This window comes from Dipodomys merriami, unplaced genomic scaffold, assembly GCF_024711535.1.
Source record: "Dipodomys merriami isolate MVZ:Mamm:240054 unplaced genomic scaffold, mDipMer1.0.p SCAF_4, whole genome shotgun sequence".
In the NCBI taxonomy this organism is placed as follows: Eukaryota; Metazoa; Chordata; class Mammalia; order Rodentia; family Heteromyidae; genus Dipodomys; species Dipodomys merriami.
Window position 1 is genome coordinate 26,434,532 of NW_027205603.1, and position 72,089 is coordinate 26,506,620.

Consider the following 72,089-nt stretch of genomic DNA (forward strand, 5'->3'; position numbering starts at 1 on the left):
ACAGGAGGTAACAGTGCAACAAGGTAAAATATCACTATTGAAAAAGTCAGTACTCCTGAAGGGTCTGATATACCTCCTGAGAGCTATAGGCCTTCAGACTGTTAGAATGGTAATGAGTCCCATTGAATTCACAGTATCTTACCTTAATGCCTAAGAAATGGCCCACTCTAAGATCCAAAATGCATCTTCCCACATAATCCCACATAGAAGCATTTGCTAAACACAATTTAGTTGACTAAAGTATAGTATCTACAGAAGAAGATTTCCATGTAGTAAACCTTTCAAACAATTTACAGTTTAACAAATTAAATACCAGGAATAAACAAAGATTTTTAGAGGAAGTAGATGAATGAAAAAAGTAGCAAGAGACAGGTAGAGTAAGAATAATCAACATACATATGTGATAAAGAAAGTGGGAAATGTAAAATAAGTCTGGGGGAAAGAACAAACAGAATAGGGGAGAATGATGACTCTGATCAGGAAACACTGGACACATTGATGACATGTTAAATTGTAACCCCTTTTACAACCTTTTAAAGTACAGAGGGAAAAAAGAAAATTAGCTTAACTTTTGTACAGACAGAGAAGCTGCAAATACTTTCACAAGTTTTTATTATTTTCAATTTTGAATCATGATTATTTGTTTCAAAAAGACAAAACAAAACCATTAAATATTTATAAAGGCATTCTCAAAATACAAATAGCGCATAGCAATCTTTTGCCACAGATATGCACAATGGTTTTAAGTACTTAAGAAAGATGGCGGAGTAGAAGCTGGGGGCTACACAAGTTCTCCCATAAAAATCAGTTTTAATGTTCCAGTGAAAAGTCCAAGGATAGAGAATCACACCAAGTGTGGCATCATAGTACGGAGAGTTTGGCCAGAGAGTTAAAAATCAGGCAGTTTGGTTAAGAAGACAGATTTGAGCATTTGCCGGTGTCTGCAGCAGCAGCCATATTAAGAGAGAGAGCCCAGGACAAAGGTGCCAAAGGAGCCAAAGGCAGTGTGTGAGTGGATTCTACTTACTACCAGCAAGAGCTGACAAGGAGCAGAAATCTTCATCCTGCTGACCACAGACAGTCACAGATTGAAGACAGCCCAGAAACCAAGGGAAAGGCATGAGTACCACACAAGACATCATCACTCCTTTTCACAAAGCAGGGGTGGAAAGGTAGCCCATCCCCCACCACCAGAGAAGAATTCCATCTTTGATACTGACAAAGACCAGGCCAGAGCAGCTAGACCATAATTAAGGCCTTGGCAGAAGACATTAGGAGCCATTCAACGGGTCAAAGGAATCTGACCTGCAGGGTTCAGCTCCACCCAGGGGAAAGTTGCCCTCCCCAGGCAGAGGGAGCTCCTCCCACAGAGGAATGACTTTCTTCACTCTGTAAACAGAGTCTGAGGCTGCCCCACCCCACTGCAGCCCACACAGCAGACCAAAATGCTGGAGGGTAAAAGAAAAACAATTGGAAACTCAGTAAACATAAATCTTGAGAATGGCTTCAGGCTGGACTCTGTGTCTCAGGAGCTAGCCTCTCAAGGAAAAGCTACTGATTGCTGACAGGCCTCCACCCTACCCACAACCTAGCCCCATCACAGCAACTCCAAGCTAGAGGAATGAGCCATCTCCCTCTTTTGTGATACTCAAAGCAGATCACCTTTCCACTGAACTAGCCTGGGAGGAGGGTCATAAAGGCCCTGGTAAGGCAGAGCTTCTTTCTGCCTGCTCAAACAAACTGATTTAAGAAACCAGTCAAGCCACAGGAAAACCAAACCCACAAACAAAAGAGAGATTCCACAAACACAAGATCCCCCCTCTCAAAAAAAAATCCAAGAACTCTTTTTCCACCTAATTATTTTTAATTTAAAAAAATTGTTTTCTATCTTTTCATTCATTTTTATTTTAGGGTTTTTTTGTTCTCTTTTTTCTCTTTTCCCTTTTGATCCTTTTTGAGTTTTGGGGTTTTTTTTTGTTTTACTTAATTGCTGTTCTGTTCATCCCCAGATATATACCCATCTTCGATTATTAGACCTTATCCTTCATTGTGTGCATAATTAATTCAGATATAGATTACTTAATTCACAAACTCGAAGCCTTAATTCCTTTAATTGTACTATTATTTCTTTATACTTAAATAATTTTAAGTGTTTCATTGTTATATTTTTATTTTTCATTTTTCTTTATCTCTCTTCTCCTTTTCTTCTAGGCTTTTCCTCTCTCTGAATTTAGGTCTTGGTTATATTCCCTCTCCCCCTTTCCCACACCATATTCCTCTACTCTTATTTCCTCCTCACAACTCTCCTTAAACCTATTGATTTCTGGTTTGCTCACTCCTTCTTTGATTTTCGTAGTCCATTGATCCCTAGTTGCTAGTTGTTGACCTAGAGTGTATCTATACTCATTTTGAGTGTGTCAATCTCTGCATTTACAGGGCTCTGGTTGATGCTTGCCTTAAAATAATGTTCTAGCTTGGAATTGGTTTTGCTTTCCTACTCAAATGGGCAGAAGGAGCCAGAGAAACATAAGAAAAATTGCAAGTCCTAATCCTGGCACTAGTGGCTCATGCTTGTAATCCTAGCTACTCAGGAGGCTGAGAACTGAGGACAGCAGTTTAAAGAAAACCCAGTCTGCCTTTGGGAAAGACAGGAAAATCTGTGAAACTCTTATTTCCAATAAACCACCAGAAAATCAGAAATGGCACTGGGCTCAAGAGGTAGAAAACAAGTCTTGAGCTGAAGAGCTAAGGGATAGTGCCCAGGCCTAGAGTTCAAGATCCATGACCATCACAAAACAAAACAAAAGAAAAATGGCAAGTCCAGATATCTTAACTCCTGTTCATTGTAATCAGGCAAAAGAGTAGTTATTGAATAATCCAGAAGAGAGTTCCCAAAATGCTCTACAACCACTACTGGTAAACATGCTGAATGAAAATATTGAAAGACTCCAAAGGGCTCTGTGTGAACATGATGAGGCTAACCAAATAGTAATACAGGAATATCATGAGCCTGAGGTGGCTAATCAAAGTTAATAGAGTAATTTCGAGAACAAGATTAGAATAAACAAAGATTAGTAGAACCGTTCATAGAATCTATAAACAGAAAAGTGGAGGAGTCCATGGAGGCCACAAAGAGAATGAAGCAAAAGAGAAGGAAAGAGAGTTCAAGGAAACTATAACAAATCAACTAAAGGACTTGAGAATGAACACTGAAAAGCAAATTAAGGAAGTAAGGGAGTCCATACAAGATCTAAAACAAAGCTCCAACAAAGAATTTGAAGCCATCATCTAACCAATTAGAAGGAAAGGAAACAAAAAACAAAGTAGAAAGTCTTGACAGTAGGTTAGACCATGCAGAAGATCGAATCTCTGGGGTTGAAGACAGCCTACACATTATAGAGAAAGAACAGACAAGTATTCAAGACAAATCCAAGAAATATGATAGATCAATTTAACATTTAGAATAAACCATCAGAAGGTCTAATTTATGGCTACTGTGTATAGAGGAGGGCCTAGAGAAAGAAGATAAAGCTCAAAATACTTTAGTTAACAGGATCCTAGCAAAGAACTTCCCAAATATGAGCCCATTCAGATACAAGAAGCCTTTATAACCCCAAATAGACAAGTCCAGAACAGGACATCCCACTGTCACTTTGTAATCTGCAAATGATCATTTCAGACCAAGGAAAGGATCCTTAAAGGTGTCGGGTCAAAAGATACATCACCTATAAAGGGAAAACAATCAGAATAACTTCAGATTTCTCAGGACAGACAATGAATGTAAGAAGACCTGGAATGATGTATGCTATGCCCTAAAGACAAACATCTGTCAACCAAAAATACTGTACCTAACTAAACTCTCCTTCATAACGGAAGTCAAATAAAAATACAAGACATTATGTCGAAAAACGAACTTTACAATTTCGGGGTGGGGGGGAATGGTAAGGGGAAACAAAGGAGGAGGCAACAATGCTTGATAAGAAATGTAGTCATTACCTTGCTCATGTAATTGTAACCCCTTTATACGGTATTTTCACAATAAAATAAAACTAAAAAAAAAGAAAAGAAAACTAAAATGAAACCTTACACAGCAAAGAAAAAGTGAAACAATTTATCTCCACCAAACAGCTCTACAAAAGAAACTTAAAGATGTCCTACACATAGAAAACCAACAAGAGCAAAATAAAGGCCAAGAAAGAGCCCCAAACAGATAATCCAAGAAGCATAGAAAGTACCCAATTGGCACAGCCCCTAAGCAGGTGGATAACAAGAAAGGAACTACCAAACACCTCTCAGTCCTAACTCTCAATATGAATGGACTTAAATCTCCAATTAAGCAACATAGAATGTCTAGTTGGATCAAAAAGCAAGATCCTTCTATTTGCTGCCATCAAGAGATGCACCTTGCCCACATAAACAAATATTCTGAAAATGAAAGGCTGGAATACAATCTACCAAACAAATGGCCCCCATAAACAGGCCTGATTGCAATCATAATATCACATAAAATAGACCACAAATTAAAATTAGGGAGAAGAGAAAAGGAAGGCCATTACAAATTAATTAAGGGATCTCTCCTTCAGGAGGATATTAGAATTCTAAATATCTATTCACCAAATTACAGAGCACCCAAATTCATCCAAGAACCACTACTTTCCCTTAAATCTCACATAGATCCAAAGACATTAATTGTTCAGACTTTAACATACCACTATCCCCAGTAGATAGATCAACCCTGCAAAAACTCAACAGAGAAAACTCATATCTAAACAACTGCATAGATCAACTAAACTTACCACACATTTACCAAATATTTCACCCAGGATCATCAGATTACACGTTCTTCTCAGCAGCACATGGAACATTCTCCAAAATAGACCACATTTTAGGTCAAAAGGAAATTTGTCCAAATTCAGAAACATTGAAATTATGCGCTGCATTGTCTCAGACCACAATCAATAAAATTAGAATTCAACACCAAAAGCCACCAAAGAAAATCCTGTAATATGTGGAGGCTGAACAACACAGTTGAAACACCAGAGGGTCATCAAAGAGATTAGAAAAGAAAGTCAAATGTTCATGATATCTAACAAACATAAACACACAAATTACCAGCTCCTCTGGGACACAGCAAAGGCAGTACTGAGAGGCAAGTTTATAGCTCTGAGTTCCTATATCAACAAATTGGAAAGATCTGAAACCAACAATTTAATGAGGCACCTGAACCTCCTTGAAGAAGGAGCAACAAGGTAAACCCCAATCCAATAGATGGAAACAAATAATTAAAATTAAATCAAAACAAAATTAATAAGAGTCCAAAAAATATAAAGAATCAACAAAAAAAGAATTGTTTCTTTGAAAAAATTAACAAAATTGACAGACCTTTAGTAAATCTTATCAGAAAAAGAAGAGAATACACCCAAATAAACAAACTCAGAGATAAGAGTGGAAACATCACCATAGAAACAACCAAGATTCAGAACACTATAAAGGAATATTTCTCAAACCTTTATGCTAATAAGTTTGAGAAGCTGGAAGAAATGGACAATTTCCTAGCAAATATTGATATGCCCAAACTAAACCAAGATGACTTAAACCAACTTAACAGACCCATATCAAGCATCAAAATAGAAAGAGCAATAAGAGACCTCCCATCCAAGAGAAGCCCAGGACCAGATGGATTTACAGCGGAATTTTACAAGGCCTTCAAAGCAGAACTCACACCAATACTCCTCCAACTCTTCAATGAAATTGAAAATGAAAGTTCATTAACAAACTCTTTCTAAGAAGCCATCATAACCCTTATCTCAAGACAATATCTAGTATAGGTATGAGTCAAGCGGAAAAGGTCAGATAATATGATGTTAGGAAAACAAACCCTTAAATATGTATTTTAATGTTTTCGTTTCTTTCATGCATGTGTTTCTAACGCATTTACAAGATTATTTCTTTGTTGCTTTGTATGTCCCTCCCCCACAGTGTAACCCCCGCTTTCACTATATTTGATGTCAGTATAACATGTGGAGGAGATGGGGACAAACAAGTCGTTTAAGGATTCAGGTGGACCTGTTGCAACAATGAGAAGTACAAAATGTCATGTCAAAACCAGCTTTACAATGTCGGTGTGTGTGGGGGGAGGGGGGTATGATTGGGTGGGGGGGAGGGGGGAGGCTGGGAAGGGAGGTGAAGGGTAAACAAAAGAGGAGGCTGCAATGCTTGGTAAGAAATGTATGCATTATCCTGCTCATGTAATTGTAACCCCTCTGTACAGTATGTTCTCAAATAAAATAATATAAAATTAAAAAAAAAAAGACTAAGTAGAAACTCATCACTGAAAGAGAACTATGCACCCATTTCTTTGACAAACATTGATGCAAAACTTCTCAACAAAATTTTGGCCAATTGACTTCAAAAACTCAACAAAAATTCACACATCACAATAAAGGAGGAGGCAACCATGCTTGATAAGAAATGTACTCATTACCTTGCCCATGTAATTGTAACCCCTCTGTATGGTATTTTCACAATTTAAAAAAAAAATCACACACCACGATCAAACAGGATTCATTTCAGGGATGCAAACCTGGTTCAATATACACAAATCAATCAGTATAATTCATCACACCAACGAAAGCAAGAGTAAGAACCACATGATTATCTCAATAGATACAGAAAAAGCATTTGACATGTTCCAGCACCTCTGGAAAAACTAGGAATCCATGGAACATTCCTCAATATAATAAAGGCTGTGTGTGATAAACCTACAGCTAGCTTTGTACTTCATGGCTAAAAGGTAAAGTCATTTCCTCTAAGTTCAAGAATGAGACAAGGATTTCCACTCTCTTCACTTCTCTTCAATTTAGTATTTGAATGCCTTGCTAGAGCAATGAAACAAGATGCAAAAACAAAGAGGATCCAAATAGGGAAAGATGAAGTAAAATTCTCCCTCTTTGCAGATGACATGATCTTCTATTTAAAGAATGCCATGGAACCCACCCCCAGTTATTTGAACTGATTCTAAACTTTGGCAAAAAAGCAGGGTATAAAATTAACCCTCAGAAATCAATGGTTTTTCTGTATGCCAATAACGAGAAGAGCACGGCTGAAATAAGGAAAGTGACTCCTTTTGTAATGACCCCACAAAAAATAAAATATCTAGGCGTTAACTTAAATAAAGTAGTGAAGGATCTCTATGACAAAAACTGTAAAAACCTGAAAAAGGAAATTAAAGCAGAATTAACCAAGTGGAAAAACCTCCCATTCTCCTGGATTGGGGGAATTAACACCCTGAAAATGGATCCAAATCTTATTCTTCAATGAAATAGAAGAAGCAACCCAAAAATCCATATAGAACAATAAAGACCTCAAATAGCAAAAACAATCCTTTGCAGAAAGAACAGTGCTGGAGGAATATCAATACCAAATTTCAAACTCTACTACAAAGAAATAATAATCAAAAGAGCTTGGTACTGGCACCAGAACAGACCTGAGGAACAATGGGATAGGACTGAAGACCCAGAAATGAACCCACAGACCTATAGCCATCTAATCTTCAATAAGAGTGTTAAAAAAATAGAATGGGAGAAAGACAGCCTCTTCAGTAAGTGGTGCTGGCAAAACTGCTTAAACAATTGTATTCAACTACAGCTAGATCACCATATATCTCTCTGCACCAGAATCAACTCCAAATGGATCGAAGATTTCAAAGCCAAAGCAGACACCCTGAAAGATGTCTTACAGGAAGGAATAGGAGAAACTCTATGGCTCCTTGGCATAGTTCAAAATTTTCTTAATAAAGATCCAGAATCACCACAAATCAAAGAAATGTTGGATAAATGGGATTGCATGAAACTGCAGAGCTTTGGCATGGCAAAGCACATGGCTAGTAAGATCAATAAAAAACCCACGGACTGGGAGAAGATCTTCACTAGCCATGCAACAGACAAGGGTCTCATATTTAAAATATACTTAGAACTCAAAAAAATTGAATCCCCCAACAACAAATCCTCCAAGAAACAACTGTACCATTAACAAGTGTGCTAAAGACTTAAAGAGAGACTTCTCTGAAGAGGAAGTAAGAATGGCCAATAGACACATGAAGAAATGCTCAACTTCTCTAGCCATAAAAGAAATGTAAATCAAAACAACATTGAAATTCCACCTCACCCCAGATTGAATGGCTATAATCGAGAAATCTAATAACATATGCTGGGGGGATGTGGCCAAAAGGGAACCTTACTGCATTGTTGGTAGGAACGTAAACTTGTTCAACCATTTTGGAAAGCAGTATGGAGGTTCCTCAAAATACTACATATAGAGCTCCCCTATGACCCAGCAATCCCATTTTTGGGCATTTACCCAAATGGTCAGAAACAAGGCCATACTAAAGCTACCACCAGCACGACTATGTTTACTGTAGCATTATTTACCATAGCTAAGATATGGAACCAACGGAGATGCCCCTCAGTAGATGAGTGGATCAAGAAAGTGTGGTATGGTGTGTGTGTGTGTGTGTGTGTGTGTGTGTGTGTGTGTGTGTGTGTGTGTGTGTGTGTATAATATAAACATATATAATGTATATACACTATGTATACATATATATACATGTATTCATATATAATGTATATGCACATATATTACATACATAATATATACATTATATACAATATATACAATATATATGCATATGTTATGCATATATGTTATATGCATATACATTATATATGAATACATTACATATACATAATATATACATTATACACAATTCTATGCCTCCATCAGAAAGAATGACACTGCTCCATTTGTTAAGAAATAGGAGGCTTGGGAAAAATTATATTAAGTTAAATTATATTAAGTTAAGTAAGCCAGTCCCAAAGAAACAGAGGTTCCATGGTTTCCCTTACTTACAATAACTAGTTATATCTAGGACAAGCACAAAAGGTCAAAAGCTAAGTACATATAACTATATAAGATGATGCTAAGTGAAATGAACCCAAGTGGTTTTATCTTCTTGCTGTTATTTTTAATGTACTTATAATGTACTATGTGATTTTTCTTGTTTCTTTTACATGTTCTTCCCCCATGGTATGATTCTTGTTTTAACTATATTTGATTTTCATGCCCTGCTTCTTATATATACATTTTTCTAATTTGGGGAGGGGAAAAGAAACAACAAAAAGCTGACATAAGGATGCAGATTGACCCATTGTAACAATGAGATGTACAAGACACTATGTTGAAAATGAACTTTACAACTTCTAGGGGGAGGAATTGAGGAAGTGGGGAAGAAAGGAATTATAAGGGAAAAGCGAAGGAGGATGTAATAATGCTCGATAGGAAATGTACTCATTACCTTACTCATGTAACTGTAACCCCTTTTTTACAGTGCCTTTACAATAAAAAAAATTTTTAAAGGAAAATGATAGAGGGAAAATTACCCAGTAATACTGTCAAGAATAAAGAATAGAAGTTCTGTGGTTAGAATTATTTCTTTGAATGTACTGATTTATGTCAATGAAGTTTTGGATATACTTCTTATGGGATAGTGGTGACCAAATGAAAGACATCCTTCCACACTTCCTTCAAAATCACTGTCTTGCCCAATTGCCACTGGGCAGTAATCCTAACTACACAAGGGAAGAGAACTGTGGATCACAAAGGCAGCCCAGGAAACACAAATCTGTAATACTCTTAGCTCCAAAGAACCACTGAACAGCCAGAAGTGGGAGTATGGCTCAAGTGAAAAAGGACAACCACGAATAAAATATCCAAGCTAGAGTACAAGGTTCTGAGCCCAAGAGTACCCAAATCAAGCCGGGTGTCAGTGGCTCACGCCTATAATCCTAGCTATTCAGGAAGCTGAGAGCTGAGGATCAGGGTGCAAAGCCAGCCCCGGCAGGAAAGTCTGTGAGACTCTTATCTCCAATAAACTACTTAGAAAACTGGAAGTGGCACTGTGACTCATGTGGTAGAGCACTCGCCTTGAGCTGAAGAGCTGAGGGATAGCACCCACACCCAGAGTTCAAGCCTCACTGCTGATTAAAAAAAAAAAGAGTACCCAAACCAAAATAAAAGGAATAAAGCCATTGTATTATTAGATGTACAAGACGCTACTTTGAAAACAAATTTTGCAGCTTTGTGTGACAGGGGTGGGAGAAGTTGGGGAGGTGGAGAGGGAAGAGATGGCAGGGGGAAAACAAAGGAGAGGGTTACAATGCTTGATAGGAAGTGTACTCATTACCTTATTCATGTAACTGTAACCCCTTTGTCCAGTACCTTTACAATAAATCATATATATATATATATATATATATATGTATATATATATAAAACCATTGTATTTTCAAATGGCCACTTTAACAGAAGGTCGGTGGTATCTGATGGAAGGTTTTTGTGTTTGCCTATGAGAAATGGAATTATTCTGGTCCAATTGATTTTTCTAATTGAACTATTAGAATTTTTCATACATTTGGATCCTGATTCTTTTTACCAGAGCTGGTTATTTCTCCTTTTGAATTGTTTTGTTTTGCCCCAAAACTGTGTTCAAGATAATTTCCCAATGCAATCTTCCATTATTTTCTGAAGATCCTGAACAGTAAGAGGAAAAATATAAAAGAGCCTGACTCATGTAGAGAAAGAAGATACATAGAATTTAAAGTCATAAAACATTTTTCATGTTTTCTTTCATATGTGGATTATAGTTTTTTTTAAAGACACAACAGAAGTGAGTGCCAGTGGCTCATGCCTGAAACTGTAACTACTCAGGAGGATCAGACGATCTGAGGATCCTGATCTGAGGATCTTGGCTTAAAGTCAGCCCAATCAGGAAAGTCCATGAGACTCTTATCTCCAAATAACTACCAACAAGTTGAAGTGGAGCTATGGCTCAAGTGGTAAAGTGCTAGCTTTCATCAAAAAAGCTCCGACCCTGAGTTCAAATCCCATCATGCGCGCACGCATGCACGCACACACACACACACACACACACACACACATGAAAGTAGAAGGAAACTGCTAGGAAAGAGGAAGAAGAATAGTGGGAAGGAGAACTGGAGAACTTTATGAAGGGCTATTAATATGACTGAATTACATTAAATATATATCATAATGAGACTTTTTTACATTTAATATATACTAATAAAAACTGCTTTTAATTTCAGCACTACTTTTCTCATTGGATTTTTTTGGAAAATTTTCAGGATCACTTAATACAATAAAAGTGAAATTGTACTTATTAGTATATATTAAATATTCCATAAATAGTTTCAGTAGTGTGGTCTTCTCATAATAAATGTATTTCTTTTCTACAAAATCAGTTCCAGGAATTAAAATCATTATTTAAACTCTACATTTATTTATTTTAATAATGGGGCTTTGGATTATAGCCAGAGAGAAGTTCTAAGAATACAGTCATTAGCTGAGAAACAGTCTCACAGAACTCAAAAAATATTTTTAAATAACATATGTGTCTAAAAAAGATCAATAAATTGACAAAATTTATGCTGTCATGATTCAACATACATTTACATATCAAATTGTGTACAAAACTGGTAATATTGTTTTGAGAGATATTGTTTCTAATTTTAAAAATTAAGCCTTTAGAATATGACATGTATAATGAATGAGATGTTTTAGGATGTACTCTTAGGACATTCTATTTACATGATTTACATCATTTAAATTTCTCAATATAAGTTTGTCAACTGGGTGTTGAGCTGAAAATTCTGAAAATGTGAATCTGAATTCAGTTATTGAACTCTCAGTAATTTATGTTATATATAAAAGGCTTTTAAGGTGGCTTAATTTGTAGAACACCTGCCTAGCAAGGGTGAGGCAGAGTTCAATTCCCTGTTCCATTCATACACATAAACTCACCCTAAAGACTCCACCAGAAAATGGTTAGATCTACTGCATACTTTCAGCAAAATAACAGTATATAAAATCAAAATAGAAAAAAGTAACTTTTCTGTAGACCAATAACAAAACATACTGAGAAAAAAAAACAGAGAACAATCACAATTCCATTCAAAATAGCTTCAGGGGAAAAAAGGCTAGGAATAAACCTAACTAAGATGAAAGATCTCCACAATAAAACTATAAAACATTGAAGAAAGAAATTGAAGAAAACATTAAAGGATGGAGAGACCTCCATGTTTGTGGATAAGCAGAATCAATATTATAAAAATAGCTCACTAAAAACAATCTACAGATTCGATGCAATCTGCCTCAAAATTCTAATAATATTCTTTACAGAAATAGAAAAATCATTCCTAAAATTTATGTGAAAGCAAAAAGACTCCAAATACCCAAAGCAATCCTGAGCAAGAATGGGCAATAACTGAAGTATCACAATACCTAACTTTCGTACACTTTGACAGAGCCATAATAACAAAGTCATGTGGTACTGGGACACAAAAAGGACACATAGACCAATCAAATAGAAGACCCAAAATAATTCCAACCAAGTACCACCATTTATTTTTTAAAAAGATACAAATATGTGAGAAAAGATAACCTCTTCCACAAATGGTGCTCTTGGTCCATAGGAGAAGATTGAAACTAAATCCCTGTCTTTCATTCAGTAGAAACATTGTTTCAAAATGTATCAATGATCTTACTACACAACCTGAAAGACTATAAGAAAATAGAGTGAAAATACTTGAAGCTACAGTCAAAGTGTATATGTGAAAAACACTTTATAGGTCAGCAAATAAGAGCAAGAAGACAAGTCTGCGTCATAGTAAAAGGCTTCCGCACACAAAAGAAAACAATTACCAACATGAAGAGACAGCCTACAGAATAAGAGCAATATCTATCAGCTATTTATCAGGGATAAATTCCCAGAATTAAAGAACTAAAAAATGTAAGTAAATAAACACCAAAAGAATAAATAGTATAATTAGTAAGTGGGCAAATAAATTGGACAGACAATTCTTAAAAGAAGAAGCACAAATGACCAACAAATGCATGAAGAAATGTTCAACATCCTTATCCATAAAGAAAATCAACTCAAACTAAACTTGGCAACTATTATAGAAATAAATGGAGAGATCTCTTAAAAAACAAAAAGTTGAAGTGCCACGTGATCTATCAATATTCTTATAAATATATGAAAAGAATGCAAGACAGCAAACAATAGCTATGTGTGTGCACATACATATACACATACCCAAATCAACAAATCAACAAATCTACCACATACAGGCTAAAAAAGATAGTCACCTGATCATAGCAATAAATGAAGAAAAAGAAGTTAGCTAACCTCTACATGCATTCATGATTTTGTGGTGTATATATATATATACGCACACACACAATGGAATTCTATGCCTCCATCAGAAAGAATGACATTGTCCCATTTGTTAGGAAATGGAAAGACTTGGAAAAAATTATATTAAGTGAAGCCAGGCCCAAAGAAACATAGGTCCCATGGTCTCTCTTATTTGCAATATCTACTATATGTCTGAGACAAGCAGAAAAGATCTGATGAGTTGATGTTAGGCAAAATGAACCTCAAGGTAAGTATTCAAATGCTTTTTTTACTTTCATGCGACTGTTTCTAACATATTTATAAGATGATTTCTTTGTATGTCCCTCCCCCATGGTATAACCTCTGCTTTCACTGTATTTGATGTTGGTATAATTTGTGGAGGGGAAGGGAAAAAAACAAATTGTTTAAATAGGGATACAGAGGATGCAGGTGGACCTGTTGCAACAATGAGAAGTAGAAAATGTCATGTCAAAACCAGCTTTACAATGTCGGTGAGGGGGGGGGGGGAGGGGGGTATAATTGGGTGGGGGGAGGGGGGTAAAATTGGGTGGGGGGAGGGGGGAGGCGGGGAAGGGAAGTGAAGGGTAAACAAAGGAGGAGGCTGCAATGCTTGGTAAGAAATGTATGCATTATCCTGCCCATGTAATTGTAGCCCCTCTGTACAGTATGTTCTCAAATAAAATAAAATACAATTAAAAAAAATAGGGATACAGGTGGACCCATTGCAACAATGAGATGTACAATTCGTTATGTCAAAAAACGAACTTTACAACTTTGACGGGGGCACTCGGGGAGAGGGGGAGGATTGGAAAAGATAGGAAGGGGAAACAAAGGAGAAGGCAACAATGCTTGATAAGAAATGTACTCATTATCTTGCCCATGTAATTGTAACCCCTCTGTAGAGTATTTTCACACACACACAAAAGAAGGTTAAGATAAGAAAACTCCAAGAAAATAGAACTACAGAAGACTTCCTCAGGTTAGTGAAAAGCTTAACAAAATAGATTACCTTCTGTTAATGTTAATGGCTCAAGACCAATTTTTTCCCTTATCACTAGGGCAGGAATGTCTGCTTTAAATTCATGTTAGTAAACACATTGCTTGTGAAAAACTGGCAGAAGGAAGCCATACAGATGAGGAACAAAGCACTAGTAATGTTCCTGTTGTAGAGGAGGTAATTATCCATGCAGACAATCCCAAACAGTCTACCAAAATTTGTCCTAGAATTAAAAAGTGAAGTTTATAAGGTCACAATCCATAAAAGAACTCAAAAAAGTCAATTGTGTTACCAGTTTCTGGAAATGACTATATGAACACAAAAAGTAAACATACAATATCCTTAATAATCACTCAAAAATTAAATACCTATGTATGAAACTAGAAAAACCTGCAAAATGTATTCATGTTTTAAATTACAAAAAATGATTAAAAACTGAAAACAGCTCTAAATGAAAGCAGTGTTATAGGATATTCATGGATTAGAGCTCTTTAAGAATAAACATGAGGGGCTGGGAAGGTGGCTCAGTGGTAGAGTGCTTGCTTTGCATGCCTGAGGCCCTGGGTTCGATTCCTCAGCACCACATAAGCAAAAAGAAAAAAGCCGGAAGTGGCGCTGTGGCTCAAGTGGTAGAGTGCTAGCCTTGAGCTGAAGAGCTTAGGGACAGCGCCCAGGCCCAGAGTTCAGGCCCCACAACCGGACCCAAAATAAATAAAGAAAGAAAGAATAAACATGAGCAGGGCACTGGTGGCTCACGTCTGTAATCCTAGCTACACAGGAGGCTGAGATCTGAGGATCACGATTCAAAGCCAGCCAGGGCAAGAAAGTCCTTGAGACTCTCATTTCCAATGAACCACCAGAAAACTGGAAGTGGCATTGTGGCTCAAGTGGTAGAGCACTAGCCTTGAGCTCAGGAAATGAGGAACAGTGCCCAGGCCCAGAGTTCAAGCCTCACAACCAACACACACAAAGAATAAACACTCATCTATCCCCCAAATTGATATACACCTTTAAAACCACTCTATCAAAAACTTCAAACAACACTTGCATAGATACACCATATTTTAATGGAATAGCAAATGAACTAGAACATCTTATTTTAAAAAATGGGAAAAGAAAATTTGCTAATTTTCAAGTCTCTGGAAGTGAGAAGGGGAAAGAAGTAGAGGGAAGGAGGGAAAGGGAAAGGAAGAGGAGGGAGCTTACAAAAGGAAGAATACAAAGGAAAGTAGTCTCTCTAGCTTTCATAGTGATGATAATCAAGACTCTGTGACAGAGGGGTGACATGTAGATAAGCTGAGTGGAACTCATAGCCCCATAGACTTACAACTTTTTGAGACTAGTACAGAATAAATTCAGTGGATGAAAGAAAATATTTTCCACAAAGACAAACAAGTGGACATTCATGGCCATAAAATAAAAACTAGCATAAGTCTATACCTTGTACAAAAATTAATTGTGAGTTAGCAAATTAAATATAATAAGTAGACTTATAAATCTTTTGGGGAAAACTCAGGAGACAGTGTGAGTCTATTGATACATGAAGAACAGTAAGAGTTAACATTAAAGCAAAATTACACTTTCATAGAAAATAAATGATTCCATATGCCCTGCAGGAAAGAGAAAGCAAAAAGGAAAGAAGGAAAAGGAAGGGAGAGGAAAGGAAGAAGGGAAGTGAAGGGAAGGGAAGGAAAGAGAGAGAGAAAGAAAGAGAGAGAGAAAGAGACAGAAAAAGAAAGAAAGAAAGAAAGAAAGAAAGAAAGAAAGAAAGAAAGAAAGAAAGAAAGAAAGAAAGAAAGAAAGAAAGAAAGAAAGAGAGAAAGAAAGAAAGAGAGAGAGAGAAAGAGACAGAAAAAGAAAGAAAGAAAGAAAGAAATACTTGGAGAAAATGTTTACAAATCACATATCTGTCTAAGGGCTCATCTCTGTATAATTTTTCAGAACTTAGCAGTACCCCCCCACAAAAAGTAAATAATTGAATCAGAATATGAACAGAAGACAAGAGACATGAAAAAAGATGATAGAGAACAAATGAGCATGTTAAATACATTGAACATTATTTGTCTTTGGGGAAATATAAATTTAAACTGCACTGAAGTGCTAATTTTCAAGTCTCTGAATGGCTAAAATAAAAAATAAAGGCCATGAAAAATGTTGGCAAGGATGTGGAGAAGCTTGGTCAGCAATGCTGATGGGAATAGAAAATGATCCAGATGCTCCGGAAAATAACTGGGCAGTTTCTTTAAAAACTAAACATGCAACAACCACAATAACCTAACAGTTGCACTCCTAGCTATTTATTCCAGAGAATAAAAAATTACTTCTGCACAAAATGTGCACAGTTTTTAAATTATCAATAAAAGTAAGAAACAAACAAATGATATTCTACAACTTGGAAGAATCTCTCAATAATTATGCTAAATAAAAATGTAATACAAATTATATATTGTGCATTTACTTCTAGGTAACATTCATGAAATAGCAAAACTGTGGAAATGAAGAAAAGGTAAGAATTTAAAGAGTTGGTAAGGCAGAAGAAAGTGACTGTGACTAGAAACCAGGATGACATTGAGCAATTGAAATGATTTATATATTGCTGTAATTTTGGTACATTTACCTTTGTATAAAAAGTTCATGGCAACTCTCCGATATGTTATTTCTTGCACCTGCATGAGTCTATAAATTATTCTATAGTAAAAAAAGGTTAATTTAAAAAATCATTGGCCAGGTGTTACTGGTTCATAACTGTAATCTTAGCTACTCAGAATGCTGAAATCTGTGGCTCACAATTTGAAAAGAACTTGGGCAGGAAAATCCATAAGACTCATATCTCCAATTAACCACCAAAAAGTGAAAGTGAATCCGTAGCTCAAGTGGTAGAGTGCTAGCCTTGAGCCAAAAAGCTCAGAGACAGCTCCTGCACCCTGAGTTCAAGCCCCAAGACCATCACACACACACACATACACACACACACACACACACACACACACACACACACACACACTATTTGTTGAGTGAAAAAAGATGGAATGGGTAAGCATCTACCTTGTGATTTTATCCCAGCCCCAATTCTGTCTTCTGAAGCTAGCAGCCAAACTCAATTCATTATAACACATCCGTTCATCCAACTTTTTTTTGCCAGTTCTGTGGCTTGAACCCAGGGCCTGGGCACTGTCCCTGAGCCTCTCTGTGTTCTACCACTTGAGCCACAATGACACTTCTGGCTTTTTCTGCTTATTTGATTCTGGGGAATAGAACCCAGGGTTTCATGCATGCTAGGCAAGCACTCTACTACTGAGCCATATTCCAAGCTTTTACACATCATGTTCTAGCAAAGTCTACCATTTTACAAGTGAAAAATATATTTAATTTTAACAATAATTTATTTAAAAATTCCAAGTACCTTGGACTGTGTTAGATATTGCCTAGAAGATGAAAGTAGTTAATAACTTTCATAATATTCAGTACTTGGTCATAGAATAGAAAGCTAACACAGCCAGATGACAAGCCTAAATACTGAAATTAAAGAAGACAGAGAACAAGAAATGATGCTATGCTTGGGGAAGTCTGGAAATATTTTGGGAAGGATGTAAATTTTTGGCTGTTCATAAAATGGATTCCTAACAGAAGGCAAACTCTGAAGACTTTCCTTGCAGAATAAATAAATATCACTCAAAGCAAAGCTGAATCCATCCCTCACTCTCAGTTCTCAAACTTGCAAAGAATTCTCTTGGATAGATGAAAGGCAGATGTGGTTATTAGAAGGACATGGTCTTAAGAGACCTGGAATCAACACAAAATCAGAAAGGAGAAAATAGTGAAAGAACTCTCTAAAGAGGATGAATTTCTATGGCGTTGGATCATTTTGACTGGGCCAACAATTTTGCTGACCCAATCCATCCATGAGGTTACACTTGTATCTCTAAGCAGCTTCAAAAATTCAGTCATCAGGAAAAAATGAGAAGTTATATTTGTGGAAAATCCATAAAACCATAATATGATATCCAAGAGTTTGGGTGAACTTGTAGCATTCATACTGGCCTATAGTGAGTTCTCTTTTCGTTTCTATCCTTATCTGGCCTCTGTGTGAGGGTAACGCTGGCCCTGTAACATGAATTTGACAGTATTCTCTTCACTTCAATTTCACAAGGTTTGGAAAAAATTGGTATTAGTTCTTTGAACATTTGGTAGAAATCAGAAGTGAAATAATCAAGTCCTGGCCTTTTCTTTGGTGGAAGATTTTTTTTTTACTGATTCAAACTACTTGCTTGTTATTTCCCTACTCAGAATTTCAATTTCTTTCTCATTCAGTCTCAGAAGATCACATTTTCCTCTAGATTATCCACTTTATTGGTATATAAGTGTTTATAATAGTCTCATGCCTTAGGTTTCTGGGGGTCTTGTCTATCATCTCTCCCCTTGCCTACTCAGGCTTCCTAAACCCGATTCTAGACCTCATTGACTTCAAATGCACAGGACATGGCAATCTACTCTGAAAACATCAAGGTAGAAGCAGGAACAAATAGTAGTCATCTGCTATATCAGTCCTGAAATTCCCTCATATAGCCAGGGTGAGCTGGCATGGTAGTTGCTTGTTATGTGACTTTTGTATGGATAGGTAAATAGATGATAGATAGTAGCTAGACAGACAGACAGACAGACAGGCAGGCAGGCAGACAGACAGACAGACAGACAGACAGATATATAGATAGATGAATGTAGATAGATGTAGATAGATAGATGTCAGATAGATAGTTTGATTAATTGTTAGATAATATCAGAGAGATGAACTATTGAATTTTTGTTTATATACATGTACATCTGGATGGACAGCTAGACTGATGAAGCAAATATACCGACAAAGTGGATAGATTTCATGCCAAACAAACAGTACTAAAATTGGCATAATATATATTTTAATACAGAAAAGAGAATTTTGATTATGGAGAAAAAGGGCAGTTCCTATACAGAACACAGAATTATAGGCCCAAATAAGAGTTTCCAGAAGGCACTATCTTGGTTAGTCAGCTAGGCTACAGATTTACTCATAACACCAAACACCTTATAAGAACATAATAAAATTTATTCTTTTGGAAGCTGGCTCATTTTGCCCAAACTCACTTTTAAAAATCTAACCACCAAATCAATTGACTTATAAGAAATATTACCACCCTGAAGATTGGACTATGCTTCCTAGGCAGTCAGCATATTCTTTCCCTGACCCCATTTCTATCTGAGATTCAGGTGACAACCAGAAGGACGTTTGATGAATGAAGTGGAGATGGATGCTGCTAACGCTTGTTCTCATTTAGTTTTGACAGACTGAGACCCATACACATCAGTGGGTGAACCTGATAGGTGGACCGGACCTCTCCACTCAGTGAGTCTGCTAATTTCTTTGCAGGCAGAGCAGGAAATGCATGTTACTGCCTCCACTGTCACCCTGACTCCTTGCTCCTTCCTCTTTTTCTCTCATTTGTTCTTCAGAAGTACCTAATGGTTTCACACTTGTGTCCTAGGCATATTTAATTATTCTATTCATCTTTCCCACCTCTAAAACCATACAGTTATATTGTACAGAGATAATGTACATGATTAATGCATGTGGCAAGTGATAATGAGTGACAGGTCTATTCTATTATCTCAATTTCAGAGTCAGATACCAGAAAAGATTCATGGGAAGACATGACATGATAACAGAAATAATAGGCTGAAAATATAAATGTGTTGAATCTTGTAGACCCTGTGGATGTGATTTATTTCATCATATAAGAAAACATGAATCATTGAAGATCTCTAAGAAGAGTGGTATGATTGAATCTTTGTCTTGAAAGATGATTGGGGTGGGCACTGGTGGCTTATGTCTGTAATCCTAGCCACTTGGGAAGCTGAGATCTGATGATTGAGGTTCGAGGCCAGCTTAGATAAGAAAGATTATGAGACCCTCATCTCCAATTAGCCACCAAAAACTCAGAAGTGTAACTGTGGTTCAAGTGGTTAGAGCCTTGAGAATAAACGTAAGGGTCAGTGCCTAGGCCCTGAGTTCAAACCTCAGAACCGGCACACACACACACACACACACACACACACACACACACACACACACACACACACACACACACACACAATGACTTGTTGATAAGCACAGTGGTAGACACCTATAATCTCAGCTACCCAGAATGCAGGAATAAGAACAAACATATTTTGAGACCAGGCTAGGCAACAAGTTGGTGGGTCTCAGTCTAAACAAATCAGTGACATGCTCTTGTCATACCAGCTATGTGGGATGCATATGCAGGCAGATCGCATTCCTATAAACAAGTGAATAAAAACACCACAAAATCCTACCTAAATAAAAACTCAGGCAAAAAAGACTGCAAGTGTAACTTAAGTGGTAGACCATCTTCTTAGCAACATAGTAAGTGCAGGTGCTAGGGGTTGAGTTCAACAAACACACACACATGCTTTCTCTCTCTCTCTCTCTCTCTCTCTCTCTCTCTCTCTCTCTCTCTCTCTCTCTCTCTCTCTCTCTCACACACAAACACACACACACACACACACACACATACACACACACACACACACACACACACAACACAAGCATGGCTGGGAAGGTCTGGTACAATGGAACATATTTATAACCCTGGCACCTGTGAGGCTGAGACAGGAAGATGGTAAGTTCAAGGCCAGCTTGTACTAACCTATCTAAAAAGAAAAGGAGTGGTCACCCTTCACAAATTTCAAAGAAAGAGACTTAGTTATATAAGGGTGATGGATAAAGAGAACTAAAAGAGCAGCAGTAAAGCAGGAATCCACAGAAAAGGAGATGAAAGCACTGTAGACAAGGAACCTACAGGGCTTGACAATCAACTACACATAATGAGAGAGAAAGTGGCAAGAAGGCAATACTATGCATAGAAATATACTTCAGCTGACTGTACAAGTGTGTTATCATTTCCCAAAATAGCAAGTATGTTTGAAGGGAAAACAGGGAGTGAGTATGAAGGGAGAAAACTAATGAGTTACATTTGTCATGTTGAGTTGAGAGATCCTGTGGGACACATCAGTGGAAATACTGAGTAACTAATGGATGTGTGTGGATATGGAAATATAAAAGCAAACTCTGCTGGAGATAGAGATTTGAGAGCCAAGGGCTCTCAAATGACACCTCAGAAGCAGATACATTCAGCCACAAAGAAGTGTAAAGTATAGAAACAGACTTAGAATGTGGGGATTGAGCAGGCAAATGAGGGAAAAGCAAACCAAACACACCAAAGGTGTGGAGAGGGCAAGTGGCCCATAAATAGACCATGAGACATAATTGTTCATGGTGTGGAAGGGGGTGCTTTCAGTGTTTAACATTGCAAGTGACCTTTGCCAAAGAACCATGAATGTTGTGACAGGAATGGAGAGTAATCTAGAGTGAGAAGAATTAAATAAGAGATAGCCGGGCACTGGTGGCTCACGCCTGTAATCCTAGCTGCTCAGGAGGCTGAGATCTGAGGATCGTGGTTCAAAGCCAGCCCGGGCAGGAGAGACCATGAAACTCCTATCTCCAATAAACCACCAGAAAACCGGAAGTGGCACTGTAGCTCAAGTGGTAGAGTGCTCACCTTGAGCTGAAGAGCTGAGGGAGAGCACGCAGGCCCAGAGTTCAAGCCCCACGACCAACAAAAAAAGAATTAAATAAGAGATAAATAAATACATGAAGAGAGAGCCTGGCAGATAGACCTTCATTTCTGTCTACACCATCAAACTTGGTAGCCTTCTCCCACCTCATGCTCCACTCTGGGTCTACAATACATCCATTTAAAGATACTTACTATACCCAAACATATTAGAAACTTTCTTCCTTTCTCCCACATATCATTCTTACACAATTAAGTCAAAGTGTTCCTTCCATCAAGTCTAACCTGCCCTCCGTACTTTGTGTTTCCCCAAATGGACATAGGCTTTTCCCCCTTTTCCTTCTACACCCACTTCCTAAGATCATTCTGGTGACTATCCCAAAATGTGCTTGGTTGTAATTGTAACCTGGACCTTAACTCTTAGCAGCCTCCAGCCCTTACATGAATATAGCAGGTTGCAGAGATATACACATTTTCATTCCTAGTTCACAGTTTTTTGCCAGATGATCCTGTCTTGTCACCTATCAAGGTCTTCCTTTAATGCTTCAGTTAGATTTTGGCCATGTGGCTCCCTTGGTCAAATGAGACACTAGAAAACAAAACACAAGCAAAGCTTCAAAAGCCCTCACCCCTAGCTACCTTAGGTCTAGTTGATGGAGAAAGAGCATCCATATGGAGGAGAGAGGTCCCCTATATGATGCCATGTGAATACAGATGGTCTGGACCAGAAGTAACTGCCAGGTATGAGAGTGAAATCATTCTTGACAAAGGTTCTGAGCCAATGCGGACCATTACTTCCCAGTCCACCATGAATCAGACACAAACAAATAGTAGTAACTATTGTCATAAGCCACTATAGTGATTTGTTACACAGCAAAAGCTGATGGGATAAAGAAGAAAACAAATAGAAATTTTGCTTACTTTCCAAAAATGTTATTAAAACTCAGGGAAGCAGACACTAGAAATGGTTAAGGTTGTATCTGTCAAGGTTACATTATCAGAGACTAGATTCTTCAATGAGTCTTATTTGATAAATTGTTTTTTACAGTAAAGTGACTGTGTTGGGGGGGGGAACATCACTGAAGAGAATGCATTTTCAAATCACATGTAAAGCCCATGATTCAACAAAGTGAGTTTATGCATAGGTCTTAGCATTCAGACACCACAATTCCAGAGGATAAAGATACTCAGAACTGGGAAGAAAGAAGCTATTACTCAAAGAACAAATCAGCTGAGGATCATGGTTTGAGGCCAACTCTGGAAGGAAAGTCTGAGACACTCTTATCTCCAATTAACCACCACTAAAAAGCCTAAAGTGGAGCTTTGCTTCAAATGGTAGAGTGGCAACCTTGAGTGAAAAGCTAAAGAATAACACCTCGGCCTTGAGTTCAAACCCCAGTACCAGAAGAAGAGGAAAGAAAAAAAATTTAAAGAAGGAAAAGGAAGGAAGGAGTGAACAAACCAATTTTAATAGGAGTCAGTCAGAACAGAATCACAGATTTGAAAATGAAATAAACTTCCTCCTAAAATACTAGCAAATGGTGCTCAATTGATCTCAGTTTTGCACCTATATTCTAGTTGTTGTGTCAAGATTACTATAGATGAGGTGCTAAGATGTTCCTGAGTAAATGTACTTTATTTTGATGTTTATCCTTAGATTAGCTCAAAATTGATTTAAAAATAATAAATAATCAGAATGTTGTTATTAAGAGTTGTTAGTCAGGGGGTTGAAATCAGGAGGGGAAAAAGTGGGAGAAATTGAGGGAGGGGGTAACACTGTTTAAAAAGAAATGTACTCTTACCTGACATATAATTGTAACCCCTCTGTACATCACCTTTACAATAAAATTTAAGTTAAAACAAAAAGAGTTGCTTGTCTGTTGGAGAAAAGAACATGTTTTTCTCTCTGTTCTTTAATGTATCTTAGCTCTGAAATGCAGCTAACCTCAAATGAACCACTGTTCCCAAGGATATTCTCAAGAAGTTTTACTTTTTCTTGGGAATCTGGAAGCCAAATTTATCCTAAGACACTTCTAGTGGGTTTTGCCCAAGGGAACCAGTGATATCTTTTGTACTAAAACATGTTAGAATTTAAAAATAAATGTCTTTGTCTTAAAGAAAATGATACACTAGCTTTTGTGCTAAGCAAGGTAATCCCAAAATCTGTGGTATAGCTTATCTAATAAAAAATAATCTGCAGAGTAAAAAAACAAAAAAATCTTCTTATTTAAGATAAACACTTGAAATCCTTGAGGAAAGATACCTATATATAATGAATAAATACACATGTTGGAAAAACAGAGGTATATAAGAGAGGTTGCCATTCTTTTCTCTTAAGTATAAAAGTGTCCATAAATCAAATATCAAGTATTTATTTAGCACCTTAAGTTCATATAATTGTCCAACAAATATTTAGTGAGTAGTTACTATGTTCCAAATACTGGGTCTAGCCCCTGATATAACACAATAGTAGGAAAAAATGGCCTCTCACCTCACAGAATCTGGTGGAGAAATCAGAAGATAAAAAGGATAACAAGTAGCTGAGACTAAAATGAACGCTTTTGGTATATGTGGTAAATGAACTTAACAAGATACTAGAATAGAGAAAAATAATAACTGACAAAGACAGCTCCTACAGGACATGACATTAAAACTGACATTCAAGACCAAGAGGAAGATTACCCAGGGGAAAAGGAATGTGCAGGCTGATGGAGAGGGAAGATATACTGTGCTTGAAAAAATAAAAAAGCAATGAATCAAGGAAGATGAATTTGCAGTATGGTGATCTTGCCTATTCCCTATGGTTCTGTGAACATCCTGCCTTGAGAGGCAATGTCACCAGAGACCTGGAAGGAGATAGCCAAGGGAACTGCTTAGTGAGCATTGATAAATCACCCTTAACTTCTCATAAGAAACACATACAACACAAGTGCAGACATTCAATTTTCACATAATGGATAATGTTTTAATTGGGCAAAGCAGTGACTGGAAGTCTTCTTGTTCTCATACAGAGCATGGAGTACACCTGCATATGTAACCATGCTAAGCCTCAGCTTCATGGAACATTAGCTTACCCAGAAATAACTTCCAGTTGGTGACTACCATTTTACTAGATGACTCCATGGACTATTAGCATTAGTAGTGAGATTCTTTTTTTTTTTCCTTCAGTTGTAGAGCTTGAATTTAGGTCCTGGGTAAGCAGTGGAATTCTTTCTGAGCCATTATGTACAAAGGCTTAAGGGTTAGGGCTTTTTTTTTTGTCTAACTGCAAGGGATAGGTCAGTAAATAGGGAATCACAGAAAAAAATTTGAGGGAGAAGGTGAAACATCCTTCACAAGGAGCATTTTCACCAATTTGACCTTAAAGGACACCTAGTAACAAGGAAGATATGAAAATCAAGAATGACATTTCCAGTCAGGTGCCGGTGGTTCACGCCTGTAATCTTAGCTATTCAGGTGGCTGACACCTGAGGATTGGGGTTCAAAGCCAGCCTGGGCAGGAAAGTCCGTGAGACTCTTTTCTCCAATAAACCACCAGAAAACCAGAAGTGGCGCTGTGGCTCAAATGGTAGAGTGCTAGCCTTGAGATGAAGAGCTGAGGGACAGCACCCAGGCCGAGTTCAGGCCCCACGACCAACAAAAATTAAAAAAAAAAATAGTATTTCCCACTGGGCCATATTACATTGGTTACTGATGACTTGGGTAGCCAACAATAGATCAATTCCAAAAGGGAACCAAGATGTTAAAACCAAATAATGGAAAGGGTTATGAGAAGCTCAAGTGTTAGCTGAGATGCTAATTAAGGTGGAAAATATGAAAATAAGTAATGGCATGTACCATGGGGCATGCTACATTGGTTATTAATGACTATGGTAGAAAATAGACTTCATCAATTCCAAGAGGGAGTCAAGATGTTAAAACCAAATGATGCAAAGGGTTATGGGAAGCTCATATGTTAGTTTTAGACCTCTCGGTTGAACACAGAGGTTGTGAAGCTCTAGGGCTGTGTATAATAGAAATTCTAGGACTTCAGGAAGACACCTCAGATGTGTAAATTACATCAGAGTTGGGAAGGCATCTTGCTTTAAAAGATGGACTTCAACTTTTTAAAGAAAGTACTTTTGGAATCTATAAATGAATATATTTTTATGAAAAATATTACTAACCTATTTCATTTTCTAGCTGTAGTAGGAATTTAACCTAGGCCCTTGTACATGGTAGGCAAGTCCTCTACCACTGGGTCACACCCAAGCCCACCCTCTAACATTCTTTAACAAGAAAGATGCCACACTTACTCCTTGTTAAAACTAATATCTTTCTTTCTTTAGCTTCCTGACCAAGCCTGTATAATACTGATCATTAACATTCAACATCCCCACATTCATTGGTTTCAAAGTCAATACAAGCAGTCATTTCAAATATTTTCATTCCATTCACAGGGCAAAATCCAAGAGCATGACAACTGTCAATAGTCATTTTTGTGGGCTCATTTTTCCTAAATTTGGGTCTTACCCAAGTTCATTAAAATTCCTAATTGTATGTGTTCACTGGTGTGGGAAGACCTTGAATGACTGAATTGGTGACATAAAGCTTCCTTTAAATTTATGAAATTGTTGACAATTACTATTTAATTAGATTTGAATGTAAAATATTGAAAGAAACTCTTCTGTTTTTATTTTCCTCCAATTTAGAATTTTTTGTGATAGGGTAGTAAACGAGGGAAAAGAAATGCACATAAATATTCAAATGCTCTCAGATGTGCAGTCTAATGAATCAACCATTTCCTGCTGGCAGAAGTGTGCAGAATGGAGTTCTAGTTCTAGTTCCTGTTCCCAGGAAGGTGATGCATTGACGTGGTTAAAACAAACATAAAAACAAAAATAACACAACATCATACGTTGTATTATTTTAATTTTTTAATTTTTTCAGGACCATTTTTTAATTTATTTTTTTACTTTTCTTGTGACTTACAGATAGAGCAAACTTTCCAATCCTTCAGAGCCTGTTCTGGAAATATTTCAGATTTGATTGTGATTTAGTAACTAAAAAACAAAAATAAGCAATTCCAGAATGAAAAATGCTTAGCAAAGATTATTATGTTTGCAGAATTTGTAATGCTTTACCAAGTAGAAAAATATCAAAGTTTACTGACATGGTTCATTAAATTTAGAAATTTTTATATTTGTATTTTTTAAAGGCTACCTAAAACATCACATTGTTACAAAAGACTCTTCAGAAATAATTTATATTTACTAAATTGCCCCCAAAATATCATTGAAAGAACACTAAAAGCCATGGGCAAAATTCATGTTTCTGTCATCTGAGGGAAAACAATTGCCATTACCACAGTAACAGTGGGATGAGTTCCTAAACAAACAGATGGAGAGTTTGAACACCCAGGCTCACTCATCATCCCTGGAAAAATAAATATCATAGCTATCGGCACACAGTGGACTTTTCATTGTGTTTTTGTTGAACTGACAAACCCAAAGTCAATTTTACCATAGGATATGAGGCTCCTATTGTATAAAGCTATCAAATGGTCCAAATATGAATTCTTGAAAAAAAAAACAGGTAGAAAAATAACAGGTGGTAGAAATAAATTGTGTTTAAAGAGTAAAACTGCAACATTGAAAGCTTTGGAAAGAGTATCTTGGCAAATAAAAATTAACAATTGCAGATTTTCCCCCCTGATAAACACACTTGAAATGTCTTTCAGATTTAAATTGTCCTGGCATGTCTAAATGCATAGGGGAAGTTTGCTAATTGGGTTGGAACAGGTTTCTCAGACTTTCCTTTAATAACTGAAACCCCCACAGCTCCTACCAGCTCCTGCCAGAATTAAATGCTATCAGAATGAGTGCTTTTTCTTTCTTTTGTATGTCTGCTAGCAAAGCAGAAGTGCCTGGGCCACAGGAGCAGGGGATTCTTTTGGTCTCTATACAGAATTGAACAGAAAGCCCAGAAGTCCCTGATCATGTGTTCCTGACCTGATCACCCCAGGTCTCCCTGCTAAATTCCCCAACCAGCATCTGAAGCCACTGTCTGACATCCCCTGAGATGTCATCAAAACCACTCCATTGCATTTATGTCTGCCTATTGCTCTGTCCATCCAGGAGACAAACTGATCTACAGCATTGCATGAGAGCTGATACCATGCAGAGAATGCCAATTTCCATGAAAACTCCTAACTTCAGTCATTAAGTCTAGAAACTTTATACTTTTCCATGTATTCAATATAGTTTAGACTGAGTAAAAGCCATAAGACTAGTTAATGTATAGTTAATATTAGATATACATGTTGATCTGAGAGGCTTTGTCCTTAATTATTTTGTTCGTGCACATTCTCTAATTCTATTGTTCAAAATCAACTAATATGCTCCCCAAATTCCACCAGAAAGATATTAGTACTTAAATTTTATTTATTTATTCCATTCATTACACTAAACAATGCCTGTGTATACATAAATGTATTTTGTAAATCTGCTGGATGTTTATATGTGTGATGTGATGTGGGTGTGATGTTCAAGCCCTAATATTGCCACAAAACAAAAACAAGCCTACAATTAACAAGGGGGAAAGAGCCGGGCGCTGGTGGCTCACGCCTGTAATCCTAGCTACTCAGGAGGCTGAGTTCTGAGGATCGCGGTTCAAAGCCAGCCCGGGCAGGAGAGACCGTGAGACTCCTATCTCCAATAAACCACCAGAAAACCGGAAGTGGCGCTGTAGCTCAAGTGGTAGAGCCCTCGCCTTGAGCTGAAGAGCTGAGGGACAGCGCCCAGGCCCAGAGTTCAAGGCCCACGACCGACAAAAAAAAAAAAAGGGGGGGGAAAGATGGTCATATACCACAATTAATAATTCTTTCGTATATAAAATGCACTTGAAGCCTATGTTTCCACATATTCTTATACTGCCATTAAAACTGTGATTAAAAACATAATTTATAAAACATTGCACTGAATTTTTATATTTTTATGATTACAATTCATTCTGAATATGAAAATCCTAAAATATGAGCTCAAACAAATTTTGAGCTCCAGTTTAACTCATTGGCTTTCTAGGAAATATTTTTATTGCTGACAAAAAATCCATTAAAATGGTTCACAGTCGAATGTATTTTGCAATCACAAGCACATATTTCTTGTCAAGCTTTATTCAAAGCAGCAGGTTTCCTCTCAAAACATCCTTATTAGAATTTTAATGGATAGAGTCTTTTCCTCCCAGTGTTTTAGTTAAGTGATTACAGAAACTGTCAACTTCTTTTATTTTTCATAAAGGAAATACACTTGAAATATTTGGGTAAGTTTACAAAAATCCAGGGCATAAAATAATACCTAAATGCTCTTTCAACAGAAGTCACCAAAATCTTAGGAAAGTATCCTAATATTATGCTCTAAATCCGAATACTACCAACAATTTCTAATAGGTTGGGGGAGGGGAGCAAACAAAACTGAGAGTGAGTGAGGGAAGGGATGACATGGTTCAAAAATCATGTACTCATTAGCTGATTAATGTAACAGTAACCCCGCTGTAAATCACCTCGACAATAACAATAAAACATGTATTTTAAAAGAAAACAAAATTGTCAACTAGAAAATTATTACATTTTTATTGAGGAAACAAAAACTAATTACTGAAGCCAGGAGGTCTGACTACCAGGTGATCAGAGAAAAGGGGAGACCAGCAAGAGACCAATGGCTCATTACATGAGGCATTAGCTCAACTGTATTTTGCTGCTGAAATGCAGTTCTTACCCATAATACTGTGACAATAAAGCATGCATGCACACACACAAACACACACATACATATACATGCATACATGTGTGCAAAAGCATACACACATTCACATGCAAGCACACACGTTTTTGTTTCTATGTAAATATATGCTATCTGGTAGGAAATACTTGGGTAAAGTGGTTTTAATAAAAATAAAACCTTTAGCAATTATGTGTTCATCAGAATGCAAACTGTGTGTGTGTGTGTGTGTGTGTGTGTGTGTGTGTGTGTGCATGTACACGTGTGCACACGCACTGAGGCTTGAACTCAGGGCTGTCCCTTACCTTTTTTCACTCAAGGCTAGTGCTCTATCACTTGAGCTACAGCTCTACTTATGGCTTTTGTGCTGGTTAATTGAAGATAAGAGTCTCATGAACTTTCCTCCTGGGCTGCTGTAAATCTCAATCCTCATATCAGCCTCATGTACTTTCCTCCTGGGCTGCTGTAAATCTCAATCCTCATATCAGCCTCCTGAGTAGCTAGGATCACAGGCGTGAGCCACTGATGTCTGGCAAATGCAAAATATTTTAAGTATGAATAAGATAAAAAGAGTGATGTCTAGATCCAACACCCCTTTATGATGAAGATTCTGGAAAAATTAGGAATCCAGGGAACATTCCTCAATACAATAAAGGCTGTATATAACAAACCTAGAGCCAGCATCATACTTAATGGTGGAAAACTAAAGCCATTTCCTCTTAACTCAGGAACGAGACAAGGATGTCCACTCTTTCCACTTCTCTTCAATCTAGTATTAGAATGCCTAGCTACAGCAATAAAAGAAGATGCAAACATAAAGGGGATCCAAATAGGGAAAGATGAAGTAAAACTCTCCTTCTTTGCAGATGACATGATCTTGCATTTAAAGAATCCCACGGACTCCACTCCCAAATTACTCAAGCTGATTCAAAACTTTGGCAAAGTAGCAGGGTATAAAATTAACTCTCATAAATCAATGGCTTTTCTGTATGCCAACAATGAGAAAAGCATGGCTGAAATTAGGAAAGCAATTCCATTCATAATAGCCCCACAAAAAATAAAATACCTAGGAATCAACTTAACCAAAGAAGTGAAGGCCCTCTATGATGAAAACTTCAAAAACCTGAAAAAGGAAATCAAAACAGAACTTAGAAAGTGGCAAAACCTCTCATGCTCCTGGATTGGAAGGATCAACATCATAAAAATCACAATACTTCCCAAGGCTATATACAAATTCAATGCGATACCTATCAATATTCCAACCTCATTCTTCAAGGAAAAAAACAATCTTCAAGGATTGTTTGTGCTATTCGGGGTCTTTTATTGTTCTATATGAATTTTTGAAGAGGCAATCCAAAAATTCATATGGAATAATAAAAGACCCTGAATAGTAAAAAACAATCCTTAACAGAAAGAACAGTGCTGGAGGAATATCAATACCAAATTTCAAACTCTACTACAAAGCCATAGTAATCAAAACAGCTTTGTACTGGCACAGGAACAGACCTCAGGACCAATGGAATAGAATTGAAAACTCAGAAATGAACCCACAGACCTATAGCCATCTAATCTTTGATAATGGAGCTAAAAAAATAGAATGGAAGAAATACAGCCTCTTCAGTAAATCGTGCTGGCAAAATTGGTTAACTACTTGTAGAAAACTAAAGCTAGATCCTTATCTATCACCTTGCACCAGAATCAACTACAAATGGATCAAAGACCTCAGAGTCAAAGCAGACACCCTGAAAACATTACAGGACAGATTAGGAGAAACCCTAGGTCTCCTTGCCACAGGCTGAAATTTTCTGAATAGAGACCCAGAAACACAACAAATTAAAGAAAGGTTGGACAAATGGGATTACATGAAGTTGCAGAGCTTCTGCATGGCAAAGGACATAGCTAGCAAGATCAATAGAAAGCCCACGGATTGGGAGAAGATGTTCACTAGCCATACAATGGACAAGGGTCTCATATCTAAAATATACTTGGAACTCAAAAAATTAAATCCCCAACAACAAATCCTCAAAGAAACAACTGCCCAATAAATAAGTGGGCTAAAGACTTAAAGAGAAACTTCTCTGAAGAGGAAATAAGAATGACCAATAGACACATGAAGAAATGCTCAACCTCTCTAGCCATAAAAGAAATGCAAATCAAAACAACTTTGAGGTACCACCTCACCCCAGTTAGAATGGCTATAATCAAGAACTCTAATTACAACAGATGCTGGAGGGGATGTGGACAGAAGGGAACCTTACTACATTGTTCGTGGGCGGGTAAACTTGTTCAACCACTTTGGAAAGTAGTATGGAGGTTCCTCAAAAGATTCCGCATAGAGCTTCCCTATGACCCAGCAATACCACTTTTGGGCATTTACCCAAATGTTTACAAACAAGACCACACTAAAGCTACCAGCACAACTATGTTTATTGCAGCATTATTTACCATAGCTAAGATATGGAACCAACCCAGATGCCCCTCAGTAGATGAATGGATCAAGAAAATGTGGTATATATACACAATGGAATTCTATGCCTCCATCAGAAATAATGACATTGTCCCATTTGTGAGGAAACGGAAAGACTTGAAAGAAATTATATTAAGTGAAGCCAGGCCCAAAGAAACATAGGCCCCATGGTTTCCCTTATTTGTAATAACTAGTACATGTACTAGTTTTTTTTACTTTTTTTTTTTTTTTACTTTCATGCGATTGTTTATAACATATTTATAAGATGATTTCTTTGTTGCTTTGTATGTCCCTCCCACACGATATAACCCGTTTTGGTTGTATTTGATGTTGGTATAATTTGTGGAGGGGAAGGGAAAAAATAAATCGTTTAAATAGGGATAGAGGTGGACCCATTGCAACAATGAATGTACAAGTCGTTATGTCATAAAACGAACTTTACAACTTGGGTGGGGGGAATAGGAGGGATATGGTGGGGCAGGATATGGGAAGGGACTGGAAGGGGAAACAAAGGAGGAGGCAGCAATGCTTGATAAGAAATGTATTCATTATCTTGCCCATGTAATTGCAACTCCTCTGTACGGTATTTTCATAATAAATTTTTTTAAGAAAAGAGTGATGTCTAGAGACAGCCCTGATCTCCTCCACAAAGAAGAACTACTCCTGTCTTCAGGAATCCTGGTGAGTCCCCAAAACCTCATCAGTGTGGATGGTGGCAATCCTGGCTACCAGAAATTTAGTAAACCCCACAGGCTTGCACGCTAATTAAATAATTAACCCCAAATCTGCACAGTTGCCTAGCTACAGAAAAATCAACTCAAGTCAACTCTCTACCACCACACAAGGGCACAGCAGCAAGGAATGGTCTTCAGAAGGGTGCTAGTATCTGAATTGGGCAGTTCTTGATGTCAGAGGGCCTTTCATATTCCCATCTCTGTGATCCCACACACATTCTATTACACTGGCTTGGAGAAAGCTGCTTTATGGACCTAATTTGGCTCTGTGGAGTGACTGTAATGTAAGCTTTCTGGGCACCCTGCATCATGGTAACAGAGGAGAATACAAGGACCAACCGCTGAAAATTAAAAAATCAGGGCACTTGTGCTCTGGCATGTGGTGGCCAATCCCACGGGAATTTGTGCCTATTCAAGGACTAAGGTAGGCACCCACATTTTTCCCATTGATCCCTCTCTGCATAGTATACTTAGGTGACGGTTAATGACAGGGCAGGAAAGGAGCACTTCCGTTTCTGCAGCTGCCCTGCCACAAAAGCATGGTCGGTGGTTTTTGAGGCATTCTGTGCCTCTGGCTATCACTCTTTTCCCAGATGTTTGTGGATGATGGAGGGGAAAGGTCTACTTTGACCCATTCTAACTAATATCCTATTCATGGGAAGACATTAGAACTGAAGCAGCACAGTTCCCGCTGCCCGCCCCATCTATACAGACTACTATCTGATGTTCAGGCAGCTTTTATTGACAAGGAAGGAGGTAAACACCATAGTTTGCACTGTTGCTCTTTCCATAGTTGCTCTGTCCTTGGTAGCATGCTGAACAGATTTAACAGCCACTTAGTTGTGGCTATTGCCTTGGATTGAGTAATGCATGCTACTGTTTTAGTACAGGGAAAAAGACACCAGATATAGTCATCTCTCCGCCCCAAACATCCCCCACACACACACTCACACATACACACACTGCTTTCAGTTCTGGGTGTCAGTGCCATAGAAAAGGTGTATTTCCCACTCTCGCCTCTTCCTATGGAGCATCTGGCCTGCAGACTGTAGGAAATGTGCTTCACTCTGCTCCCCCTGCTGGCTTGGCTAGTGTCAGAGGCCCTTGCTAGCAGCAGGGCTTAAAATTGTCTGAGTAACTTTCCATCACTGTTAGCGGCTAGAACTCCATCACCTGAGTAGCTGCATAGTGAACTCTCCAGACCCATTGCAGTCCGCACACCTGCCAGAAGTGCTAGAGAATTCCCCCTCCTGTGTAACTCACAGATATGCTAGGTCTCTTCTTTCCAGCTGTGCTATGGAGCTATGATCTAAATTATTAATCACAACTAAAAAGCACAACCATGTTCACTGCAATATTATTTACCAGAGTTAAGATATGGAACAGACCCAGATACCCCTCAGTAGAAAAATGGATCAAGAAAATGTGGTGTATATATATATATATATATATATATATATATATACACACACAATGGAATGCTATGCTTCCATCAGAAAGAATGGCATTGCCCCATTCATAAGGAAATGGAAAGACATGGAAAAAAATTGTATTAAGCGAAGCAAGCCTGACCCAAAGGAACATAGGCTGCATGATTTCCTTTATTTGTAATAACTAGAATATGCATATGGTATTCTAAGCAGAGAATCACATTAGTTCAATAATAATTCCTATGACCATATAAAATGAAGCTTATCAAAATGAACTCCAAGAAATGGAAACAAGAGGTTTTTATAATGTACTGTTTGCATCTCTTTCTTTTTCTTTCTTTTTCCCCCTTTGGTTTATGCCATATTGCCATTCGTGTTTTTTTTATGTTTGTTTGTTTTTGTCGGTTGTGGGACTTGAACTGTGGGTCTGGCTGCTGTTCCTCAGCTCTTCAGCTCAAGGCTAGCACTCTACCACTTGAGTCACAGCACCAATTCTGGTTTTCTAGTGGTTTATTGAAGATAAGAGTCTCATGGACTTTCCTGCCCAGGCTGGCTTTGAACCGCAATCCTCAGATCTCAGCCTCCTGAGTAGCTAGGACTACAGGCATGAGCCACCAGCACCCCACTCAGATTGTCACTAGTTTTTATTTCAGTACCCTTTGTCTTGTATATAAGTTTATCCCATTTGGGGAAGGGAAGGGGAATCAAAACAGGTGGAACAAAGGGTGAACAAATGCAACAGTGATACTCACTAGTCACATGCTGGAAATGAACTTTACAACCCAGAGGGTAGGTGAGCCAGGTAGGGTGGAGTGGTGGGGTGGGGAATGAGGGAGAGCAGGAGAAAATGAGGGAGGGGGTATCACTGTTCATTAAGAAATGTACCCATTGCTGGGGCTGGGAAAGTGGCTCAGTGGTAGAGCACTTGCCTTGCATGCATGAGGCCCTGGGTTCGATTCCTCAGCACCACATAAGCAAAAAGCAAAAAGCCGGAAGTGGTGCTGTGGCTCAAGTGGTAGAGTGCTAGCCTTGAGCTGAGGAGCTGAGGGACAGCACCCAGGCCCAGAGTGTAGGCCCCACGACCAGAACCGCCCCCCCAAAAGAAAGAAAAAGAAAAAGAAATGTACCCATTGCCTTACTAATGTAATTGTAACCACTTTACAGCTAAAAAGAAAAAAAGCTATAAGGAAACCACAATATTGTGTTCAGCTGGAATCACAGCCAGAACTGCATAATAAATAACACCTGACAAATCTTTCACAGAAAGCTAGTTAATAAGCAGGCCACCCCATAAAAGCAGTAGAAATACCTAAAGTCTCATAAAAATCTCCATGATACTCTTATCTCCAAGTAAACACCAAAAACAATTTTAAAAGAAAAGATAAAGAAACTAGAAGTGGAGCTGTGGGTCAAGTACTACAGTATTAACTTTGGGTGAAAAAGCTTAGGGACAGCATCCATGTTCTGAGTTCAAGCCCCAGAACAGGCACAACAACCAAACCAAACAAAATCTATATCCAAGTGCCAGTGGCTCACACCTGTAATCCTAGCTACTTGGGAGTATAAGATTTTAGGATTGAGACCCAAAATAAGCCTGGGAAGATAAATCCAAGAGACTCTTATATCCCATTAAGCAAAAAAGTGCAAGTGCAGCTCAAGTGGTACAGTTCCAGCTTAATATATTGCCATAAAAGTGGCTCAGTGGTAGAGCACTTGCCTTGCATGTCTGAGGCCCTGGGTTTGATTCCTCAGCACCACATAAGCAAGAAGAAAAAAGCTGGAAGTGGTGCTGTGGCTCAAGCGGTAGAGCGCTAGCCTTGAGCTGAAGAGCTGAGGGACAGCTCCCAGGCCCAGAGTTCAGGCCCCACGACTGGACTCCCCCCCCAAAAAAAAAGAAAAAGAAAACACCTCTAATCCTAGCTATTCAGGAGACTGAGACCTGGAAATCACAACTGGTAGCCCGTCTAAGAAAACATATCCAAGAGATTTTTATCTCCAATTAATCAACAAAATTCTGGGACTGAAGGTATGACTTAAGTGGCAGAGTGTCACCCATGACCAAGGCCCTGAGTTCAAGCTCCTGCACCAGTAGAGAGAGAGACAGACAGACTGACAGACAGTGAATTAATCAGAACAAAACAGATTCCCTTATCATAACCAAAGTAGAGTGTCCAATCTTACTAGATATGAAAAAAAGAAGAGAGAAGTCTCAAAAATGGAGTCACAAAGACCTAAATAGGTAGAGCGGAGGGTGAACTTGTACCTAGAAACAGGCGTTCAGTTCAAGATTGTGTTCAGTCTTCTGTGTGGAATTTTTTCCTGGCCTCTCCTGCTTTAATCACTGACAGGTAACACCTTTGAAACAGATTCTACCAATAATGAATATTCACTGGTTCCAATATTTTTAATCCATCATAAAACAAAGATAAATTTTTATACATGAACAATCTTTACATGACTTTCAGGTGAGCCCTTAGCCCACTTTCCATGTTCCTCAATGTTTCAGCCAATTAGCAACTTATGCCAGGGTATGAAAATGGCAGCTTGGAACAACTGTGCTCATAACAGCAACAATACTGTCATAGGTGTTGCCATGTATGTGTCAATCACCCTGCCAATAGCTCTGCCCATGAACTGTCCTTCAAGATAGAGGGCACCCAAAGAGTAGTTCCAGTTCACATCTGAGAGCTTTGTTGGGCTGGGTTTATGGCTGCCTGAGTTAGATTAGCCAAAGGTAGATACAGGAAGTGTTAAGTTGTGACTTGAGTGTGCTTCAAAAAGTAGTGAGCTTATTTGGGATCTCACATTCCAAACATTCCAGGAAGTTACATTCTTAAATATCTTTCTGGTAGTCTCTGGTACTTTTGTAATATATCTATATTACAGCACTCCTATATACTGGAAAGAAGACAGGGTCATGTGTGTGAAACTGACTGAGACCTATGAATATAGCATATCCCAGCAACATAGGTGGGATATCATAACTATTGTGGCTCCTCTTCCAAATAGCATTTTTGGGGAATAGATATGAAAAATGAAGGTATTCTTTCCACAGAAAGTTAAGCACACATTTGTATCCAAATCTAGACTTATATTTATGTGTATATAGTTGTTTCCTGGTATGCCTATGGTATTAGTTCCAGGACTCTTCATAGATGCCAAAATCTACTCAATTCCCGGATATAAAATGGTACATTACTTGTACATAATCCATTTACATCATTCTCCTGTATACTTTAAATCATCTCTGGATGATTTGTGATACCTACATAAATGCTATATGTAAATGGTTATTATACTGTGTTTGAGGGAATAAAATGACAATAAAACACCTGCAAATGTTGAGAACAGGTGCAGTTTGCTTTTGTTAATATTTTCTATCAGCAATTATTTGTACACATGTATATAGTGTATGGCTGGAGGAAAGGTTAGGAGAAAGACTTAGGAGACTGTATTTTTACAGGAAAGCCTTGCAGATGCGTAAGATGAATAAATCTTACAATAAACTACAATTCACCATTTTGACAGTTTGGCCAAAGACTCTTCCTTAATGTGTTTAATTTAAATAAATGTACATGAAATTGAAAAGCAGAAAACTTTTAATTTAATCATTTCATGAAATCGTATAGTATCTGATACTGCAAAATTGGGCATTTTAACATTCAAGAAACTAATAGGTGATAGCTCCAAGAAAGTGCGAATAAATAAAATGTGCAAAGCTTCTGCCAACTGTTTTATTTAATTTCAAGATATAGATTTGTATCCTTCAAGTATTATGCTTTCTGTTCAGTGGAGCCAGTTCCTCCCCCTGCCTCCGACCCTTTGGAGGAAGAACAGTTTTATTATCTTCATGTACAGAGAAATCAACAGTTCACACCTACCCAACTTAGTGGCCAGCTTCTTAGCCTTCTCCTTTTCCAGCTTGGCAATTAGAGCCACAGATTTTGGACCCAGGGCATTGCCTTCCCAGTGATGATGGATCTCATCATATCTGTCATTGCCATTGGTCCTGATAGCCTCCACCAGCTTTGCCAGAAATCTTTTGTCTAGGGAAGCGGGTTTCTTAGTGTCCTTGCTGCCACTGCAAACAGCCAAACCCAAAATGTCTGGATTTCCATCAAGTTCCCACATGGGAAACCCAGGGGCTTAGAAGATGAAATAAACAGAGCAACTTCTGGGCAAATAACACTGGACAGAATATACTGAATATTAGTAAAACAGAGCTCTCTTGAATGTTGGGACTTCGCTGTTTCATTGCCAATGTTCAAATTTTGGGTGTTTTATAAGATGTATGTAGCAAATGAAGGAAGTCAGAATGCAGTCCCAAAATATGCCTCCTTTGACATAAATATTCTTGAGCTTAAGGCATTTGAGAAGGAATAACTGAAGAACGAGCTGTCCAAACTGCTCACTTCCCTTTAGGAAGCCATAAAACTTGCTGGGAGGCAAATGGCTCCTCTGAACCAACAAAAGAACACAGCCTCTGTCACCAGTGACTGAGAATGGATACTGCATGGATCTTTACAGGCCACTAAAATAGCCATCATCCTCCACTTGCTTTGGTCGCTCTGTAATCTCTCAGGGATGCCCATGGAATTTACTGTCCCTAGCTCAGAACACTTTGTCTTGTCATTTCTTTACAACATCTATTGCTCGTTGTCTAAAAGACAAAGTATAAAAGCTTTGTTCTTTAGCTTCTCTGGAGCCCTCCCTATCTTTTGAGAGCTCCCATGCACATGTTCAAAAGAATAGAATTTACAAGTATTTCTCTGGTTGATCTGCCTTGTGTTAATTTGTATCCTAGTGGATACAAATCCTCAAGTGAGTAATTCCAATTAAAAACTAAGATAGAAGTAGGCACTGGTGGCTAATGCTTGTAATCTCAGCTGTCCAAGAAGCTGATCTGTGAGGATCAATTTGAAGATAGTCCAGGCAGAAAAGTCCCTAAGACTCATCTCCAACCAGCAAAAAGTCAGAAGTGAAAGAGTAGCTCAAGTGGTAGAGCATAGCCTTGGGTGAAAAAGCCAAGTGAGAGCATGAGGTCCTGAGTTCAAACCCAAATGCTGACACAATAATGAAGAATGAAGGTTAAGAGGGGGGATTTATAGAGGCTCTTACACAAGTATGCATAAATCTCCATTGCAACAAGCACACTGACTTAAAATATAAACGATGCAGGAGTTCAAGTAATACCCAGTAACTGATTTCTCTCCTTCTGACTCAGAACATACATACACAGATACACAGGCACACACATGTATGTGCACATACAAGCACACACTGTCAGAAATCATCCATGACAACCATATTCAAATAAAAAGATGCCCAAATGATCACAAAATGCCTGGTGAAGGAAATGCACCACTCTAAAACTTGCTGTTGCTTTTTTTGGCCACCTAATTGTAGTTTCCCAGTGAGTCATTGTACAACGACAACAACAACAAAAAGATAGTTGTGTGAGCCCCAGGTGCTGGCTCTCTAAAGAAGCTGCCGGTCACCTGGGTCTTCCATACAGCAACAGCAGGACTAAAGCTAAAGGACATCAGTGATTTCCAGAGCAGGGAATAGGCTAGAAATAGGAAATAAACAAAACAAAGTTGGAGAGGCCAGAGGCAAGGACTTACAACCTAGAGCTCAGCAGGTGTGGGCATTCAGGAGAAAGTCTATTTCCATGGCCTTCAATAAACTAAACAGAATAGTAAAACTGAATAAAAACTTACTGATAAACTAAGTCAGGCTCAGAGAGAGAAAGGACACATTTTTTTCTTTCATATGTGGAAGCTAGACTATATGGGCCTCTATGCATAGATACACAAAGTGAATAAAAGATTGTATACTTAGGGGCGGAGTCCAGAGGTCTAACTCCTCTGAACAACTAATGAACTACTTATTAAAAGGAATACCAGAAAATGGAAACATGTTGGGGGGAAGGACAGTGTGGGGCATGAATAGGAAGGAAGGGTGAGCAAATGTAGGCATTATATTCAATGCATATTATGTAAAACATTGAAGTACATAACTTGAAGGTAGAGACAGAGGGGCGGGGGGAAATGGGAGAGAAGGAAGGAAGAGGTGACATTGATCAAGGTGCACTGCACTCATAACCTGACTTACAGAATTGCAGGCTCATTGTAGTCGTAGTCACAGAACCTTACAGTTGCAATGTATTTCTTTGGAATAACTTATCTGCTTTTAAAGCAAAATGCACAGTCATCTCCAAACATTGCCAATTTGTTTGGGGGTTTTTTGGGGGGGGGGGTTCCTTGTTCTAGACTCACTGTGACATGAGTTCTCAGCCCGAAAGTCCCAAGATGCTCATACGGATATGAGCAGTCCCCAGGTTCCTTCCAGGAAGGAAGGCATCAGTAATAAAGGCACATGAAAGCCAGAAGCTGCTGCCAACATAGAAACTGATCATTCATTCATCCATTCATAGAGTCATTAAGTGCCTGGCTTCCAAGCGGGTGCTCTGGACCCACAAATCCAGCACTTTCAGCCACAAATCCAGCACTGTCTGTCCAGTTTATAATGTAAGAATATTGAACACATCTTCCTCTAAACACTTGTGGTGAGGATTGGTACCCTTTAGAGTCACCTCAGTGACTGCTCAAATGATGCTAGAGCCAGGCACTAGGGCTCATGTCTGTAATCTTAGCTACTCAGGAGGCTGAAATCTGAGGATGGTGGTTGAAAGCCCTTTACAGATAGCAAAGTCCAAATTAACCACCAATAAAATCCAAAGTGGAGGTGGGAATCAAGTGGTAGAGGACCAATCTTAAGCAATAAAGCTAAGGGACAGTGTCCAGGCCCTGAGTTTCAACCCTACTATTCTCATTCTCTCTCTCTCTCTCTCTCTCTCTCTCTCTCTCTCTCTCTCTCTCTCTCTCTCTCTCTCTCTCTCTCTCTCTCTCTCTCTCTCTCTCTCTTTCTCTCTCTCTCTCTTTCTCTCTCTCGCCCACAAACACACACACCACACACACACACACACACACACACACACACACACACACACACACACACAGTGGAATTTTTCTTCAAGGAATGGCAAATCCCTTTACCCAGACAAACCCTAGCATTTCTTATACATATTGGAATGAATTTCTAGACTTAGAAGTGTACCCTACAGAGCGTTATATAGATTGGATGTTGATAATAAACCTAGTTGTGTGTGTGTGTGTGTGTGTGTGTGTGTGTGTGTGTGTGTGTGTATGTGCCCCTCCTGGGGCTTGAATTGAGCAATTGCTTTTGTGTTCAAAGCTAGCACTCTACCACTTGAGCCACAGCTCCACTTCCAGCTTTTTTGGTGGATAATTGAAGAAAAAAGTTTTATAGTCTTTCTTGCCTTGGCTGGCTTTGAACTGTGATCCTCTGATTTAGCCTCCTGAGTATCTAGGACTAGAGGTGTGCACCACTGATACCTAGCTCCTTGTATTTTTAAGGGAACATATAAACTCGAGGTTTTTAACATAGACAAGATTATACAATGACAAATTGGGATAAAATTTGTTATTGAGCTGAAAGGAAATGTGACTCATACTTTTTAGAGACATTTCCAAAGAATTTCTTCAAATTGAGGTTTCCCAAATGCATCTACTGCTGCAGGATAAAACACTCTTAGAGGTACAAAATAATGAATTCCCCCAAGCTGTGATGCATCTCAGGATAGCTTCTTTCCGCAGGGATTTAAGTAACATGTATCAAGCATTTTCTTTTAATTTTATTTCTATGCCTGGCTATTTTCTTGGAATTCTAGATATTATAAAAGCCCAATTCATTGAGGAAGTAAGGCATTTGCATATTTCCAGCTGAGACCTTCCTACAACTCAACCATTTATACTTATATAAACAGGTTCTTTTGACAGCAAAATAAATAATTTTTGTGTACTTCCTTAGGAAACTATATTGTTAGTTTTGTAAGTGCCAAAAGAAATAAAAATTAGTTTACTAAACAGCAATATAGTCTAACCTCAAGAATTAAGTAATATCCAGGTACCAGTGGCTTATACCTTACATCTCAGGAAGCTGAGATATAGTATAGAGGATCACTGTTTGAAGCCAGCCCAGGAAGAAGTCTGTAAATCTCCAGCTCCAACCAACAAAAATTCCAGACTAGAGGCATGGCTCAGATAGTAAAACACCAACACCAACCACAAGCAAGAAAACTGAGTGATCGAACAAGGCCCTGAGTTAAAAATCCTGGCACCAAGTCGAATAAAGGAAGAAAGAAAAGTCTATGAGACTCATCTCCAAAATAACCAGGCAAAATCAAGGCTAGAGGCCTGGTTCAAGTGATAGAGTTCCAGCTGTGAAAAAGAAAGCTGAGCAAGTGCAAGACTCTAAGTTCAAACTATAGTACTGCCAAGAAAAAAGGGAAAAAATAGTTAAATAATAGACTGATTTAGAAGTTACACCTTCTATGTACCATTTATATACTATGAAATAAAGAAAAGTTATTTTTCATTTGTTATTATCTTTAAGTAGTTTTACAAAGGTGTTGCCACTTAACAAAACACTTTATGGATACAATATATCTTAATCAATGTCACTTTTTATATCTTGCTAAATCTTCCTTTTAGAAACCATGTCAAGCAGCAGTGTTTCAACTGGACTATATAAATAATACCCTAATTTTTAAAAATTTTGTCAAGATGATGTAGAGAGAGGTTACAGTTACATAGAAAAGTAATGAGTACATTTCTTGTCTAATTTGTTACCCCCTCCCTCATTTTTCTCCCTCTTTCCCTTCCCCCACAACCACCCCTCCAAGTTGTACAGATCATTTCCAACATATTGTCTTGTGAGTATTGCTGTTGCGTAGGTTCCCACTTTGTCCTTTGTCTCACCATTTTGTTGTTCCCCTTCCCTTCCCTTTCTTTCCCTTCCCTTCCCTTCCTTTCCCTGATTAAGCTATATACAATACCCAGCCAAAAATTGAATAAAGTGATAACAGGGGATAAACCATAGGGGGGAAGGTGAAACGCAGAAGAAAAAAGAAATCATGTAATACATTCAGAACAACAACAACAAAGAAAAAGCCCTTGTGTACATGTCTTGGAGTTCATTTTGCTTAGCATCATCTTATATGGTCAGATGTGCATAGCTATTGAGCTATTCTGCTCATCTGCTGAGATTATCCTAGATGTATACTAGTTATTACAAATTATTTTGCTAATTATTATTATATAATATTACTATTATGCTAATTATTACTATATATTACTATAATTATTATTATACTAATTATTAAAAATAAGGAAAACCATGGGACCTATGTTTCTTTGGGTCTGGCTTACTTCACTTAATTTGATGTTTTCCAAGTCCTTCCCTTTCCTAACAAATGGAGTGGTGTCATCCTTTCTGATGGAAGCATAGAATTCCATTATATGTGTGTGTGTGTGTGTGTGTGTGTGTGTGTGTGTGTGTATCACATTTTCTTGATTCATTCATCTACTCAGGGGCATCTGGTTTGGTTCCATATCTTAGCTATGGTGAATAATGTTGCAATAAACATAGTTGTGCTGGTAGCTTTAGTATGGCCTTGCTTGTGATCATTTGGATAAATGCCCAGAAGTGGGATTGCTGGGTCCTAGAGGAGCTCTATGTGGAGTCTTTGGAGGAACCTCCATACTGCTTTCCTGAGAGGTTGAACAAGTTTACACTCCCACCAACAGTCACCCTGATTTTTTTAACTGGTGGATTGAAGATGGAGTCTAAGAACTTTTGTACCAAGGCTGGCATCAAACAATGTTCCTCAGGTCTCAGCCTCCTGATAATCTAGGATTACAGGCATGAGGACACTGACATCCAATTTTTAAGGCATAGTTTTAACTTATTTCTAAGATGAATACAAGATTAACATATAGACTATTATTGATATACTGTCAAGCATTTATATAATCTGAAATGATGTAAAATATACCTCTGATCTAGTTTTCTATTGCAGATTACTATATTTGCATAAATGTAATGGCTTAACATGAGCCCATTTGTTAGATCACAGTTCCTGGAGCACAGTTAGATCCACGAGCCTGGAGTCTGGCCAGCCTTAATGTGGATCAGTGATTGGATCTTACCTAAAGGCCAGGCAAGTATCTGGCTCCTAGTTCATTGATGTTGTGAGCAGGCTCAATTCCTAGACTTGGAAGACTGAGGTTTCTACAACCTCACTGCTGGTGTTGGGGTTGCTCTTTGCTCCTGCAGGCCTCTCTGATCATGGCTAGTGATCCCCTGCATCTTGAAAGCCTGCCAAGGCTCAGCAAGTCCTTCTTATGTATTGAGTGCCTCTGTACTTCCTGCAAGAATTAGAGGAAACTCTCAATTTTTAAAAGCTCCTCTCTTAAATCAGGACCATGCAGAAAATCTCTTTTATTAACTCAGTCAGCTGATTGGTTACCTGAACCATATCTGAAAAATTAATTTTTCATATTTTGAACCATGAGCATAATATCTCAATATATTCAAAGGCTTAGCACTCTGCCCTCTCTCTCAAGTCTACATCTAATTTCTGCTATACATTTTATTCACTTCACATGTGAGGCTTGTGATATTATTTTTATAGGAACACATACTTCTCTCAACATGATTGTAACTGTGTCATCACAAGCAGACAATGACATGCTTTAAAATGCTCTCAAATTTTGAAATTCCATGCTTCCATCAGAAAGAATGACACCACCCCATTTGTTAGGAAAGGGAAGGACTTGGAAAACATCATATTAAGTGAAGTAAACCAGACCCAAAGAAATATAGGTCCCATGGTTTCCCTTATTTGCAATAACTAGTATATGTCTAGGATAATATTAGCAGATGAGCTTAATAGCTCAATAGCTATGAACATGACCATATAAGATGATGCTAAGTAAAATGAACTCCAAGACATGGACACAAGAGGTTTCTCTTTATTGTTGTTTTTAAAGTACTATGTGATTTCTTGTTTCTTTTGTACGTTCTGCTCCCTATGGTATATCCCCTGATGTCACTGTATTTGATTTAGTATTGTATGTTCATTTATCTGAATCAAGGAAGGGAAGGGGAACAACAGAATGGTGAGACAAAGGACAAGGAGGGAACCAATGCAACAGCGATAGTCACAAGACAATATAGTAGAAATGAACTGTACAACTTGGCAGGGAGGCTGAGAGGGAGGGAAAGTAGGAAAAAAATGAGGGAAGGGGTAACAAGTTTGATCATAAATGTACTTATTTCGTCACTTCTATAAGTGTAACCTCCACTGTACATCACCTTGGCAATAAAAAAGAGAAAGAAAAGCCAGGCTGGAGGCATGGTTCATGTGGTAAGGCACCAGCCATGAATGAAAGTGTAACACTCTGAGTTCAACCTGGGTACCAGCATGGAAATAAACAAGTAAGTATTACATTTTGTCTATAACATAGTAAAAGAATGTAATCAAAAGTAATCACATAATAGACATGATATGTCATGGTAGAAACAGTTCTGAGGATTGACAAAACCAGGTTTTTGCCCTGATTCTCAGGCTAAGTAGTCAATAAATACAGTTTAATCTGGGATCAGTTTCTAAGTCAAAACAAATTTAATATACTGGCTTCTTCCTTTTCATGGATAAGCACAGAACCAAGTCTTAGTGCTCTGAAGAGCCCTGCCTGAGCTGCTCCCCTCCTCCAATCCTTGCTCAGCTCATGTTCCCCACTAGCTAGACAGGGGCTGCTCCCAAGGCCACACCAAAGAAAAGCTCTGGAGTGAGGACAGGTTTATATCCCTTGTGGAGCAGGAAGACAGTGAGGATTGCTGCCTGCTTGTCACACACACTCGATGGGAAAAAGACATTTCCTACTCTTCCTGGTTTGAACATTCCACACAGGTTGTTCATCTGTATTTTCTTTTAAAATATATTTTTATTATCCTTAAGTAGGTGTACAAAGGAGCTGCCATTCACAGAAGCAGTGTATGAATACCATGCATCTTGTTCGACCCCTTTCAACATTGTTATCCACCCCTCCCAACCCACTCTTTCCTTACTGATCTTTTTTTTTAATTTCCCTTACTGATCTTCATTTTAGGCTATATATTGATTTTTTGCCATTTAACAAAGCAGTTTATGTGTATAAGGTGTCTGGATCTGTGTTACCTCTTCAACATCTTCACCCTACTTCAACCCATCCCTTCCCTTATATTTCTCAATTCTGTGATATATAGAATGAATTCTTGCCTGTATTCTTCGCTCTTCCTCCTTCATTGTTCTACACCTCTCTCCTTGGCCTCACCCTTCCCTCTTACAAGTAGCTGTGTTTTCTAATCCCACAATTTATAGGGTTCTTCCTTGTCCTTTCTCTCTAGCCATAAAATGGAAAAACTTCACTCTCCAGGAGGAAGTCATTCTCCAGAGCAGAGGACAGGGGGAACAAGAGCCCAGGGCACAGTTTATAGGGTCAAATGTCCAGGCCTTAAACCAAACAAGCCTCAAGTATCTTGGCAGTGCCTCAGCTTCCCCAGGGAATACTAACAGGCTCAAAAAGAAATTTTAAGATTAAATGTATGAAAGTATTTACAAAGTTTGTGTTAAGTGTTCAGCATTCTTTCTAACATGACTCAGCAACTGATCATCATTAGCCATCCATTGTGTACATGTTTTATTAATAAAAATGTATTTCTAAAATCTTAATTGTTATGTTGTTCCCCCTATGGTATATGCCCCGTTGTCACTGTATTTGATTTTGGTACTGTGCATCTTGTATATACATTTATCTAATTTGGGGAGGGGAAGGGGAATAACAAAATGCTGAAACAAGGACACAGGATGACCCATTGCAACAATGATACTCACAAGACACAATGTAGAAATGAACTATACAACTTCATGGAGAGGGTAGAAGTGGGAAGGAATGGATAGTAGGAAAAATCAGAGGAAGTAACAATGTTTGACAAAAAATGTACTCATTACCTTACTCATGTAACTGCAACCCCTTAGTACAGCATCTTTATAATAAAACAAAATTTTTTTAAATCTTAAAATTGTAAATGTTAAATAATTAATAGCTAAATCATAGTTTCAAATTATTTAAATTTGTGTAAGCATGAAAATTTGTCATGTTCAAGGCATTTTAGTACTAGAAGATATCATGAAATGATTTTTCAGGAATCTGAAAAGTCACTAATAGTACCTAAGAATGGAGCTACCTAGAAAAAAATTAAAGAAAAGGAAAGGACTTTTTTGGGGGAGGGTGTCAAAATGACAGATCCTGGTGACTGGTTTTTATACACGCCATCATCCCTTACCAATGGTAATGCCCATTTTAACAAAACTATTTGAATTTCTAGAAAAGACCAAAACAAGTTAAGAATCTTGTATCTATAGGGGGGAATGCCACCTAATGTCATTATTATGTAGCCGTGTACCTTCTAAATTCCACCACCATCAGATATTTATAAAGACAAATATTAGTGAGTAGATGGATCCTCAAGTGACTCCCAAACAGACCAGATCTGGCTTACTCTCTTGATAATCCCCCACTCACACACACCAGCACCTGCATCAAAATTCAGCGTACAATGTCAAATATACAAAAAAAATCCTTCTGTTAGAGAAAAATCTATTCATACAAACTGGTCAAAATGTCAAATCCAAATTTTACATGAGGACCTGGGAAGGACATATCAGAATATGAATAGAACTGCTTAGAGGAAAAATCAATTTGAAAGGTGAAAATAGAAAAAAATTAAAGTGGAAAGAACAAAGTTGCCCATTACTGTCATACAACAGAAAAGTATGGGCCAATTAAATAGAAAAATCAGCAGGAAAATGATTTCCTGGCTAAAGCAAAATAATTGTCCCTCTGTACAATATTTATTCAAAACAGATTTTTCTGTATTGTGAAAGAAACTAGTTGAGAATTCTACTGTTCTCTTCATCTATCAGCCAATCAAAGATGTAACAATATGAGTTTTTTCAGAAAATGAGAAACAGGAGAAAGAAAGAAGAGCTTTTACAGACAAATACCTGTCATGGAGCAATATCTCTGAACACAACAAAATTTATAAATCAAACCAATCTTCAGTGACTTTGTTCTCTCTGAGTTTGGGTATAAAAACCAAGTTTGAAATAGAATGGAAGAAAGACAACCTCTTCAGTAAATGGTGCTGGCAAAATTGGTTAACTACATGTAGAAAACTTAAGCTAGATCCTTATATATCACCCTGCACCAGAATCAACTCCAAATGGATCAAAGACCTTGAACTCAAAGCAGACACTCTGAAAACATTACAGGATAGAATAGGAGAAACCCTAGGTCTCCTTGGCTCAGGCCAAAATTTTCTGAATAGAGACCCGGAAACACAACAAATCAAAGAAAGGTTGGACAAATGGGATTGCATCAAGTTGCAGAGCTTCTGCAGGACAAAAGACATAGCTAGCAAGATCAATAGAAAGCCCATGGATTGGGAGAAGATCTTTACTAGCCATACAACAGACAAGGGCCTCATATCTAAAATATACTTGGAACTCAAAAAATTAAATCCCCCAACAACAAATCCTCAAAGAAACAACTGCCCAATAAATAAGTGGGCGAAAGACTTAAAGAGAAACTTCTCTGAAGAAGAAAGAAGGATGGCCAATAGACACATGAAGAAATGTTCAACATTCCTAGCCATAAAAGAAATGCAAATCAAAACAACATTGAGATATCACCTCACTCCAGTTAGAACGGCAAAAATCAAGAACTCTAACAACAACAGATGCTGGAGGGGATGTGGACAGAAAGGAACCTTACTTCATTGTTGGTGGGAATGTAAACTTGTTCAACCACTTTGGAAAGCAGTATGGAGGTTCCTCAAAAGACTTCACATAGAACTCCCCTATGACCCAGCAATACCACTTTTGGGCATTTACCCAAATGTTTACAAACAAGACCACACTAAAGCTACCAGCACAACTATGTTTATTGCAGCATTATTTACCATAGCTAAGATCTGGAACCAACCCAGATGCCCCTCAGTAGATGAATGGATCAAGAAAATGTGGTATATATACACAATGGAATTCTATCAGAAAGAATGACATTGCCCCATTTGTTAGGAAATGGAAAAACTTGGAAAAAATTATATTAAGTGAAGTAAGCCAGGCCCAAAGAAACATAGGTCCCATGGTTTCCCTTATTTGTAATATCTAGTATATGTATGAGTCAAGCGGAAAAGGTCAGATAATGTGAAGTCAGGAAAATGAACCCTTAGATGTGTATTTTAATGTTTTTTTCTTTCATGCATGTGTTTCTAACGCATTTATAAGATTATCTCTTTGTTGCTTTGTATATACCTCCCCCACAGTATGACCCCTGCTTTCACTATATTTGATGTCAGTATAACTTGTGGAGGAGATGGGGAAAAACCAGTTGTTTAAGGATACAGGTGGACCTGTTGCAACAATGAGAAGTACAAGTTGTCATGTCCAAAACGAGCTTTACAACGTCGGTGCGGGGGGGGGGGGGGGTTGGGGGTTGGGGGGGAAGGAGAAGGATTGGGATTGGGGGGAGGGGGGAGGCTGGGAAGGGATGTGAAGGGTAAACAAAGGAGGAGGCTGCAATGCTTGGTAAGAAATGTACGCATTATCCTGCCCACGTAATTGTAACTCCTCTGTACAGTATGTTCACAAATAAAATTAAATTAAATTAAAAAAAAAAACAAGTTTGAGTCTTGTCAGTAGCCATGCTTTAATTCAATTCACTTTCTAAAATCTCCTTCAGTGAAGAGGGCAATGGTGGCAGCAGCTCACGTGCTACTGTACTAAGATTCCTAAATGAACTGCCCGGAACTGGGCCCTTCTCCACTGTTCTTTGGTTTTTGTTCTGTTTTGTTTTTTATTGTCAAGGTGATGTACAGAGGGGTTGCAGTTACATAAGTAAGGCAATAAGTACATTTCTTGTCACACTTGTTACCCCTTCCCTCATTTTCCTCCCACTTTTCCTCTCCCTCCCATCTCTCACTCCCCCCACTTCAGTTGTACAGGTCATTTCCACCATATTGTCTTGTGAGTATCGCTGGTGCATTGGTTCCCCCTTGTCCTTTGTCTCACCATTTTGTTGCTCCCTTTCCATTCTCTAATCCAGATAACCATATATATCACACCCAGGGTACCCAAGTCAAATACAGTGACAAGAGGGATAAACTGTAGTGGAGAAAAAACACACACAAAAGAAACAAGAAATCACAACAACAACAAAAACAACAACAACAAAGAAAAAACCTCTTGTGTCAATGTCTGGGCATTCATTTTGCTTAGCATCATTTTACATGGTCATATGCACATAGTTATTGAGATATTCTGCTCACCTGCTAGGACTATCCTAGACACATACTAATTATTACAAATGAGGGAAACCATGGGACCTGTGCTTCTTTGAGTCTGGCTTACTTTACTTAATATCATGTTTTACAAGTCTTTCCATTTCCTAACAAATGAGGTGGTGTCATTCTTTCTGATGGAGGCATAGAATTCCATTATATATATATATATATATGTATATATATATATATATATATATATATATATAATATCACATCTTCTTGATTAATTCATCTACTGAGGAGCATCTGGGTTGGTTCCATATCTTAGCTATGGTAAATAATGCTGCGATGAACATAATTGTGCTGGTAGCTTTAGTATGGCCTTGCTTGTGGTCATTTGGGTAAATGCCCAGAAGTGGGGTTGTTGGATCAAAGGGGAGTTCTATGTGTAGTCTTTTGAGGAACCTCCATACTGCTTTCCTGAGTGGTTGAACAAGTTTACACTACCAACAGTGTAGTATTGTTCCCTTCTGTCCACATCCCCTCCAGCATCTGTTGTTATTATATTTCTTGATTATAGCTATTCTAACTGGGGTGAGATGGAATCTCAAAGGACCTATATCTAGACTATACTTAGAACTCAAAAAATTACATTCTCCAGAAACAAATCCTCAGAGAAACAATCACCCAATTAATAAATGGGCTAAAGACTTAAAGAGACTTCTCTGAAGTCGAAATAAGAATGGCCAATAGACAAATGAAGAAATGTTCAACATCTCTGACCATAAAAGAAATGCAAATCAAAACAACATTGAAATTCCACCTTCTCGACTGTTTAATGTGTATCCTTCACAAAAGAACTGCCTCTGCTTTTCTTCCTGGATAACTAACTCCTAAGTTGGTGATGCTTTGCTTAGAACCTCTAAGCAAACCTGGGAACTTGACAGGCAGGTGCTTATTCCACAGCTCCAGGCAAGGTGGATCCCGTTATGATGATAGTATTCAAAACAGAGACCAAGTCCCTTGTTAATGTCTCATGACTGAAATCCTAGTTACCAAGAAGCTGAGACCTAGAGGATCAAGTTTCAAAGCCAGCCTAGTCACAAACTCTATAAAATTCTATTTCCAATTAACCAGCAAGACTCCAGGCTCAAGGTATGATTCAAGTGGTAATAACAGCTGAGAGCAAACTAAGCAAGAGTGATACCCTGTGTTGTAGCAACAAAAATGAAAACAAAACAAAAACCCTCTAAGATCCAGAAAAGTATAAATATAACCTCTTTCAAATGCCAGTCTACCAGAGGCAATTTCTACTTTGGCAAATACTCAAAGTCTTAAACCAGTCAGTCTAATAAAATACAAATATAGCTTTCAAACTGGAGCCAATAAATGTGTTACTAGGAAGCAAGGAGGTGATTTTGTTATGAAAATACTAAATCGGTCAATAGAAAAATATCAAACCAATGTCACCCAAGCTGACACCTGACTGTGCTATCTGCAGGTCGCTCTGTCACACACACATTAAAGCCACAGATTTTTCTAGAATGGAGAAAAGACTTACCACAGCATGCCCAATAATAGCTTTAACACTGACAAAGCATATTTATGTGAATTATCTATGTGAATGTTATTGACACAAATGACATATCTTCAATGAAAAATTAATTGTAAACAATATCCAAAGTTGCAAACTTGTTATAAATATAGGAGTTTGAGCAGATGAAATATCTCCATGATTTTTCTTCTAGTGATTCAGAATGTGGCACTGGTGAGATTGTGTTGAGCTGGGCACAGCTGCCTTCCAATGGTTTAGGATACATGTAAACACTGATGGTTCATCACAGTGGTTACTGAGTCCCAAGGATGAATCCCAGAACAGACCTTCCAGCTCAAGGCCACAGCATCACTTCTAGTTTTCTGGTGGTTAATTTGAGATAAGAGTCTCACAGACTTTCCTGCCCGGGCTGGCTTTGAACCTCGATCCTCAGATCTCAACCTCCTTAGGAATACAGGTGAGAGCCACCAGCGTCCAGCTGTTTATCAATTTTTTTAATTTAAAAGTTATCTACAATAGTTCACTGTATTCGTGTGGTCAGCTATTACATATTGATATCAATTATGCACTAGACATGAACATTTCATTATACTAGCTAACACATTATGTGGGGAGAGGCAGGTGTCAAATGAAGGCAAAAAAAATGACACGAGAGAAGAAACACTGAAAAACATGTAGTAACTGTCAGAACAAGAATTGGACACAGGCTCAGAAAACATCTAAGAATTCACTCCTCTAGTTGGTCTCCTAACTCAACAATCAGAGAGAAAGAGAAGTAGATGTTCTAATAAACACCAAAGAACTCCAAAAAAATGCAGAGACAATCTGGAAGAATTTAGTCTTTCCTTCCTCTCTCTCTCTTCCTTCCATGCCTTCACCTACCTTTCTCCTATAAATCTCCCTCCCTTCCTCTTCTCCATCCTCTGTCCCTCCGTTTCTCCCATTCATCCTCCATCCTTTCCTTCTCTCCTCCCTCCCTCCCTTCCTTCTGCCCTTCCTTCCTTTCTCCTCCTTTCCTCCTGTTCTCCATCCCTTCTTTTCACTTATCTTTCCTCTGTTTTCCTCCTTCCTCTCATCCCTCCCATCATCCCCTCACTTTCTTCTTCTATGCTTCTTTCAGTCTATTCTCCCCACTATTTCTTCCCACTCCTTCTTTTTCTCACTCTATTTTATTTTTATTTTTGCTCTCTGGCATTATGAAAATCTGTGTCAAAACACAAGCTAAAACAAGTGTTCAGCAACCATACATTACAAAACATAGAATTTACAAAAACAGTATGAATTTCCAATCACTTGTAGAAAACTAAAGCTGATCCTTATATATCACCCTGCACCAGAATCAACTCCAAATGGATCAGACCTCAGAGTCAAAGCAGACACCCTGAAAACATTACAGGACAGAATAGAAGAAACCCTAGGTCTCCTTGGCACAGGCCAAAATTTTCTTAATAGAGACTCAGAAACACAAGAAATCAAAGAAAGGTTGGACAAATGGGATTGCATGAAATTGTATGGCAAAGGACATAGCTAGAAAGATCAATAGAAAGCCCAACGATTGGGAGAAGATCTTCATTAGCCATAAAACAGAAAGGGTTTCATATCTAAAATATACCTGGAACTCAAAAACTTAAATCCCCCAGCAACAAATCCTCAAAGAAACAACTGCCCAATAAATAAGTGGACTAAAGACTTAAAGAGAAACTTCTCTGAAGAGGAAAGAAAGATGGCCAATATACACATGAAGAAATGCTCAACCTCCCTAGCCATGCAAATCAAAACAACATTGAGATATCACCTCACCCCAGTTAGAATGGCTATAATCAAGAAGTCTAATAACAACAGATGCTGGTGGGGATGTGGACAGAAGGGAACCCTACTACACTGTTGATGGGAAAGTAAACTTGTTCAACCACTTTGGAAAGTAGTGTGGAGGTTCCTCAAGAGACTCCACATAGAGCTCCTCTATGACCCAGCAATCCCACTTTTGGGCATTTACCTGAATGATCACAAACAAGTCCATACTAAAGCTACCAGCACAACTATATTTATTGCAGCATTATTTACCATAGCTAAGATATGGAGCCAACCCAGATGCCCCTCAGTAGATGAATGGATCAAGAAAATGTGGTATATATACAAAATGGACTTCTATGCCTCCATCAGAAAGAATGGCATTGCCCCATTTGTTAGGAAATGGAAAGACTTGGAAAAAATTATATTAAGTGAAGTAAGCCAGGAGCAAAGAAACATAGATCTCATGGTTTCCTTTATTTGCAATAACTAGTGTATGTCTGAGACAAGCAGAAAAGGTCAGATAAGATGATGTTAGTTGAAATGAACCCCAGGATAAGAACCCAAGTGGTTTTTTTCTTTATTGCTATTGTTTCTAACATATTTATAAGGTGATTGTTTTGTTGCTTTGTATATCTCTCCCCCACAGTGTAACCCCTGTTTTCACTGACTTTTTTTTTTTAAATCGGTTATGGGGTTTGAACTCATGGCTTGGCGCTGTCCCTGTGCTCTTCAGCTCAAGGTGAGAGCTCTACCACTTGAGCCACAGCACCCCTTCCAGTTTTCTAGTGGTTTATTAGAGATAAGAGTCTCATGGACTTTCATTCCGGTGTCTTTGAACCACGATCCTCAGATCTCAGCCTCCTGAGTAGTTAGGATTACAGGCGTGAGCCACCAGCACCTGGCTTCACTGTATTTGATGTTGCTATAATTTGGGGAGGGGAAGGGAAAAAAACAAATTGTTTAAATAGGGATACAGGTGGGCCCATTGCAACAATGAGATGTACAAGATATTATGTCGAAAAACAAACTTTACAGGGGGGGGAATTGCAGAAGGGGGGAGGAGAGATGGGAAGGGATGGGAAGGGAAAAACAAAGGAGGAGGCAACAATGTTTGATGAGAAATGTACTCATTACCTTGCTCATGTAATTGTAACCCCTCTGTATGGTATTTTCACAATAAAAAAAAATTAAAGAAAACAATATGAAAAGAAAATGAAAACAATTAATAGATCCAGAACATAGAAAATTACAGTCAAATCCTGACCAGGAGTTGGGAATCTGACTTGCAGAGTTGCCACATTGTATATTCAAAATGTCCATCTTTCAAGAAAAACTACAAAGCATGAAAAAAGCTAGATGGTTTGGCCAACTCATTGAAAAAATTATCAAAAACTGTCCCGGAAGAAATGCAGACATTGGACTAAGAGATAATGTCTTTCAAACCAACTGTCTTAAACATGCTGAAGAGCTAAAGTAAACCATAGGAAAAGAAATAAAGGAAAGCAGGAGAGTGGTATGAATATAAAGATCTTAGGAACAGCTTTTGCTTAAAAAAAAAAAAAAAAAAAAAAAACACTGGCTCCTTACAGATGTTCTATTCTATTCTTAGTCATAGCCAAAAGGCTTAGAACTTGTGTTCTTTACATTCTGGAAACAGGTTTTAAAACAAAGTGGATTTTAAGACTTTTCACATCAAAAAATATTAAGTATATGCATATGTTATGGATGCTGGTTACCTTGAAAAGGTAACTTCTCCATACTCTGCTATTCTCATCTACAGACTATGAGGCTCAAGAGTTTTTATGTGATTCTGACATGAATAAATAGAGGGAAAAAAAGCACTAAGAAACAGTATCCCCACAGCACTGAATTTGAGGGATTATGTGTGCATGTGTGAGTGTGTACTTTGTTTTGTTCATGCTCCTGAAGGTGAAACCCAAGGCAGGTACAATCTAGACAAGCATTCTTCCACAGAAGTATGGGCCCTAGTATCTGCAACCCCCCCCCCATCCTGAAAACAGTAATTTCAGTGAACAGAAGAGTTGATACTGAGTTAGAATAGGTTTAAGACAGAAAAGATAATAAAAACATAGATCTCTAGAAAGGAACAGAAGATGGGATAATGGCAAGAGACACAAACAGAAACAGAGACAAACATCTCTTAGGTCAAGAGATATGTGATTCTTATTAGGTAGAATGTGTAGAATATTCCTATGCTTCTGTGACTGATACACTTTGAAAGGATATGGGATTAGTTCAAGAGAAATGGAAAATTGCTCAGGAGAGACAGGAAATTGCTACCACAGTGCTGCCTGTGACTACAAGAAAAGGAACATGTACCAGGACACATGCAGTTTTTGAAAGGAGTCTCCACAGGTGACCCCAGGTAGCAGGGGGCAGATAGGTTGCCACCCTGGAAGATTGGACACATGGAACATCGGCACCCCTGAGAACATGGAGGCAGGGTTCTGGGAGATAACTCCTATTCTCACCACCTTAGAACTTCCTGTTTGGAACTGTGGGGGAACTTTCTAGTGCAAGCAGGGCCCTCCATTCAGAGTAACATAAAATAAAATCAAGGCAACCGATAAGACTCAGAGGAAGCTTTATTGCAAAGTAGTAAAGTCAGTTTCTTGGAACTAAAAATTATCTGCCCATGTCTTTCAGGGAAGGGTTTTGCACAGATTTTAGAAACCACACTTCCCACCTGAGTGCCCACCCAAGTAATCTCTATTTTTACCTAGCACCAAATCTCCAACTCATGACAGTAGGACAAAGGAGGGAAGAAAGAAGATGGTGGGGGACTGGTGAGGGAAGGTGATGATTGTAAGTACACTGTGCTTGCTTAAGGAGCAGAAGCTTAGAAAGTGAGAAATTCCACTTTCCATTGAGCATTTTACAATTCTTAGGAAAGCAGCACTGGTCTCTGTGTGTGAGGTTGAAAAATGGTACAACCATCATTTTACAGATGCAGAAGTTAACATTTTCCCCAAATTACATGGAGAATGTAGTATAGGAGAGTTGTAGAAAGAAATGACTGGAAGGATGAACTCTGAAGCCAGGTCTCTGCTTCTCCATTGTGGTTCTCTCCAATTCTGACCATGTCCGCAGATTCCCCCAGCTGTAATAATGGTTATGAGGATACTTCACAGGACTTACTAAATGAGTAACTACATGAAAAGCACTAAGAACAGTGTCCCTACCACATTGACTTCCTTTATTTTTTATCATTTTTTATTATAGCATATTGGATACTGGCAGGCACAAAAAAGAAACCAATAATATTTACTTTTTTCCTTTCAACCTTTTTACTGTTTTTAATATCAAGAGGAGTCTTCTGAAAATATTAATATTTGTTTCTCAGATGGTATACTGTCCTAGGCTCCAATAAAACCTTTCCTTTTATGATGTTAGTTTCCAGAGTCTATAAAACATAACCTTTTTCATGCCTTTTCCTGCTTTTGCAATTCAAAGTTAGGGTATCTTTAAATCTATGCTCCTTTTGCAACATAATTCTTATTATGATCTCATTAGACTATTCCCACCACCACCAATAATAACTACTAACTATAACTACTCCTTCATTTTCTGCAGTAGACTGAATACTAGCCACACAAAAATATCAGGCCCTAATTTCTGGAATCTGCAAATGTTACCTGATAAGGAAAAGGGGACTGAACTAAGGATGCAATAAAATTATGGATCTTGGAGTAGGAGGTTATCCTACATTATCTGAGTGGACCCTAAATCCAGTCATGAGCATCTTTATAAGCAAGATATGGGGAAGAGATTCCACAGACCCTTAAGAGAGGCCATTTTGAAAGAGGGAGAGGCTGAGGCAGACCAGCTTAGATGGTGAGGGACCGGACATTAAGTTCCTTCCACAGAGCTTGGCTGTTACTTCCTTATAGATAGCAAAACAGTGATAGGAGGTTGTAAGTGGTATGAGCATAGGTTGAAAGATCAAAGAAGCTTTCATATTTACCTTAGAATAAATAATTTCCTAACTGGATACTTTCTATTTTCTGCCTTGATTTTTGTTCTACCAGCCCTTTTTCTCTCAATTACTACCAAGATGGAGGATGTTAATTAGAATACTCTTCAGCTGCAATATGCTAATCCCATTTACAAAGAAAAAAATTAAGAGCTATGTTTCCAAGACCCAAGTTGTTTGAGAAGAAAACTACCACCTTCCTGTCTCCTACCTTTTACTTTCATGTGGGTATTAAAGCAATGGCCTGGGAATGTAATTAAAACTCATTTTCTTTCAGGAGAATTATGGGCCAAGTTTTGTAGCAATGTAATTTCCTTTGGAAACAGAAATGTTATGTACCAGAGCACCTTAACGTGCATTTGGAATTTCCAGAGTCATTACTGTTTCCTGTTTTTATATAACTTATAAAGAAAAAAGATCAAAATTAGTTTGACAATTCTACAGCACTGGAGCTGACCAATTTTCATTTTGTCTGTCTTCCCAGGAGAAAATTCAGCAAAAGAAGGAGACTTGCATCTCTTCAAATATCTGATTTTTGAATCATCTATTCTATAAGATGACTTTGAAAAATTCACCCCCCCCTTTAGTTTGTTGGGGGATATAAATTAATTTCAGGAATAATATAATGAATTATATAGTTACTCTAACCTGCTCAAAAATTGTCACCAGTTAAAAATTAGCCAAACAATACTGATGTTAACTGCTGCAATTATTTGAAAATAAACATCAAGACCACTTACCTCTGCTATATTTCACTCATGTTGTGATCATTTTTGTAGGACTATTAGGAAGAGAAATAAATTAAGAAGTGACTGGCCAGAGAAGAAAGAGAACATGACTTCCCTTGGTTGCCTTCTGTGACCATTGTCCAGTTGTCCACCATATTACTTCAGGAAATTACACTAAAAACCATAACTGCAATCAGATTGGGTCAATAAGCCAAAAAGAAATCAGTCCTGTGTGAGAACAGTTGAGTGTAATTTATTCTGTGGGGTCAAATTTCTTCAGATAAAAGAATCTATTAGTCATTGGTGATGAGATTCATTGTCAGGCAGCAAAAGAAAGACAATGTGCTTATTTTGTAGTTCTAAAGGAATAAAGACAAAATGATCACTCATCAGTAGTTTGCCATAAATCAGTCCCTAGCTCATTACATGCCACTACCTTTTAAAATCAGGCCTTAAAAATCCAAATCTCCAGCTAATATTAAAATCTGTCCCCTAAATATACAATGGTTGGAAAGAAAAAGTTTCTTCCAAAAAGGTATAGTTCTTTACATAGAACATTCTAAAGAGCATCAGAATCAACTCCAAATGGATCAAAGACCTCAGAGTCAAAGCAGACACCCTGAAAACATTACAGGACAGATTAGGAGAAACCCTAGGTCTCCTTGGCACAGGCCAAAATTTTCTTAATAGAGACCCAGAAACACAACAAATCGAAGAAAGGTTGGGCAAATGGGATCGCATGAAATTGTAGAGCTTCTGAATGGCAAAGGTCATACCTAGCAAGATCAATAGAAAGCCCACGGATTGGGAGAAGATCTTCACTAGCTATACCTGGAACTCAAAAAATTAAATCCCCCAACAACAAATCCTCAAAGAAACAACTGCCCAATAAAGAAGTAGGCTAAAGACTTACAGAGAAACTTCTCTGAAGAGGAAAGAAGGATGGCCAATAGACACATGAAGAAATGCTCAACCTCTCTAGCCATAAAAGAAATACAAATCAAAACAACATTGAGATACCACCTCACCCCAGTTAGAATGGCTATAATCAAGAACTCTAATAACAACAGATGCTGGAGAGGATGTGGACAGAAGCGAACCCTACTGCATCATTGGTGGGAGTGTAAACTTGTTCAATCACTTTGGAAAGTAGTGTGGAGGTTCCTCAAAAGACTCCACATAGTGCTCCCCTATGACCCAGCAATCCCACTTTTGGGCATTTACCTGAATGATCACAAGCAAGACCACACGAAAGCTACCAGCACGACTATGTTTATTGCAGCATTATTTACTATAGCTAAGATATGGAACGAACCCAGATGCCCCTCAGTAGATGAATGGATCAACTAAACGTGGTATAGGGCTGGGAAGGTGGCTCAGTGGTAGAGTGCTTGCCTTGCATACATGAGGCCCTGAGTTCAACTCCTCAGCACCACATAAGCAGAAAAAAAAGCCGGAAGTGGCACTGTGGCTCAAGTGGTAGAGTGCTAGCCTTGAGCTGAAGAGCTGAGGGACAGCGCCCAGGCCCAGAGTTCAGGCCCCACGACCGGACCCCCCCCCAAAAAAAAGAAAGAAAATGTGGTCTATACACACAATGGAATTCTATGCCTCTATCAGAAAGAATGACATTGCCCCATTTGTTAGGAAATGAAAAGACTTGAAAAAAAATTATATTAAGTGAAGTAAGCCAGGCCAAAAGAAACATAGATCCCATAGTTTCCCTTATTTGCAATAACTAGTATATGTCTGAGACAAGCAGAAATGGTCAGATAAGTTGATGTTAGGCGAAATGATCCCCAAGATAAGGAATCAAATGGTTTTTCTTTCTTGGTATTGTTTCTAACATATTGATAAGATGATTTCTTTGTTGCTTTGTATGTCCCTCCTCCAGGGTATAACCCCTGTTTTCACTGTATTTGATGTTGTTATAATTTGGGGAGGGGAAGTAAAAAAACAAATTGTTTAAATAGGAATACAGGTGGACCCATTACAACAATGAGATGTACAAGACAAACTTTACAATTTTGGCATGGGGGGAAAGGGGGAGGGAGATGGGAAGGGATGGGAAGGGAAACAAAGGAAGAGGCAACAATGCTTGATAAGAAATGTACTCATTACCTTGCTCATGTAATTATAACCCTTCTGCATGGTATTTTCACAATAAATATATATATATATATGTATATAAAGAAAAAAAGAAAATTCTAAAGAGTTATAAGAGGAGTTAGAACTAATAAGGATTCATTGAATGAGGTTACTGGATGTACTGTCAAGACACAAAAACCAATTACAGTTTATATAATAGCAAAAACAGGATTAAAATAATATTATTTATCAACATTATATGTAACAGAGGCATCCTTTAGAAGAGCTTGACCGATGTTCTTCAATTGTTCGTTCATTTTTTTTCTAGTACTGTGAAAATTTAGAGCTTCACACTAGCTCGACTTATTTGATTGGCTGGCTTATCAAACCGAGCCTCCAGAATGACTTCTTGATGGTTAATTTGGGAATTGAGTCTCACAAACTTTTCTGCCTAGGCTACCTTTCATCCGTGATCCTCTAGATTTTGGCATCCTAAGTAGCTAAAACTATAGGTATGATCCACTGTCACCCAATCTTCTTCAAAAATTTGAAATATTTAAATACTGGAAATTTCTGAAATACTGTCATAGTCCAAAGGGTTTTAAAGAAACATGGTAACTATAGCCAGGTGCTGGTAGCTCATGCCTGTAATCCTAGCTACTCAGGAAGCTGAGATCTGAGGATCGCGGTTCAAAGCCAGTCAGGGCAGGAAAGTCTGTGAAACTCTTATCTCTAATAAACTACCAGGAAACCTAAAGTACTGTAGCTCAAGTGGTAGAGTGCTATCCTTGAGCTGAAGAGCTGAGGCACAGTGCTCAGGCCCAGAGTTCAAGCCCCATGACTGACCAAAAAAAAAAAAAAAAAAAGGAAACATGATAAGAATATGTAAAGCAGGATCCTACAAGAGATTCTAAGACAAGAAAAAAAGAGTTCAGGTAAAAATTAAGAAAGTCTGAGTAACCCATGAGTTTTAGTAATAATAGTATTGCTTGACTGTGACAAATATTCCACACTTGCCATTTAGTCAGCTCTTCCAGAAGAATGCCAGAGGCCAAGAGCCTTCCCTGAATAAGATCTGCATTTCTCAGTTTTTGTTTAATAACAGCATGCATTTCATTCATTTTTTTGGTGGGATCTAGCCTTTGTTCCTAATGTTTGTTAACAGAGTAATGTTGTTCTTCTAAGTCACTGTTATCTTTTTTCATAAGTGTAACTGAATTGTCCACCATGGAATTGGAGCCTACTTCCCAAACATATTTCTCTTATCAGTTTCATCCAGACACCAGAAGGCTGACACCCCCCACGAGTCACTGAGCTCTGCCAGGCTTCACTTGGCTGTAGTGCTGGAGTGAAAGCCAGCCGGGTCTTTAGATACCAGTCCCTCAGGTTGCCCTGGAGCTCTGTGGCTGGAGCTACATACAGTACGTCCAGATTTTCTAAAGCATAAACCTCTTAGCCAGCTCTGGATTTAATATGAAAATTGCCAATTGTTTCTAAGAAACCATCCCTTTTATAACATAGAATAAATGTGGTTGATACCTTTGCTTTGGACTGTGAGAGAACAGAGGACTGCCTACAATTTAACTGAAAGCCAGCACCATAATCTTGACTGTGCTTTGTATTGCTATGCTGGTATAAGAATCATGAGGTCAAATCTGTAATATTCCTCTGTGACATTTTCTTAATTCTACTTAAAAATATTGTACCCTATTTACTTTTCCCTTTATCTATAAATTAGTAAAGACCCCATGTCTTCATTTGATGGGTTTAATGCAAGTTCTCTGCAGCCTCTCTGTTCATTGTCTCACTTTTTTGCTGATTTCCAGAATAAAGAAATGTCTCTCTATCTCCCCACCACACACATACATATTATACACTCAAGGATGTTACTCCAGGGAAGTAGCTTTCCTTAGCTCTGACATGGCACATCACAAAGTCCAGAAGCTCACAGATCAAATTGTACCTGAGCTCTGTTTCTGTGTTCATGTCGTTTATGAACTTAGGTAAGTGACCTTACAGACCTGAGCTTCAGTCTCCTTATCTATCAAACTAGATACAGTAATGCTTACCACAGGATACAGTAACAAGGAATGCAGATCACATATATAAAGCAAGTACTGTAGTAAAAAATGAGGTTTTTCATATACATCATAATTATTATTATTTTACTAGAGTACTACAAAAACATTTAGACAAAAGGAATACTAAGCATAATTTCTTGCTAATGAAGGGCTCCAGTGTTCATTAATCAATCACAAACGCATATACTAATAGAGTACTTAGATTACAAAAAAGGAGCTATACATCATTAGAAATCATCACCTTGTCATACTGCTCAAAACAATTTCAACTGGCATCAATGTCTGTCAAATGAAGGGATCTGATAACATTCGATAATCAACATATTCCAGTAGACAGAGATAGATGGCATCAATCATGGACCTCCCCAAGATTCAGGCACCCTCCATCACAGATATTCATTAAAATGCCCCTCCGGAGAAGGCCAGGTTAAAATTCAGTCCTCAGGTACTCCAAGGTTCTTTTGTACTTAGGTGACAATTTCTTTCTTGTTAATCAAAGAATGAATCCTGCTGCCACTACTTTCTTGTGTTTCACAGAACCCCAACCAGAGCTGTTATGGCAACCATGTGTGTCAGGAATCACTTAATGGAAAGCAAGCAGATGTGCAAAGTCCAAGTGTAAAGTCATCAGTTCAACTCTAAAGCTAAAAGGGCTAGCTCCGCTGGATGGTGGTGAGACGTTTAGCCAGGTTGGTAAGTTTACAAGCTCTTATGACAAGATGACACAGTATTTGCGTGGAAGTAGTTTTAACTACCAGTGCATTCACTCTGGGTTAATTTAAATGCAGCATTCAATGCAGTGTTAAATACTGAATACTTTAAATACTCTTCAGCACCTGGCGTTTTCTCTCGTAGCACTCTTCTCTTTTCCTTTACAGAACTTACCATATTTTTTAAACTATGTATTGCAGTTGGGTTCTGCTTATGACTATTTCTTAAAGTCAGACTCTTGTCTCCATCACTACAGCATCAGGTTACTTGGGTCTGGATTCAAAGTCAATGAACTGCAAAACATATAACAGGTAATAGGCATCTATTGAGTAAATTACATGGAGGTTTATAAATGCTGAAAACGTTCATCCATGCCTGCTCACAACATTGTCATTTATCCTCTATATGATTAATATGTTTTTGTTCTTTTGGTAGTTTTTGTAATATCACAAGTAAGGAGACCCTGTAGTATACAGAAAGATCAGAGAGTATGGAGCAGGATTCACTGGTGTTCATTCAATTATTTGGTTTTCTTCCTAGAGGACCCACAGGCAAGTTATTTAACCATTCATCCCATTGATTTCTTTTCCTTAAGAAACTTTTCTAAGCAGATAGACTATAAATGGCAGAAAAGTAAATAGGGTATCTACTAAATCCAGAAGATAGGAGAACTATTGGCAGTAGAAACAAGCAAATTTTGCTGGTTACTAGAGATCTGGCAAGGTTTCATTCATTTCCTGGCTATTTCCACCTTCCAAAAGGACTTTCCTGCTAAACAACAAGCAGACCAATTCCTAGCAGAAAACCCCATGGATTAGCAACAGGTTCTTGCAGGCTATTCAGATTCTTAAGTTCCTTGAAGGCAACTCCTGGAATTTCTTATTCTGTTTAACCTCAAATCTCTGGGAACATAAGAAGAAGGGAATACAATATGTTGACTTTCATTCTGTTATTATTTCCAGATACTTTAAGGTTAATTCTCTGTTTATGACCAAACAAATAGCACTAAAAGACTAACTTCAATTGAAACAGATTTCATGCACATTACATGCTAATCATTAGGTAGGTACATTGCTTACAATAGATTCTTCCTATCTAGTGCCTTGTGCCAAAGATGCCAGAAGAATGTAGCTAGTAAGAGAACTTGCCAAAGCACTGAGGACAGATAAACATTCACTTTATTTTTGTTATAGCACTAAAACATGCCAAAGTGTGAAAAAGAGGCATATGCTGCATGCTGGTGGCTCAAGACTAATTATTTCAGGAGGCTGAGATCTGAGGATCAGGATTAGGGAAGAAAAGTCTGTGAGATTCTTATCTCCAATTAACCAGCAAAAAGTACAATGTGGAGGTGTGGCTCAAGTGGTAGAATGCCAGCCTTGAGGCAAAAGTCAAACAAGAGTGCAAGGCCCTGAGTTCAGGTCCCAGTATTGGCACACAAAAAAGGGAATAAGGACAAAGGTAGCAGTATATGACTTTGACTTCTCAGATAAATGAGGTCTTATGTTGTCAGTTTGATAAGCTAGTTTGAGCTGAATTCCTATGATTCATGTAGCAAGCATAAAAAAGAGATGGAAAATTATATTTGGAAATGTGAGAACCCAGGGAAGTCATGTCAAAGAAATTTTATAGGGCAGTAAGTTATCTCTGTTTTAAAAAATAGAATACAAACCATCATTCTTTATCATGAAGAATTATCTCCACTTCCACTCAATTAAATCTCAAAATAAAATTCTTTGCCGCTATAAAAAGGTATTCCATCTTAGAGTACTGGGTTCACAAATCTTTATATGATTACCTTTAAATCCCATCACTTGATGTTTCTCTTGAGTTACTGAAGCTGAATATGTAGTTTCACAAGAGCTGTTATTTTCAAATAAAGTTATTAAATAACTCAGTGGCTATATCTCATTGTTAGATGGGATGCGTTGTCTAAACAACAAGTTGTTTGTGATCTGTATCGTGTGTGCATGTGTATGTGCATGCATGCATGTGTGTGTGTGTGTGTGTGTGTGTGTGTGTGTGTGTGTGCATGCCAGTAATGGGTCTTTAACTCAAGAACTAGGCTCTGTCCTTTAGCTTTTTCACTCAAGGCTAATGCTGTACCACTTAAGACACACTTCTACATCTAGCTTTTGGTGGCTAATTGGAGATAAGAGTCTCAAATTTGTCTTTCCAAAGCTGGCTTTAAACTGTGATCCTCAGATCTCAGGCTCCTAAGTAGCTAGGCTTATAGGTGTGAGCCACCAGCACTCAGCTTAGATTATATTTTCAAAGAAAACATTCTAAGATGTATTAGATGCTCCCCATACATATAGAACACATGAAGTTATATGGATACAAACACCCCAGAATCCTTGTTTTCTTTTAAAATAGTAGCTTTAAATTAATAGTTACAAGGGCTTTCCTCTCGCATTAATCATAAATCTTATTGATATCTCTAAAGTAATATTCCAACAATATAAGAAAGTAAAAGCATTTTCCTTCTTTTATGTTTCAAATCTACTTAATTCAAAAACTCCCAATAAAATAATTATTACAAATATTAATAATTTTTATTCTAATTCTAAACTGGTTATATTTTATATACTTGCTTTTATATTTACTACACAAATTACATAAAAACTATAGATCTCTCCCCTCTCTCCTCTCTCTCTTTCTCTCAATCTCTTCCCCTGTCCCTGAGGTTTTAACTCACATTCATATAATTTCTTTACAGTTAGCCCACTAACACTTGAGCCACGCCTTCAGCCCAGCTGTTTGCTGATAAATTGGACTGCCTGGGATACCACTGAAGTGTGATCTTCCAGGTCACAGCCTCCTATGTAGCTAGTATTATAGTCATGAGCCACCAGGACCAGGCAATAAACTCTGTTTTAAACACTCTCTTAATGTTACCTCTGTCTCCCTTCCCCCAGGAAGCAGATCTTATGAATGTGAAGCTTCTTTTCAAACACATATATATGTAAATGAATAAATATAAGATGAATTGCATATATATATAAATTTTCAAGCAAACAATATATGATATATGATATATGTAAAACATTAAGGGCGATTGGGAGAAGATCTTTACTAGCCATACAATGGACAAGGGTCTCATATCTAAAATATACTTGGAACTCAAAAAATTAAACCACCCAACAACAAATCCTCAAAGAAACAACTGCCCAATAAATAAGTGGGCGAAAGACTTAAAGAGAAGCTTCTCTGAAGAAGAAAGAAGGATGGCCAATAGACACATGAAGAAATGCTCATCCTCCCTAGCCATAAAAGAAATGCAAATCAAAACAACATTGAGATATCACCTCACTCCAGTTAGAACAGCAAAAATCAAGAACTCTAACAACAACAGATGCTGGAGGGGATGTGGACAGAAAGGAACCTTACTTCATTGTTGGTGGGAATGTAAACTTGTTCAACCACTTTGGAAAGCAGTATGGAGGTTCCTCAAAAGACTTCACATAGATCTCCCCTATGATCCAGCAATCCTACTTTTGGGCATTTACCCAAATGTTTACAAACAAGACCACACTAAAGCTACCAGCACAACTATGTTTATTGCAGCATTATTTACCATAGCTAAGATATGGAACCAACCCAGATGCCCCTCAGTAGATGAATGGATCAAGAAAATGTGGTATATATACACAATGGAATTCTATGCCTCCATCAGAAAGAATGACATTTCCCCATTTGTTAGGAAATGGAAAGGTTTGGAAAAAATTATATTAAGTGAAGTAAGCCAGGCCCAAAGAAGCATAGGTCCCATGGTTTCCCTTATTTGTAATATCTAGTATAGGTATGAGTCAAGCGGAAAAGGTCAGATAATGTGATGTTAGGAAAATGAACCCTTAAATATGTATTTTAATGTTTTCGTTTCTTTCATGCATGTGTTTCTAACGCATTTATAAGATTATTTCTTTGTTGCTTTGTATGTCCCTCCCCCACAGTGTAACCCCCGCTTTCACTATATTTGATGTCAGTATAACATGTGGAGGAGATGGGGACAAACAAGTCGTTTAAGGATTCAGGTGGACCTGTTGCAACAATAAGAAGTACAAAATGTCATGTCAAAACCAACTTTACAATGTCGGTGTGGGGGGGGGAGGGGGGTATAATTGGGTGGGGGGAGAGGGGAGGCTGGGAAGGGATGTGAAGGGTAAACAAAGGAGGAGGCTGCAATGCTTGGTAAGAAATGTATGCATTATCCTGCCCATGTAATTGTAGCCCCTCTGTACAGTATGTTCTCAAATAAAATAAAATTAAATTTAAAAAAAAAACATTAAGGGCATTTTTTAATTTTTAAAAAGGTATAAACAATATAGTTTTCATAACTTTCTCTTTCCCTTCCTACATCTTTTCTATGCCATTCTCTCTTTTACACAAAGAAGAAGCTTTATTAAATCAAACTTTTATAAATCATTCTTTGTCCACACCTAAAAGTGTAGATATTTATTCCTAACTCCTCTGTAGTATGCCACAATGCAGACAAGCAAATTCCCCAGAATCTATTTCCTAAGGATAGACCTTTGTGCTTTTTCTGATTTTTTGCATCATTATTTACAAACAACCTTGCAATGAACAAGCATGTTTGTCTCCTGGTGCTAAAAGGGGATGCTTATTTAGGGTAAGTATTTAGAACTGGAGTTGCTAGGTCATAGGGAATACATGTGTTCAGTTTGACCACATGATGTCAATTGCAAATTTATTCTCAATTAGATGCATTACAACACCAATACAATTAAGTGAAAATAATGCAAAATGATGCTAGTACTAATCTCCAAATTATACATTTAAACTTGCCACTGAATTGTTTCAAAGTCAAGATGCGAAATGTGCTTGTCATTAGAATTCTTTTCTTCCTGTGTTTCTTCTCAACTATGTAAAACACAATCTGCTAAGGTGATTCTGTAAGAAGGTCTTCTTTTTTTTTTTATTGTGAAAATACTGTACAGAGGGATTACAATTACATGGGCAAGATAGTGAGTACATTTCTTATCAAGCATTGTAGCCTCCTCCTTTGTTTACCCTTCCCATACCTTCCCAGCCTCCCTCCCCACCCAACCAATCCTCCCCCCCACCCCCCTGCCAAGTTGTAAAGTTCGTTTTCGACATGACAACTTGTACTTCTCATTGTTGCAACAGGTCCACTGTATCCTTATTTAAACGACTTGTTTTTCCCCTTCCCCTCCACCAATTATACCAACGTCAAATACAGTGAAAGCAGGGGTTATACTGTGGGGGAGGGACATACAAAGCAACAAAGAAATCATCTTATAATTGCGTTAGAAACAAATGCATGAAAGAAAAAAAACATTTAAAATACATATCTTAGGGTTCATTTTCCTAACATCACCTTATCTGACCTTTTCTGCATGACTCATACATATACTAGATACTGCAAACAAAGCACAACTATGTTTATTTGCAGCATTATTTACCATAGCTAAGATCTGGAACCAACCCAGATGCCCCTCAGTAGATGAATGGATCAAGAAAATGTGGTATATATACACAATGGAATTCTATGCCTCCATCAGAAAGAATGACATTGCCCCATTTGTTAGGAAATGGAAAGACTTGGAAAAAATTATATTAAGTGAAGTAAGCCAAGCCCAAAGAAACATAGGTCCCAAGAAGGTCTTCTTGACCCCAAGAGTCAGAGTGTAGACTGTGGCCACACCCTGTTCACACCTCTTAAGTGCATCCAGGAGACTCTCCTTGAGATGTATAATGTAGCTAATGACTCAGAAAATGTCTCTTATACGTTCCAATGCACTATATATGGATGCATCAGAATTAATGATACCCCCTGGTCTCTGTACATGCTTCCATATGGTGTCACATAAGCTTTTATAGTTAAGTACATTAGAACTAAAAATTTTAGGAGGAGGTTTCCTTATATGATTTTAATTCGTACATTTTAGCATGGCATAATGGACACTGTACAATTATAAATAGATTTTATGTTATTAAACTCAAAATTAGATATCTTGAGTTTAAGTGACCACCATGCTGCTTTCTCCATAAATTATAACCAAATATAGAATTCATTTTCACATACTGTCACTGTCTTACTCAAGATGGAGCGCTGGCAATTTCACTTAAAATTGTATTGTCACTCCTTATGTATTTAGACTGGGCTACAGTTTGGATCTTGAATGTTCCCCAAATGGCATGTGCTAAAGGCTTGGTGCCAAGAGGATAGCACCAGTGGGACTTGGTAGGGCCTCTGCAAATGAACTAGTGGAAGTTAGACCATTGGAGTATACAGTTAAAGAGCATACTGAGACCCTGACCCCTGCCTCTCTCTTGTTGTCTCCACGTTAGCCACCATGAGGTAAGAGACTTGGATCTACCTTATGCTCTACCAAGGATGGCCCAACTCAACAGGGCCAGGTGCCATGGATTGGAACCTCAAAACCCATGCAACAAAATTTTCCTCCTTTGTTTATCTTAGGTAAGCTGTAACAACACTGGGAAAGTAATCAACTAACAGAGTAAAACCTGAATTGTTATGTATCCTTCACAACTGTTTCCATTGTGATGGTGATAAAAAGTATTTATTTATTTTGCATGTGTGTGTATGTGTGTGTGAGGGGGAGGGGAGGGAGAGAGGGAGAGATGCTGAGTATAGAATCCTGGGGTCTTTCTGCAAGTGCTCTACTATTTGAGCCTTAGACACAGCTCTTTGTATTTTGTTGGTTTGTTTGTTTTAGAGATAATAGCCTATGGATACTTTTTCCCAAACTCAAAAATCTACTGCTTCTACCACTGTAGTAAGTGGGATTACAAGCACATACTACCACAACTGGATATTGACCACTATTTAATAAAATTTTCATTCCATCCATTGCTTATTGGAGGCTTCTCTAGTTATGCAGCAGACTGAAAGCTGAAAACATGGAGCTTACTAGGATTGATAAAAAAAAGAGTCAGTCCCTTCATCTGCCTCTCTCTCTCTCTCTCTCTCTCTCTCTCTCTCTCTCTCTCTCTCTCTCTCTCTCTCTCTCTCTCTCTCTCTCTCTCTCTCTCTCTCTCTCCATGTACCTCTCATGCCTTTCCATGGTCCAAGTTTAAAAAATACTGGGGTCAGGATATTTAATGCTATTCTGAAAAAGCAATTTAAAATTTCCCAATAAGGGAAATTTTGTGTGTGTGTGTGTGTGTGTGTGTGTGTGTGTGTGTGTGTGTGTGTGTGTGTGTGTGTGTGTGTGTGTGTGTGTGTGTGTGGTTGTATGTGCCAGTACTGGATCTTGAACTCAGGGCCTCAGCAATGTCGTTTAGCTTTTTGCACAAGGCTTGTTCTCTACTACTTTAGGCACAGTTGCATTTCTTGCAACTGGAAATTGGAAATTATAGTCTCACAGACTTTCAAGCCTGGGATGGCAATTGTGATCCTCCGATCTCAGCCTTCTGGGTAGGTAGGCTTACAAAAGTGAACCACTGGGATGGATTTTTAGCTCAAATTCAACTCATAAAGTCTCTTACCAAAAGAAGTTTAAAACAACTCCCTCTAGGATGCGGAGAAAGATGAACCCTACTGCATTACAGGTGGGAACGTACACTAATACGACCACTTCGGAAATAAGTCTGGAGGGTCCTCAGAAAGCTAAATATAGACCTCCCCTATGACCCAGCCATACCACTCCTAGGCATCTACCCTGAACAACAGGAACCAGTATAAAAAGACACATGCACTTCCATGTTTATTGCAGCACTGTTCACAATAACCAAAATTTTGAAACAACCCAGATGCCCCACTACTGATGAGTGGATCCAAACATTTTGGTTCCTATATATAATGGAATATTATACAGCCATTAGAAAGGACAAAATAATGGCATTTGCAGAAAAATGGATGGAACTAGAGCAAATTATTTTGAGCAAGGTAAGCCAAGAACAAAGAGACAAACGGCACATGGTCTCCCTGATATGTGGATGTTAAATCCAAAATGCAAGAAGATATGACAAAGTAACAGGATTCAAGAAACAAAGTACAGCCACTCATTTTGTCAAATCACTCCATGTTCTAGAACAGACCAGAGGTCCATCACTGAACTGGACATAGAAGAAAAAGAACTAAGCAACCCAAAGACAGCAATGGGAAGGGAGGAATGAAAGGGAAAGAGGGAATAGCCTACACCAAGCAAAAGGAAAGAAATGTAAACATCACCTGATGTGGAAAAAATAATGTGTATTGTCAAAGCTCATAGAATTCACAAACTATATATGACAATGTGCCTTGTGAAGGTTAAAATGTGTTTGTGTCTTGAACCACATGGTTATCTCAATAGATGCAGAAAAAAGATACGACAAAATCCAACACCCCTTTATGATGAAGGTTTTGGAAAAATTAAGAATCGATGGAACAGTCCTCAATACAATAAAGGCTGTATATGACAAACCTACAGCCAGCATTATACTTAATGGTGAAAAACTAAAGCCATTTCCCCTTAACTCAAGAACAAGACAAGGATGTCCACTCTCTCCACTTCTCTTCAATCTAGTATTAGAATGCCTAGCTACAGCAATAAGACAAGATGCAAACATAAAGGGGATCCAAATAGGGAAAGAAGAAATAAAACTCTCACTCTTTGC